At 47.3% G+C, this 72089-nt stretch overlaps 1 protein-coding gene and 1 long non-coding RNA gene across 3 annotated transcripts; one reads left to right on the top strand and one right to left on the bottom strand.

The window, feature by feature from the left end:
* Nucleotides 1-15909: 15909 nt before the first annotated feature.
* LBH (LBH regulator of WNT signaling pathway) lies at nt 15910-69902 on the bottom strand. Of its 2 annotated transcripts, none has more exons than XM_073556358.1 (3): nt 69792-69902; nt 23411-23507; nt 15910-18056 (listed from the first exon to the last, which is right to left on the bottom strand). In XM_073556358.1, exons 2-3 carry the CDS (start codon nt 23480-23482, stop codon nt 17871-17873), a joined length of 258 nt encoding a protein of 85 aa, XP_073412459.1. In that variant the 5' UTR covers nt 23483-23507; nt 69792-69902; the 3' UTR covers nt 15910-17870. The 2 variants fall into 2 exon arrangements, with proteins under 2 accessions (XP_073412459.1, XP_073412458.1); XM_073556357.1 differs by lacking the exon at nt 69792-69902 and adding an exon at nt 29703-29885.
* Nucleotides 69903-70041: 139 nt separating this feature from the next.
* On the top strand, nt 70042-71059 carry LOC141060081 (uncharacterized). The gene is made up of 2 exons (XR_012222659.1): nt 70042-70424; nt 70789-71059. It is a non-coding gene; the product is annotated as an uncharacterized lncRNA (long non-coding RNA).
* Nucleotides 71060-72089: the final 1030 nt, after the last annotated feature.

Here is a 72089-nt window from a genome sequence, read left to right as displayed (position 1 = left end):
AAAGCGGGAGCGAGGGGGAGGATGGAGGGAGCGGGAGTAGTTCTGAGGAGGGCTGCCTCATCCTTAAACAAGTACGGCAGATGGAATCCCCAGCACGGTTTGGCACGCTGTTGTTTGGGTATGAGGTCTGCCAGGAGGATGAGGCAACCGGGAGGAGGAGAAACAGGAGGCGCAGACTTAAGGCCTCTGAAGGCATGGAGGAACAACTGGTTTTTGCTCCTCTTCCCGGGGCCCCTCTGTCCCGCTGCGTGGAACCCGCTACCCACCCCGGCTCGGGCCCTGTGGTGGGTCCGCAGCGAGGGAGCGGGGAGAGAGATGACTGTTGTGACCTGACTGTCGCATCTGGTGACAGTTCAGACCAGGGCAGCGACATGGAGGTCGGTGCTGGTTGTGGTGGTGGTGTCCAGGCTCAGCCCTCAGTGGCATGGGGGGCTGGCCTGGCACCAGGAAAAGTTGGTACAGCCAGGGCCGCACCTCCGGCGGCGAGTGCTGGGGCTTCTGGACCCCACACGTATGGATCCGCTAAGTCTGGATCGCTAGTGGGGGTCCAGAAGCCTAGGAAGGGCGAACAGAACATCAAGCAGCAGCTGAGGTGGTGCAAAGTGCTGGTCGCTCCCATGTCGGCGCCTGTGGTGAGAGCGGGGTCTCCGGCAGGTCGACCCAAAAAGGGGTCCGTGCAGGGGGATCCGCCGCCGCTGGGCGACGAGGGGGAGTTGCCGCCCTTGCCTGTCTCAAGTGGTGGGCATAGGATGGCGGCGGTGGTCCGTGAGGGGGGCGTGGCCTCCCCGAGTGTTGCCCGGCCTGCAAAGGCTGTGGCGTGCAGGGGGGGCATGTCCTCCTCGGCCGTCGTCCCACCCGCTGCGTCTGCGTCGCCCGGGGGGGCGTGGCCTCGCAAGGGGTCGCTGCTCTGCCCGTGGTGGCTGTGACTGGCGGGGGGGCATGGCCTCAGCGGTCGCGGCTCCGCCCGCTGTGCTCACGTCACCCGGGGGGGCCGTGGCCTCGCAGGGGGCCGCGGCTCTGCCTGGGGTGGCTGTGACCGGCGGGGGGGCGTGGCCACTGCGGGCCCGCTGCCCTCTGTCCCACCCACCCTTCCAAGTAATGCTGTGCTGCCCCCAAAAGCTGGCGGGGAGTTGTCGGGGTCCCCGGCCCACCTGCCTTCATCTGAGGGTGCGGGGACTCTGGCGCTCCCTGGCAAGCCGGCGGCGGGGGTGAAGAAAAGTGCAGGGCAGGGAGCGGTGCCAGTGGCCGTCCCTGCCCAGAGTAATGAAAACCCAGAAAAAGGAAAAAAAATGGAGCTGAAACCAGGAGCTGCTGTTGCTACTAGGCCCAGCCAGGGCAGAGTGCATGATGTCATCAGCACTGAGGCATTTAAAGGGGCAGCGGCGCTCCTGGACAGGAGCTGGAGTAGCTCCCAGCAAGAGAGCTCAGGGCCCCCAGCAGGCAAAGAGAGGAACTACACTGGTTCGGGAAATGTAAAAAATGTAAATAATGTTGCTATGTTCACCAATTGTGCGAGTGAGAGTGAGTACGAAAGCGGAGTGGACATATTTGAGGAGATGTTTGCTGAAGTGAATGGTGATATGAGTGACATGGATGAGGGAGTGAGTGCTACTGTGGGTGAGTGTGCTGGAGTGAATGCAAATAATAAAAGAGTGAATGCGAGAGTGAGTGGGAGGACGAATGAGGGTGCTGGCACAAGTGGTGGTAGTGGTGGGAGGGCTGGCCCATCTGCCCCCCTGGCCGCAAGACCCCAACATAGTTATGCGGGGGCCGCGGCTGGGGGTCGGGGTGGTCCTCGGGGTGGTCCTGGGGGGGTCTCCTCGCCTCCGGGCTCCAGGGACGGCGCTTTGCACCACCGTTTCCTGGAGGCCCTCAAAAAAGGAGAAAGGTCGATAGTGGTAGAGGGGAGGACAGTGGACTAGTCTTTCTGTATAGAGAGACACGGCCTTGCTGCCTTCCAAAACCAAAGGGAGGGAGGGACTGTTTGGTCTCTCCCCACAGCCGGGCAGGGGCCGCAAAGGAGGAATGTGGTCCGTCTTAGGTGGGGGGGCAGTGAAGCTTGTCCACCTAGGAGCAAGGTGGTGGAGCTCCTCCTTAAGATGGGCTTCGGGGCGAATGACGTATTTGCCCTGATACATCCTTCGGCGTCCCGCTTCTTCGGCGTCAGCTTTGTGCGGCCAGAGGGGCTTGAGCTCTTCTGGTCTAACTATGAGCTGGTGCGGGAAGAGCCCGGATGGCGAGACTTCGTTGCGCAAGCGGTGTCTCGCCAAAATTCCGTCAAGCGAGTGACCGTGGTCACTTGTAACGAGTCACTTGCCGGCGTGGACATTATGACGTGGCTTTCCCGTTACGGGGAAGTCACCGAGGTCCCCAAAAAGAACAGGGACGAATTCGGCATCTGGTCGGGGGGCTGGACCTTCATGGTTAAACTGAAGGTTTCCGGCGGCACGGTCACCCACATCCCTTCCTCGGCGTTCCTGGGAAGGGACAGGATCCTGGTCTTCTACCAGGGGCAACCGAAGGTCTGCCACAAGTGCGGCGACCCCACTCACTTCAGCGCTAGCTGCAAGGTACAGAAATGTGCCTTGTGTGGTGGGGTAGGTCATCTGGCCGCCTCGTGTAAAGACATTCGGTGTCACTTGTGTGGTGACCTAGGTCACCCTCTCAGCCGCTGCCCTCGCTCCTTTTCTAATGCCGCTGCAGGCCCGGCGGGAGGAGTCCGTGAGGGAGAAACCTCTGGCGGCGCTCCTGCAGCTGTGGCAGGTGGTGGCGGAGGGGAAGGGGCTGAGGGACCGGTGAGGAAGGGCAATGCCAAGGTGAGGGGCCCCGCGTATGTGCGGAGGCAAAAAAAACGCCATGGGGGTGGGGGGCAGGTGAAGTCTCGGGCAACCGGGTCGATGCCTGCTCCTCCCTCCAGGCCCGTGGCAAAAGCCTCTGAGGTCCTGAGGGAGAGTGTGGAGAGAGGAGATCAGGAGGATGGAGAGGGAGGATAAAGCGGCTGACTCGGACGGGTCCTCACAGTATGAAAGTGTTGATGAGGAGGTCCAGGAGCAGCCTACAGCAGTGGGTGGCAAAAGTAAACGTGCCAATCGTAACAAATCGGGGGGGAAGAAGGCTGGCAAGCCTTCAAAATCTCCCCCGCCCCTGACCACCAGGGTGCGCACGGAAGGGCCCGCTGACCCCCCTCTGATTGATCTCTCCAACCGGTTCAGCGTCCTCGGAGGCTCGGATGATGGGCCGCAAGACGAGGATGCTGGGCCGGGGGTACCACCGGAGGGTCCTTCGGGGGATGGTGGGGTCCGTCCCTCAGGGGGCAGTGTTCCTCCTGGGGGGGACAGACCTGGAACCCGGGGGCGAGGACACCGGGGGGGGTGGGATGGACACAACGGGAGCTTCCCTGAAAAGGAAGGTGTCCGACCCCTCCCCAGGTGGAGGTGATAGCAGTGGTAAGAAGTTGGCCATCCAACTTGATCACCCATGATGGCGGAACTCGCCCCGTTGACGCTGGCATCTATTAATGTTGCCAGCATAAAGTCAGATGCGGCTCGCTTCACGGCCTTTGATTTTTTCCTCCCGGATTGAGGCAGAAATTTTATTCTTGCAAGAGACCAGACTAACAGACATGGGGGCCATCTATAAAGCACGGAGGGAGTGGAGGTGCGGACCCTCATACTGGTCTCTTGCGGCCGAGCCGCATAGCGGGGTGGCAGTCCTTTTTAAGACTGCAGCTGTTGAATGCCGACGGGTTACTGAGTTGGAAATGGGGAGGTGCCTGATCCTAGATGTCTTCATGAGGGGACAAGAGCTCCGGCTCATCAACATCTACGGCCCGCAGTCCAAGTGGGACCGCAAATGTCTCTTCCTGAGGATCAAGCCCTTTCTTTTTACGAGCCGGCAGGTGGTCTTCGGTGGGGACTTCAACACCATTACGAGGTCCCGTGACCGGGGGGGTCCCGGAGATCGCCTGACTTATGATAGCGTCGCGTTGAATAGCATAGCCAGTGAAGCTCACCTGGTGGATGTCCACATCCGGCACACCCCAGGTCACGGAGGTTTCACCTACCATAGGGGTAGCTGTAGGTCTAGAATAGACAGGTTTTTTTTGAAGGAGGACGCCATCTTTTCTGCTGTGTCCGCCGTTGAGGTGGAGTTCTCCGATCACTGTCTAATTTTCTTTTCTCTGAATGTTGCAGAGACTCATCGGATGGGAAGAGGGCTGTGGAAGCTCAATTCGTCCCTGCTGGAAGAAGCGGAGGTGAGACAATCCTTCGAGGATTTTCTTCAGAGCCAGGTACCGCTGTTGGATCTCTGTAGTAGTAAGTCAGAGTGGTGGGAGATCTTCAAAAAGCGGGTGGCGGGGTTCTTCCGTCAGCTCTCGAGCCTCAGGAGTCTGAACAGGCACCGCTTGTACCAGGCCCTGGGGAGGAAACTCGAGCAGCTTGTCTCGACTGGAGGTGACCGTGAGGAAATCTCCAGAGTGAAATCTTTGCTCAAGAGGTGTCAGTATGATAGACACACATCTATAGTTTTTGAGAGGGACTTCGGGAAGTACCGCTCGCCCGACCCTTACAGAAACTGTAAGATGTCAGTGAATTGTAAGATGGTGACAGGACTGATCGACAGTACGGGGTCCCTGAACAGATCCAAATCAGGGATCCTGGAGGTGGTCAGATCCTTCTACTCACACCTCTTGGAAAAGAAGGATCTGGATCGGGACAGGATGTTAGCTTTCCTGGCTGAAACCGTCCCTGAGCCAGGGGGTGATCCCTCTCTTGGTGTTTTGGCAGAGGAAATCAGGGAAGAGGAAGTGAGACTGGCCATTGATGGGCTTCGGCCCAAGAAATCGCCAGGTCCGGATGGCTTAACATCCGAGTTCTATAAGACTTTTAGGGACTCCTTGGTCCCCCTCTTGACAGGGGTATTTAATGAGTGTCTCTCCTCGGGCACTCTTCCCGACTCAATGAGGAAGTCAGCCCTCATTATTCTGTCAAAGGGTAAGGATCCGTCCCGTATCGAGAATTGGCGTCCCATAGCGCTTCTCGATACGGACCGGAAGGTTCTGGCCAAGGTGCTGTTTAATCGGCTGGTGAAGTTTGCACCCCGGCTCCTTTCAGGGGCCCAGCATTGCTCTGTTCCAGGCCGCAGTACTTTTAGTGCTGTGCTCGGTGTCCGAGAGGCAGTGGAGCAGGGTAGGGCAGGTCACTGGAAGGGGTACCTGCTGTCATTAGATCAAGCGAAAGCCTTTGACCAGGTCAACCACGAGTACCTCTGGTCCGTCCTTTTGAGGTATGGTCTGCCTGGGAGGTTTGTAAAATGGTTAGAGGTCTTGTACCAAGGGGCTGAGACTTTTCCGCTGGTGAACGGTTGGTCAGGTCGCCCTTTTGAGGTGGGTTCTGGGGTCCGTCAGGGCTGTCCGCTGAGCCCGCTTTTATGTGTTCGCGATCGATCCCTTCCTAAGGAGGGTAGATCGTGGACCGTTGGCGGGAGTCGGGATGGACCAGGCGGGCTCTGGGTCCTCTCTGAGGGTGGTGGCGTATGCCGATGATGTTTCCCTTTTCGTGTCCTCGAGAGGGGAGGCGGATTGGGTCATGTCGGAGGTAGTGCGCTACTCGGAGGCATCCGGGTCCATGATCAACCGGGATAAGTGTGAAAGTCTCTGGCTGGGAGGGGGAGATCCCAGGTTTGGTCTCCCGGGCACCCTTCCAGGGCCCCAGGCCACCGCCAAAATTCTAGGCATCGAATTTGGCCCCGGGGATTACCCCCAGCAAAATTGGGAGGGCAGACTTAAGATCGCCGCCCAAAAGGTGGACCAATGGAAGGGTTGGTCTTTAACCCTGAGGGAAAGGGTTGCCCTGGCTAAAGGCTTTCTGCTACCTTTATTAATATACCTGGGCAGTGTGTGCATCTTGCCGGAACCTCTCTGGACACGGGTCTATAGCCTGTTCTTCCAATTGTTATGGGGGAATAGGCTTAACCTAATCAAGAGGGAGGTTACATACTGTACGAGGAGACTAGGCGGGTTGGGTATGGTCAACTCGGTGGTGTTTGGAGTAAACACCTTTCTTAAGACTAACATCTCCAACCTCTGGCTGGAGAGGGCTCCTCCGTGGGTAGTCTCCTGCAAGGGTTGGCTTTGGCCTTTCTTCCAGGAATGGGAGACAGGAGGGCAGGTGAAGGACCTACGCACACCTCATGGGCATCTCCCGGCTTACGCTACCCCGGTTCTGAAGGTGATCCGCCGGTGGGGTCTGGGAATGTGGGAAATCAGGACCATGTCGAGGCAATGCCTGGACAGGAGGGTCCTGTTGACCCATTTCCAGAAGCCCCTGGCCCTTAAGGATTGCCCAGGCCGGGATCTGGAGGTCGGGCTGGGGCTTTTAAATTCTAAGCGGATCCCCATGAAGTTTTGGGACTTGACCTGGCGTTGCTTCCACGGGAGGCTGTATGTAAAGGATAACTTGAAGTGCAGGAAATCCGATGATCGGGGTTGTCCCCGTGAGGAGTGTGGCGACGTGCTGGAAAGCATGGAGCACTTCCTGCTTCAGTGTCCCTTTAATGCAGAGGTGTACAACTGGGTGGGTGCTTCCATACGCTGGCCGCGGCTGGTGTCCCTCTCCTACGCTGAGTGGGCCTATGGAGCGTTCAGATCCCTGGGTGGCCGGGACCCGTGCACTTTATTCCTAGTCAGTGTAGTGGTTAGGTTCTACACTTGGAATGCACGGTGCCTAGTTTCGACGCGGAAAAAAACCCTCCCAAGGGATGAGGTGGTAGGAAACATCTTGGGTGACCTGGTGAAGGTCCGTTCTTTGGAGTTCGAAAGGTTGGGTGTGAGGAAGGCCTCTTGGCTTTGGAGAGGCCTCTCCTTTAAAAAACGCACTCAAGGGAGAGCTAGCTCCGTGTGAATGAGGGTATGGATAGCATAAGTTTCACTGGGTGTGTTAGGGACAGAAGTAGGGGCAGATAGGGACAGGGAGGGACAGGCATTGAGGGACAGATAGAGAGTTAGTTATGATAAGTTAGGTAGAGTAGGGACAGGAAGGGACAGATAGGGACAGTTTCTTTAGGGACAGAAGCAGGGACAGTCTTAGTTGTTGAGGGACAGGGTGAATGAGTTAGTGAGGGACGGGGCCTCGAGAACTCCTTTTCCTGGTGGTGGGCTAAAGCATGCCACTCTAGTCTTTTGTTTTGGAAACATAGAGCATTGATGGATATTGGGCTTGCAGGCACTGAACCTGGGCCTGTAAGAAAAGTTTTGAAGGGTATGGTGTATTTAGTAATGATGAATAAGGATGTTATGACATTATATTTAATTGGTGTATTATGTGTTATATTGTATTGTATGTTATGTGTATGTGTTATTATTTTCTTTTAGTTAGAGGGCATGGGAGGGTATAGTGAGGTTGGGAGGGGGGTGAATGGGGGAGGTGAGAGTGGAAAAAATCAAAGGACCCCAAGTCAAAGGGAAGTGGCAAGTGGAGATGGACCATGGAGGAAAAAGGCATGCTGGAGCACATCGGAGGCAAATGGTGGAGGGTTTTTTTTCTTGAGGGGCATAAAACTTTCGTGCTCCTCAAGTAGATGTGATAAGGCCACGAACTTTTATGGACCTTGTGGAGTGATAGGCCATGGACGTATATGGACCTGTGGTGAGGAAAAAAGGTGGGGGGAAAAAAAAAAAAAAAAAAAAAATGAAAAAAATATATAATAAAAAAAAAAAAAAAAAAAAAAATTTGTGGAAAAAAAAAAAAAGGGATAGGGGTGTTAAGCTCGGTGGGGGTTTTTCTTGCCAAGTTAATGGCTAAAGTTATTTTTGAGGCAGTATGGGCCGGAAGTATTTCTTTTGTTATTTGTATATAGGTATGGGTGGGAAGCGTGAAAGGGTATGCATGAGGATGAATGGATTATATCTGGGTTTTTATTTTTAAATTGTATAGTGTTGGTGGAGAGATCCTGCTGGGGGCCCTCCAAGCTGGAAAGCTTGAGGACCACAAAGGACATTGCAAGTTTTGCACAGGCGTTGTATGTTTCTGTATGGTTTTGTCTTGGTTTTTAGTTCTGGAATGTTGTTTTTGTCTGTCTTATGTATTATGTATTGTGTTTTTGATATTTTTATAATAAAAAGAGCTACAGGATGTAAATCAGGATCAGTAATGTAATGTGTGTACACAGTGACTGCACCAGCAGAATAGTGAGCGCAGCTCTGGAGTATAATACAGGATGTAACTCAGGATCAGTAATGTATGTACACAGTGACTGCACCAGCAGAATGGTGAGTGCAGCTCTGGAGTATAATACAGGATGTAACTCAGGATCAGTAATGTAATGTGTGTACATTACATGAAACTATAAATTGTCTTTTGGAGATGAGTTTTCATGTGTATTAGCGTATGATCTATACGTCAGGTGTTGATGTCCTTTGTGACCTTCCATATGTTTTCTGGCTTTCTCTCCCAGTGAGTGACATTCGTACACGTCACATAGCAGATCACAGTGGCCGCTCCGGCTCTTTAATGATGATGTGATTGTGCTCTCATCATACACCGTTACATACAGACTGCTTCCTACATTGTGACCTTTTCTTGTCTGAAAGTCGCTGTCACTTTACAGTAAATCAGCGATGAAGATGTCCAGCAGAAAATCTAGACAGTCACTAAAAAGTGGGATGATAGGTTTCCAAAGAAATCTGTGCAAAAATAAAACACTTTTCTGCACGAACAAGTCTGTATTGAGTCTTGGGATGATATGTAATAGATCACGGACAATTGAATCTTTCCGTGTCACCGTTACTGATCGGTCGCCCGTCGCCGGCACCTGGGCTTCTATTCTAGACTTCGCCTCTGGAGATGACATTTCCTGTATAATAAAAATAACTCCTGCGCCGGCGTTATCAATGTTTACGCTTCTCTGACCGCGGCAGCGGAGTGTTCGGGAGAAGATTCCACCCTGATGTGAGGACACATTGCAGAAATTCTTATTTGTCAGGTTAAATAATTTTTTTCCCTTAAAGGGGACCTGTCACTTGCAATAACTTTTATAATTGTGTTACCCGGTGTAAACGCCGCTGGTCTCCTGAATCCGGCGATGTTTTTCTTTTGTTCCTGCTCCTCTCTGTTTCGGAGATACGGCCTCCTCTTCCCTGTTTATGAATCTAGCCTTGTTAGCCAAGTGGGTGTGGTCTCCAGCTCTTATTTAGAGGCGTTGTCTTTAGGACTAGGCTCGTTTGCATAAATAGACTGCAATTATATACATGTAAGAGGAGGCCACCTCTCAGGAATGGAGATGAACAAGAGATAAACGGCGCCGGATGCCGGAGAACAGCGGCTGCTGAGCTATTACTCCACACACTACCATGGATACTGAGGGGGTAGAGGGAGCGATTACACCGGGCCCCGTGCTCAGAGGAGCCCACCCAGAGCTACGACTATCTGAACATGTATCGGCACGCCGCGCTCACCAATGCAATGAGCCGGTATGGTGGAGCAGGGAGGCCATGACCCCCGGCACCACCGCTCTGCGTAGACCACGTTATGCCTGCGGTTTACAGAACGGCAGGTTGATGCAGGGCCAGAATCACCTCTGCATCGCGCCATGCTGGGATATCCAATATGTGCGCCCGCCTCTTGCAGGAGGACTCTTCAGGATTCCGGAGTAGGGGAGTATATAGTTTTTATTTTAATTAAAAAGTGTATTGAGATTGTGGGGGCATCATAAAGTATGAGGGTCCATCCTATATTGTAGTGACTGCTGCGGGGGGCCCTCATACAGTGTGGGGTCTCCATAAAGTGTGTGTGAGCTAATAAGGTGGGCATTAGAAAGTTTGTGGCCTACTTAAGGGGTCGATTGTGGAGGTCATTATACAGTGCAAGCCCTAATGAAGGAACCATTATACAGTGTGGGAGTTAATATCGGGGCCATTATACAGTGCGGGAGCTAGTATCGGGGCCATTATACAGTGTGGGAGCTAGTATCGGGGCCATTATACAGTGTGGGAGCTAATATCGGGGCCATTATACAGTGTGGGGGCTAGTATCGGGGCCATTATACAGTGTGGGAGCTAATATCGGGGCCATTCTACAGTGTGGGAGCTAGTATCGGGGCCATTATACAGTGTGGGAGCTAGTATCGGGGCCATTATACAGTGTGGGAGCTAGTATCGGGGCCATTCTACAGTGTGGGAGCTAGTATCTGGGCCATTCTACAGTGTGGGAGCTAGTAACGGGGCCATTATACAGTGTGGGAGCTAATATCGGGGCCATTATACAGTGTGGGACCTAGTATCGGGGCCATTCTACAGTGTGGGAGCTAGTATGGAGGCCATTATACAGTGTGGGAGCTAATATCGGGGCCATTCTACAGTGTGGGAGCTAGTATCGGGGCCATTCTACAGTGTGGGAGCTAATATCGGGGCCATTATACAGTGTGGGAGCTAGTATCGGGGCCATTATACAGTGTGGGAGCTAGTATCGGGGCCATTCTACAGTGTGGGAGCTAGTATCGGGGCCATTCTACAGTGTGGGAGCTAGTATCGGGGCCATTCTACAGTGTGGGAGCTAGTATCGGGGCCATTATACAGTGTGGGAGCTAATATCGGGGCCATTCTACAGTGTGGGAGCTAATATCGGTGCCATTATACAGGGTGGGAGCTAATATCGGGGCCATTCTACAGTGTGGGAGCTAATATCGGGGCCATTCTACAGTGTGGGAGCTAATATCGGGGCCATTCTACAGTGTGGGAGCTAATATCGGGGCCATTCTACAGTGTGGGAGCTAATATCGGGGCCATTATACAGTGTGGGAGCTAGTATCGGGGCCATTATACAGTGTGGGAGCTAGTATCGGGGCCATTATACAGTGTGGGAGCTAGTATCGGGGCCATTATACAGTGTGGGAGCTAATATCGGGGCCATTCTACAGTGTGGGAGCTAGTATCGGGGCCATTATACAATGTGGGAGCTAGTATGGAGGCCATTATACAGTGTGGGAGCTAATATCGGGGCCATTATACAGTGTGGGAGCTAGTATCGGGGCCATTATACAGTGTGGGAGCTAGTATCGGGGCCATTATACAGTGTGGGAGCTAGTATCGGGGCCATTATACAGTGTGGGAGCTAATATCGGGGCCATTATACAGTGTGGGAGCTAATATCGGGGCCATTATACAGTGTGGGAGCTAATATCGGGGCCATTATACAGTGTGGGAGCTAATATCGGGGCCATTATACAGTGTGGGAGCTAATATCGGGGCCATTATACAGTGTGGGGGCTAGTATCGGGGCCATTATACAGTGTGGGAGCTAATATCGGGGCCATTATACAGTGTGGGAGCTAGTATCGGGGCCATTATACAGTGTGGGAGCTAGTATCGGGGCCATTATAGAGTGTGGGAGCTAATATCGGGGCCATTATAGAGTGTGGGAGCTAATATCGGGGCCATTATAGAGTGTGGGAGCTAATATCGGGGCCATTATACAGTGTGGGAGCTAATATCGGGGCCATTATACAGTGTGGGAGCTAATATCGGGGCCATTATACAGTGTGGGAGCTAATATCGGGGCCATTATACAGTGTGGGGGCTAGTATCGGGGCCATTACACAGTGTGGGGGCTAGTATCGGGGCCATTACACAGTGTGGGAGCTAGTATCGGGGCCATTATACAGTGTGGGAGCTAGTATCGGGGCCATTATAGAGTGTGGGAGCTAATATCGGGGCCATTATACAGTGTGGGAGCTAATATCGGGGCCATTATACAGTGTGGGAGCTAATATCGGGGCCATTATACAGTGTGGGAGCTAGTATCGGGGCCATTATACAGTGTGGGAGCTAATATCGGGGCCATTATACAGTGTGGGGGCTAGTATCGGGGCCATTATACAGTGTGGGAGCTAGTATCGGGGCCATTATACAGTGTGGGAGCTAGTATCGGGGCCATTATAGAGTGTGGGAGCTAATATCGGGGCCATTATACAGTGTGGGAGCTAATATCGGGGCCATTATACAGTGTGGGAGCTAATATCGGGGCCATTATACAGTGTGGGGGCTAATATCGGGGCCATTATACAGTGTGGGGGCTAGTATCGGGGCCATTATACAGTGTGGGAGCTAGTATCGGGGCCATTATAGAGTGTGGGAGCTAATATCGGGGCCATTATACAGTGTGGGAGCTAATATCGGGGCCATTATACAGTGTGGGAGCTAATATCGGGGCCATTATACAGTGTGGGAGCTAATATCGGGGCCATTATACAGTGTGGGGGCTAGTATCGGGGCCATTATACAGTGTGGGAGCTAGTATCGGGGCCATTATACAGTGTGGGGGCTAGTATCGGGGCCATTATACAGTGTGGGAGCTAATATCGGGGCCATTATAGAGTGTGGGAGCTAATATCGGGGTCATTATACAGTGTGGGAGCTAATATCGGGGCCATTATACAGTGTGGGAGCTAATATCGGGGCCATTATACAGTGTGGGAGCTAATATCGGGGCCATTATACAGTGTGGGAGCTAATATCGGGGCCATTATACAGTGTGGGGGCTAGTATCGGGGCCATTATACAGTGTGGGAGCTAGTATCGGGGCCATTATAGAGTGTGGGAGCTAGTATCGGGGCCATTATACAGTGTGGGCGCTAATATCGGGGCCATTATACAGTGTGGGAGCTAATATCGGGGCCATTATACAGTGTGGGAGCTAATATCGGGGCCATTATACAGTGTGGGAGCTAATATCGGGGCCATTATACAGTGTGGGAGCTAATATCGGGGCCATTATACAGTGTGGGAGCTAATATCGGGGCCATTATACAGTGTGGGAGCTAATATCGGGGCCATTATACAGTGTGGGAGCTAATATCGGGGCCATTATACAGTTTTGAGGGTTACTGTGGTGGGCCCTCATTCAGTATGGAGACTCTGAAAGTATAGGGACTACTGTGGGGGCCATTATACATTGTGGAGGACTGTCATGTTCATGGACCAGTAGAAGTGCAATCTAGCACGAAACGTGCGTTGCCCATCACGTCTCTTGTGAATTTTTCTGCACCTGCCGCCATGATATCAGCACTTTTTGCACTGTTGTTACATGTACAAAATTGAAAATGAAAAAGGACTGAATTTCTTCCGAAAGAAGGGCGAGTGCCGACTTTTCTTTCACCTTCTTGTTTGTGCACTTCATTCATATGGAGAGGGAGCGATTCTGTAACAAAAATCTTGTAACACTGGTGAAAATTTCAACCTCGGTGCCTCAACTCTGTATAATGGAGCCCATGCATGGATATGTATTATACTAAATTCTCTATTTTAGGTTATATATTTTATTGTATATTATATCACTATTTCTCAGTGTTCTGCAGGGGCCCAGATCCCGCTGACACATCTGTAGCCATTACACACAGGAGGATTAGGTCTCACTCCTGGAAGCCTCGAGATCAGAAAGTAACAGACCAGGCTTCTATTGTTGGCCACACAATGGTTTGTATTCTGGACTCTTTTTGCTGGATACATGTGTATCAGGAGACCAGATCCGGTCATGCCAATGAGTAATGAACGGCAACTAAACCAAAAGATGAAAAGTGATCACATTCACAAGCCATGGAGAGATGCTGGCCGAGAATGATGGCGGCATTAATTTGTTCAACCAATATCATAAAGGCTCAGTTTTATAGTACAATTTTGTCCTTACTTTGCACAGAGGGTAACTTATGTGGAGAAGTTATTACATAGCTGCAAATTTGCTGGAAGAGTCCAATTTTTTGGGATACAAATACACCAAACATGGTGCTGTACCTGGATAAGGTTGGAAGGGGTCACGTTAATTCCTTGGTTTAGGAGACGTTTGGTCTCCATGCCTGGGCATATTTTTATGCTATAAGGCCCCTATGCCAAGTCTAGAACATGCCCCACTTACTATGATCCTCTTATAATAATGTTTTCTTTAGCAGTGGAGTGTTCGGCGTCCCTCAGGTACCAGTGTCTGCTTGCAGTCGCTGCCTCAGCACCTCCTCTAGCTCCACAGCTTGCAGAATACATGCATATACCTGCAAACCCTTTAGGCTGTGGCACAGGTTAGTCACGTGGCCAATGATCGCCCTATGGAGTGTATTGCAGGTGGGAGGGGGTGGTCACATTGCAATACTCTGGGCGTAACACTTATTTTATTTCCGTGACTAGCTTTACACAACATCGTGCAGGTCACCATGCCACCATTCACAAGGCTGCATTTTAGCAACAGCACAGTGTGATACCTTCCCTCACGTAATCTCCGGTCCTCCCAAGACCTCCTTCTCTCCTCCACACTTATTCACTCCTCACCCAACCGCCTGCAAGCCTTCTCCCGAATATCCCCCATCCTCTGGGATTCTTTGCCCCAACACGTCCAACTATCAACCACATTCAGATCCTTCAGACGGAACCTGAAAACCCACCTCTTCAGGAAAGCCTACAATGACCCCGCTGCCTCCTCACCATCACTGGAGCCACCGCCCCATCACCGGAGCTGCTGCAACCCCCCCCAACCTGCTGTCTCCTTCCCCACCATCCTGTAGAATGTAAACCCAAAAGGGCAGGGTCCTCTCTCCTCTGTATCAGTCTGTGATTGTTAGTTTGTCTACTGTAAGTGATATCTGTAATTTGTATGTAACCCCTTCTCATGTACAGCACCATGGAACCAATGGTACTATAGAAATAAATAGTGGACATCTAGCCTTCATTGCACTTTTGGTTCTTGTTCCATTTGTTTAAAGCCTTCACTTATTTGCATCATGCATGAACCAATTACCTTACAGAAGAGTCTTACTGGTCCCTGTAGATCCCGGTATTTAAGGAGACTTTCAGCCAAGACTGGATTGTTCTCTGATCCTGGACCACCAAGTGCATCTTGTACGTACATTGGCCCAGGGGCCCCGGAGCTTGCATCTGCCAGGCTCACTTTGCACCAACTAGGATGTATACCCGATGGACAGTGGTATTTGGACACTTTCCTATATCCTGGCTGTTAGGACTACAGTGCTCATACCCATGAGTGATGTGCAATCATACCGCCAGCTATTGCATGGCTGCCATGTAAGCTGCTGGTCCAAATATCCTTGGCCGGCCTGACCTGCAGATATTCTGTAGTTTATGACAGGGTAGGACCCAGATCATCATGATCATACATGGACTATTTATAGCCGGTTTCCATCCTAAGCTTACGGTCCGACACTGAAAACCTTACAACGAGCCATTCCCACCGGCCACATATAAAGATGAAAGCTCAGACTGACCAGGAACGGGAAACAGTCCACATTCCAGAGCGCTGATACATCTCACGGGGTCTCTCTACAGAAAGTTTCCTTTACCAAGTAGGGGAAAGATTCTATAAGGACAAGTAATGGACAGAATACATATCTCAGCAGTCAAGATTGATGGCGTGACCTGAAGGGTTCCCGCCAACTCCCAAATATGTCTGACTCATGTAAGAGCAGAGCAGCAGGGAACACATCTGACCACCACACTCCATTTATTCCCTGTGGAGGTACCAAGCACCTGCTCAGATTTTTCCAACAGCCTCAGAAAAAGAGCAACTGCGGCAAAAAAAAGGTTTCTGGTTCCGTTGATCAAAAGGAACTTGAAACTGCAGTCTGAACCTAGTCCAAAACACATGGGGGGGGGTCATACATCAAAACTGGTGGTGGAAAAAAGTCAAGTTCATTGCAACCAACTGAAATACCTTGGAAAGAAGATTCCTTTTTCACCAATAAACTACGTTTCGCAATCGAAAACTGAAACCCCGGTGGGTGATTGATTGCCGCTACCCTGCAGACACGTACCACATTCAGCACAGAGTCCGTCTGCTTTATGTCAGACTGGTAGAGAAAGGAAATGGTGTTTGGGCTGAAGAGCGGCACTCGCACAAATAAAACCGCCACATCGGCTGAGTTGGAAAGCAATTTGAAACTTTTTTTTTATTTACAACTGTCACAGTGACATAATAGTTTTGGAAAAACAAAAGCTAGCATCTCCCTGAGCCTTAAAAATTACAGAAATATATACTTATATATAACTATTATACAACAGAGTTTACTCGAGTGCTTTTTGTTCGCAGACACTTGTAACAAATGGAAATATACAATACTCTCAAAGAGGAAAAACAAAGACAAATGCAAAGTAATTCCTTCCACAGGTTTTTTTGTCTCCCCACCCAGCAATCAATAGGGCTTGTAATGGATGCCAATGCACGATAGAAATCGTGAGGTCTCAGTGGATTGTCACTATGTATCTACTGGAATGCCACCAATCAATGACGTTCGTTGTGGTTTAGACATCTGCTGCCCCCATCGGTGATGCTTGGTAACACTGGCACCCATAACCTAATACCCATTTGTGAACCCTGACACATACACCATGACCTGGAGGAGATTTTGGCAGATGACAGATAACCACAGGGTATTTTAAACGTGCAACTTGCAAGATATACATATGAGACTCTTAATATTTGGACAGATTAAAAACAGTAATTATTGCTGTATTGTCATTCGGAAATAGGAACGAGTCTACAAAGACGAAGCATCCAGTAATGTGTGATGGTGTAGGCAAGCTCTGCATAGCCACCAGCATATTACACTGAGGTATTTACTCAATTCAATGGATAGGAAAGGCTTGAAGACCATATGAATATCTGGTGAAGTCAAGCTCAATGATGAGTCTCAAGAAGGTATTGGGAAAGTGAAGTTTACTGAAAGATGGAGGTTTACTTTTAGAGCGGTCACCATCTAGACTCATCCCAAGAAATCAATAGTCTCAAGGGCACAAATTAGTAAACCAACACCTTTCCAACACATGGTTGACTTAACATGGATCATCAGGACACTTTAAAATGTGCCCATTTTCCATTTAGGCTAGACCCTTAAATGCATCTTTTCCGAAGTTGGAGTCTCTCAAACCCTCGAAAACGTTGGCAAATTGTTGATCCATCAGCTAATGCTTTTCTTCATAACCTACAACCACCTTTAGTGACAGACCAGGTCAAGACAGCCAAACGTGCCTAAGATATTAATTCCAATGACTTGTGAGGACATCTGAGCACATAGGACAACACAGTAAAGCACACAATGTCCACTGCATCCAGAAAGGAAGCACATTGTTTGTTTCTTTCCATACCAGAGAACTCTACATACTTGTCTACAATGTTGACTTTGTGGTGGAACCGTACAAAGTTTTACTGTAAGCCAAGAAACACAACATTTCAGTACAGGACAAATACATGACACTATTGCTTCCCTGTACACAACTGAACACTGGAATTAATACTATAGAGACAGATTCCACTTTTTGATCCAATTACAAATAGTTACGACACATCAATGACATTTAGAAAGTTGTCGAGTGAAGCCAAGGTGTACACCGACAGTTCACGAGAAGATGACTGCTTGGCATGGATTATAACGACAACGGTTACCAGAATTGCATCAACTAAGACTCCAGTTGGTGGACAACATGACATAACATTCACATGGAAAAGTGATGGGTTGACATTTTTTTTGCAGACAAGGCTGTTTATTAATGGTCGTTGAGTCTGTGCCTCTGTCCAAAGAATTCCTTTTTGCGTTAATCTAGGATTATATCACTGCATCTAGCCTTAGAAAAACCTCATATCATATTCTAATGATTGAAAAAAAAAAAAAAGCAAACACTTCTTCCAAGACTTCGGGGCTTTTTATCACAACGAAGGCCAGATTAATCCATCGAGAGGAAAAAAAAAGGAAAAAAAAAACAATAGACTCATCACAGGTGCATCTTGGAATTTGTCATAGTTCGCCAAATCCTTCCTAACGGATTCATAGCTGGCCCGTTGTTGGGCAACTTTTCATCCAAAACGACAAGGGTCGTCACAGGTTTACTGCTCCTTGTTGTCTTTCTGTGTATCGCAGTTTGATTCCTTTTCTTCTTCCACCAGGAATTCTTCTGGAGGCCATCTGAGTTCTCCACTCTCCACATCTCCCTCTGTGGGCTCCACCACAATGGAGGGAAGCCGATCCTTCAACTTGCAGCATCGTTCAAAGTCTGAAGGGTCTGGGAAGATCTAAAAAAAGGAGAAAAACAGGAAAGAGTCAAGTCAGGAAAAAAAAATAATGTCAGCAAGACCCAAGTAAAAGGCATAAAGAAAAACATTGAAAATGGTCAACACGATTTCTACAATACTTAAACCAAAAAGTAGTAGGGTAGATGGCAAACTGTCATAGAAGAACTCCAAGGAAGGAAAGAAGGCTGTTCTGGTTATGTTCTGCAACCTATGACTACCAGTTGGAGATGAAGAATCAATTTCACACAAAACATTACTCTACAGAGGCAAACACCAGGCTAGCAACTAGTGTCTTGGCACAGGGGTAGAATATTAGTGGTGAAACCAGTACTAGCTTTCACATTTTTAAAGCTTTAATTTGGTAACTCAGGAGCAAACTACATCTAGTTATTTATCTCTAGACCTAGATAGACCACAAAGATGACTAACGACTTACTAGATTGAAGATGTGATCAAGCACGGTATTTAAAGGCCTCCATGCACTGTAGACTAAAGTTGCCAAACCAGCCAATATCTGCAGTGTCTGCCTAAAGAGCGAGGTCTATGGTGCCCTCATGAAAGAAGACGTTGGTGAAGAGAAGGATCTGATCTGCTGAACTTCCAACAGCCTATCCTTTTGTTATTCCAGGAGATCAGATTTTTCTGGTAGTGTTTTGAGGAAGACAGGAGCCTGGCAGCAGCTCTGAGAACATAGGAGCGTTTGGCCGAGCGTTTCTGTTCATGGAGGAGTCAGGAGAGATGGCTGTGCCAAAATCATTCGTCCACCAGGCATCTAATGTGTATGGGGGCCTTTCCCTCTGAATGGAAGGCATATAGTCAACTCCACAAAAGGCAGCCATTCACATTAGATTGTAGACAAACCTGCTAAGTTGTGTGCAACTGTCCAACCCTTGAGTTTGGGCAAGAGTTGGAAAAAAGTTGTCAGCCAACATATCCCATTTTGTTCCATCATTATATTCACAGCAGCAAGAGACTGACTGCAGCTTATTCCTCCCACCATCAAAAACACAAATGCATGCTCTGCCCAGTGTGAACATCAGTACATCTTCTCCACACCTGATTTTAAGAGAAGCGTCCAGACATCCCCCCCATTAGCACAAAATGGCAAAAAAGGAGTTGTGATGCTCTATTAGGACAGGTCATCAATATCAGATTGGCAGGGGTCCAGTAGTAAATCCCGTCAGATGCCCCTATCCATCTCATTGGAGACTCACAAGACTGGATAACCCCTTTAACTTCTACTACAAAAAAAAAAAACCCTACATTACAGCATATGTGCATCCTCTCTAATTCAGAGGATATTCAAGAGTTAATGACCTTTATGACAGTAACATTCTGCAAAGCTAAAGATGGCAGTTTTTAATTCCATTGCAATCTCTGCAGATTCTCTCTGCCCACAGACTGCTTAATTTTTTTTAAGTTACAGTCTCTTGCATGGGGGGGGGGGGGGTTAACAAAACTTTGCAAACTTTGCAAAACTTTTTCATCTATAGGTTTCACTTTTTGTGTTCTGCTCGACAAAGTTAAGTCTATAAGCCGTGTTTTTCATGTATACCAAACCATTCTGTCTTCAGGGCTTTGTGTCCTTGTTTTAGGATTAGGACTTGTCAACACGCGGCTCAAATAGAAGATTAGCCCAGAATATGAAGGATGTGATTACTAATGAATGAGCAGCCCTAGGTGGCTCCAGTCACTGATGGGAGTTTCTAGATGTTCATGACCAATAACCCCAGCAGCAGAGCCCACAACTAGGGATCACACCTTTAATGATATGCTCCTCTTCTAGGCATGCTCCCCTATTTCAGGGAAAATCAACAATACCATAAATTACCTCCAATGACAAGAATCATCCTGCAAAATGGACCCCAGGGGTCAAGATTAGGCAAACATGGATCAAAAACTTTTTTTATGGGGGGGGGGGGGGGGGGGATAAATCTAAAAGTGAGAAATTTGCAAAAGTTAATGTCAGGAGGCATGCAGTATAATTGCATGTATACGATGTGCCAGATGTGGCCCTATAATAAAGCCTTTGCTTTTGTGCCTTCACTTTTTCCAAAACCCACACTTTTATTTTTCGTCAGCCATACGTGTAGTTACGGGGGCTTGTTTATTGCAGGACGAGCTGTAGGTCTGAGTAACAGTTAAAACAAAACAGGAGAGAAGAAAAAAAAAAAAAAAATCTAAGATCGGTAAAAAGAAACACAAAACCGTCATTCGGCCTCGTTTTTTTGTAGTGTTCATTGGTCAGTGAGAAGTACCCAACCGGACTCTCCAGGTCTCTACAATTACAGAGATGCTAAACTGGGTTTTGTTATTTTAGTGATTAAAAAAAAAAAAATAAATTCATGTGTAAAAAAAAAAAAAAAAAAAAAAAAAAAAACCACACACTCACACACTCACACACTCACACACTCACACACTCACACACTCACACACTCACACACTCACACACTCACACACTCACACACTCACACACTCACACACTCACACACTCACACACTCACACACTCACACACTCACACACTCACACACGATCGCAGCCTCCTAGGACGTCTGCCATTGGGTTGCACAGGAATATAAGATGGTAGCAACAGGGGCCTACATCAGACCCCCAGCTGGCATGATAACCCAACAGCAACTTGTGACTGCACCACAGGGAAGCCTAATGGGCACCAGATCTACTGTGCTGTCAATTATTTAAGGCCTTAAACAGCAGCAATCTGAGCTGGCTAGTGCCGCAGCCATTACAGGCAGAGTCTGGCTGCATAACACCAATATTGTAGTCATGCCAAACTTGTTGCCATGGGTAACAACTGATTTTCATTTGCACCCATCATGCGTCACCTCTCATTATTCTGAGCCCTTGTGGAAAATGAAAGCAGCAACCTCATTGGTTGCCATGGGCAACTACTTCACTTCTCCCCTCCATTGCGCATTTCTATAGAATTTACATTTAATGTCTCCACATTAACAGAAGAGGAGACCAGGTCAATGTTAGTAGAGTCAGGCCTGTAATGTTTTGCTGTCAGACCATAAGGGCAGTTTGCCCATCGAATGTGGTTAGATGGCGGCGAAATTGTGACAGAAAAACTTTACAAGCTGCCGAAGTGCAGGACCGGATATTAGGCCCCTCTGATTGTAACCACATTTCCATTCACTGACACCAAGCAGAGATTTGGAAATGGTAAAGACGTGAAATTAAGGAGCACATCAGAGATGTGTGTTCACTATAGGGCATTACTTTTGGATATTCCCATGTATCCGGGCCTCCATGCTGCCAGGCATGCTGACAGTTTCCAGCTTTCGATGGAGGACGTGGGACCTACAAATATTAAAACTGGTGCAAGAATTTGTCCCGTTCTGAGGCAAAAATAAAAAAATGGCGCAGACTGGGTCCCAAGTGACGCCACATTGGGGGATTAATGGCTTCACACATCCTGCATAGTAGTATACCAGTCAGGGTGTATGGCGCAGGCCCAGAATCACGTTATATAGCCGGCATCCACCGCCATATGCAGCTGTTTGCCAGTGGCTCGGCACTCTACTGGGCCATCGCCATCAGTATACAGACCGTGGTCGCTGATGCACAATGGCACCCTCCCTTCACATTCCTGTTTGCCGATGGACTGCCATGGCCGCCAGGAGCCTATTGAAGGCCCCCAATAGCAGCCATCTGTCAATTTTACTATATACTGCAAAATACACGTATCCATACAAATACAAGAGATCAATCAGATGTGTACCTCGAAGTAGTACCAATGAAAAGCTCAAGTCACCACAGAGTCCAATAGGGGCCAAGAAGGGGACAAGTTTACACATTTAACATCCCTACCCACAATAGCGAAGCTATAGTAGACTCTTACACCTCCAGTATACAGATTATGTGCCGCCAGATGGTCCCACAGCGAGACACCATATTCACCCCCTATTCTAGCTAATATCTCTGCAATATGGCAGGTGAACGGTCAATGCAAAAAGGCAGCACAGAATAGACAACATCTATAGACGCTGTACTGCAGCTCTACACAGCACATGTGTAACACCGCCATGCAGTGCCGAAAGAGCTGCAATTAAATGTAACGCTCAATAGAATTGAGGAGACCGGCTTCCCCAACTGCAACAATTAAACATGCATTCGCCTTTAAGAAGCTGCAGCGGGTCACAACAGGCAATAGAGTTCAGAATGAAACACGTCAGAATGGCGCGCTACGCTCGTGCCGGATTCTTCGAAGTCTGCTTGGCTCCAGGCCTTTCATGCACAAGTGAGCGATCCTCATTAACACGAGCAATGAACGCAGAGGCGGCGGACTCATTCATAATAACCTCAGTTTCTAGAAACCACTCCAGAATAAGGCCGCTCAGTAACCGGCAGAGGACGAATGCAAACATCGCATCAGATTAAGACCGTACTTTTTTTTAAGCTATAAAAGTTAAGGAAAATTTTACATAACTGTACAAAAAATATGAGAAAGGAAATCTGTATTTTGAGGAATGACTGAGGGTGGGCACAAGTTACACCCCCTTATCCTAGTCTTCAGACCTAGCAGAAATACTAGAGTTTCTAGTAAAAACATCCCCAATTTGGCCAAGACTAGAGCAGCTGCCAGGTATCTGGTACCCGTTATCTCAAATTCCACTGACCATGAATCCCCCACTGTGTCCCAGGTGACTTCAAGCCTAGCTAGGACCCATCTCCTTACACCATGGCGACAACCTGCCCTGGAACGGCACATGCCCTACCAGCCCCCTCTACCTGCAGCTCTACCTTTCAATACTATCCCCGTGGCAGCTGATCATTCAACCTGGGAAAGGAACCCAAGTTCCAGCCAACGAGTAGTATCATGGAATATATGCATTATGTATATTTGCCAGTCCAGGTCTGGAAAAGCTGGGTGTCAATCCACATTGAAGCAGGAAATACATCATCCATGATTAGATATTATCCGCTTCCAGAAACTGCAACTAATGGAAGCAAAACAGGAACCTTCATCCAACTATCCAAAACTCCTGAATGGTAAACCTGCTAATAGATACTATGAGAAAAGGGAAACCAACCCTTGTACATTCTAGGGCTGACTCATACTAGCACCTAGCTTTTCCATTTACACATCTTGAAAATACAAATCCACTGCAATTCTCAAAAGTTCACCCAGCTTTCCCAGTCTCCAGATCAGTCATAACTGGGTAATCTGGAAAATAACCAAAAATGGCAACAATTAGTTACCACAAATTTATCATTTTGGACACCAGACCAGCTGCGTCATTGGTCATCTTCCAAAAACTCAAGAAAAGTTTAGCTTGCCAAAAGACAGCCTACCGAAATATCCAGAGGCAGAATTTTCCTTAGAACGTACCTGATAAGAATCTTTGCGAGGGCTTAAGCCGATTTCGTCCATGGGTTGAGTGTTCATTATAACCTCAGTCATTTCAGCTGATCTCAAGTAATCAGTGCTGCAAGAGGAAAAAAAAAAATAATTAAGATCCTCATCCTCCACTATAATTATGCTGTAACAAAACATTTCAAGACAGTGCGGTCTAAGACAAGTCACCAAAATGTCACAAGAATATAAAAAAAATATGAAAAATTGTCCTGTTATAAATAAAAATCCAGAAAAATCCCACCACAATGTTAAGTCTTGATTGCAATTTGTGCTGCCGTTAATCACAGTGCTGCCGCTCTCCACATGTACATTACCCAAATCTACCACAATCTGGGAAAAAAAGAAGATCTAAAATAAAAGCCATATCTGCTCCTCCCATCCATTCCCTTGTTCATGGTACAACTCTGGATCAAGAGGTAGGTACGTCAACCTATTTCTAAGATCAGTAATGAAATGCCACCATTTGTTCCAGTGCAAAGGTGATTATCCAAGTTGTTGGACCCTGGTGGGTAATGCAGAGAGAAAGCAGAGTTTTGTCTCAGCAGGGGAATCCATTATGTTTTGATCCCAGTAGATGAGTATGGTAGCTCTAGTATGAATGTAGAAGTCAGGGACAGCTGGTGATGCACTTGCTCATGTTAGACCTGCCAAACCATCTTCTACACAAATGTATTCCACTAAGACCCCAATAGTCATGACAGTAAAATGGTGGACAACAATGTGTACCATATACACTCCTCCAGCGATGCATCTTATAAAGTGAAACACACCATCAAGACAGGTTTAGTACAGCGATGCAATGGGAACACTGGAGGTGAAGACCCTGTAGTTCGCAGAGGTTCTATAGGTCTCCCATGGACAGATTGAAGGTCATTTGGATAATTGGTAGCATTATCTAAAACATAAAAGTTTTTCCTTGCAGAGTATACTTCTAATATACCAGGAGGTTCCCAAAAATAATATACGGTTTGTTGTTGGCATCTGCAGAATTGCTTAAGTGACTTCTCATCAATATGTTCTAGAACTAGAACTTTCTGGAGAGATTTTAGGAACTTCCATTAGCCTATACATGACATGGCCAGAAAGGGGGTGGGAAATGTAAGATTATCGACTGATCTTGACATGTAATCCCATAGATTCATTCAATAGTCTATTCTGCCATCCACTTGAGTTTGCATTAATTGGGTAACCAAGAGGAAGTTTTAATTCTTAACTGACCACGATCATTACTTTATATCACATCAGCAGGGGCCAAGAGTCTCCAGACACATTTACCCCAGCTGCTCTCCTAATAATGGACCTGTGCTATTATAAGTCTATGGCTTCCAGTCCCTTTAAGGTGTTTACTTGCAGCAGAAATGTCAAATATCTCATTTGTTCATTCAGTCACGAGAAGTCAGCAACACGCTGCAGAACACCCACAGTCCGCCATTCATCAGACCCAGAACAATAGGCTCCAAGGTAAGAGACTGGAAATACTGCACAACCCCACACCTTAACCAAACAGCCAAAATAGGGCACAAAAGTTCAAGAATGGCATCTCACGGCAGATCGCCCCAAAAACAAAGCCTTAGTCAAGGACAAGATTTTTTAAAGGGGCCAAGGAAAAAGTGCAAAGAAGAAGAACAGGAAAAGAACAGAAGAGCCAAGGATGTACACATCAATAGAGGCACGTACTATGGTCCATACACACTGGACTGACCCTACAGGATGGCTGTATCGTCCATCCATACACTGGACTGACCCTACAAGATGGCTGTATCGTCCATCCATACACTGGACTGACCCTACAGGATGGCTGTATCGTCCATCCATACACTGGACTGACCCTACAGCAGGGTTCCCCAACTCCAGTCCTCAAGGCTCACCAACAGGTCATGTTTTCAAGATTTCCTTAGTATTGCCCAGGTGATAATTGCTTCACCTGTGCAATACAAAGGAAATCCTGAAAACATGACCTGTTGGTGGGCCTTGAGGACTGGAGTTGGGGAACACTGCCCTACAGGATGGCTGTATCATCCATCCATACACTGGACTGACCCTACAGGATGGCTGTATCGTCCATCCATGCACTGGACTGACCCTACAGGATGGCTGTATCGTCCATCCATGCACTGGATTGACCCTACAGGATGGCTGTATCGTCCATCCATGCACTGGACTGACCCTACAGGATGGCTGTATCGTCCATCCATGCACTGGACTGACCCTACAGGATGGCTGTATCGTCCATCCATGCACTGGACTGACCCTACAGGATGGCTGTATCGTCCATCCATGCACTGGACTGACCCTACAGGATGGCTGTATCGTCCATCCATGCACTGGACTGACCCTACAGGATGGCTGTATCGTCCATCCATACACTGGACTGACCCTATAAACTGGTATATGATCCATACACTGGACTAACCCTACAGAACTGCACTATGGTCCATTCACATACAGGGCTGACCCTACAGAATTGCCATATGGTCTGCATATACAAAGACCAGGAATGGACAGACAGAAGGCAGTCCCTGTGCAAAAATATATGGGCCCTTTGAAGTCCAGTAACTCAATGCCCAGTTCCACTTGCTTTGGAGCTAGAATAGGGCCTTTCACCCCATGGATCCCTGTACGGCTTCACAGGTTGCCCCAATGACATATCCGCGCCTGGATTAGACATTGGAGATAGATCTATAGATAGATATTTCTGCACAGTGCGATAATCGGGACCTTGTTACTCCAGGGTTTATCACAAACAGATGAGCAATTTCTTTTGAGTAGAATATGCCGGTTGTAGTGACTGTACAGCTGACCGTAATTGCTGCCCACACATTTATATCCAGATCTGTACCCTGAGATCTCACTTAATGATTCATTGTGTCCATAAAAATACATTTTAATAAAGTCACAACCGATGTCCAGAACCCAGTTACAAAAATATAGCGATCCTATGCAAGGTAACAGTCTTCCAAAGTGGAGCAGTGTCCCCCACGGGCTGTAAGACCACCTTACAAAAAGGAGAAGTCCAGCAAGAAAAATTATCCACTATCAAGAGCTCCCACTGCAGAGACATCCGGCCATCAGATGTTCTTGTTGTGGAAATTAGTCACAGGCCATCACAATCAGTAGTAGACCACCCCTTTAAGGGCGAGCAAGCAGATTTGCTATAGAAGTTTCTGTAATTTTTCCATTTCAATTGATCCATTTGCTGCTGGCAAATCAAGCCCATTCAGACGGCAATTTCTGCAGCACATTCTCCACTTGTGAATATCCCTTTAAATATTCCGATCCTGATGATGGCGAGCAGGAGAATTGGGGGAAGGATTATATGAGGCATCTCCAGGAAACCGATAAGCAGCAATTTCTCAATGAACATGAGCCCATCACGGTGATTCATCATGGCCGAGCGTGAATGAGGAGGCTCGTAGTGACAAGAACAGAACATTCCCATTCACACTACCGATCGCACAGACAACGACATCAGCTGCATGGAACCCATGTGAAACCATGTCATCATGTATGACGGGACACAGGGGATTAAACATACGACATGCTAAGAATTACATACTGGAGCCAGGGCAGATACTGGATCACCACATCTGTATAGCATCAGCATCTGGCCACAATCACTCGCCCACGGAGAAGATCCAGCCTGCCACTGCCTCCCCAGTCACATTGGGCACTTGGCATTAAAGATCAATGGGGCAGGTCATCAGTCAGCACAAAGAATTCATGGTGTCTGCAAAGTTCACCAGTATTTATCCAAACCCATGTAACACCCCCTGGTCTACCACCACAGATGTTGCAGAGGAACACCATGGGGTAAACATGGCAATCTACCATGGTACGTGCAAAACAGCAAATTCAGCCCCCCCGCTACAGCACACTAAGCTATGCCAAATGCGCAAACTAATGCAATTACTGTGGATCAGTGCAAGCTTATGGCAGTCATAAGAGTGTAATATCTTCCATCCTGCCCATGCCTCACTAAAGACTTCCTGTTATTCACTAATACAAAACCCAAGAAGCTGACACTACCCATCTCCTCCTAAAGCAACTACCAGCAACTCCGCCACTTTACTACAGTATGTCCAGTCTTTCCTTCCAGATACCCCCAGTCTCACCCACCTTCCAGGTATCCCTTTACCTTCTTGCAAGCCTACCCCTCCGAATAACCCTCCCTCACTCTACTACAGCCTGCCCATCAAAGTACACCCCCTCCTCAGCCAGGTATACCCTCATTTGCTACCTCAACTTGCCCCTACAGGTAGCCACCCCCCTTCTATCTCAATGTGCACCTTCAGGTACCCCTCTCCCTACCAGAGCCTGCTCATTTAAGTCCTGTAACTCCAACCCTCCCTAGCCCAGTCCACCCCTCCTGATGCCCCATCTCTTCCGCTTAGGTACACCAACCCTCTAAGGCATGTCATGTCCCTTTAAGTGCCCCCCTCCCCAATCTGCCCACTCTAGGTACCCCCTAACTTCCCTCCTCTGCCTGCCACTCCAGGTACCCTTTTCTCCCATCCCAATAAGCCCCCCTATTAACCAACACCCCCCCCTCTCTAGGCTCCATCTGTCACTACTTCAGCCTGCCTCTTTAAGAATCACCAACCCCCCCAATCTGCCCCCTCTAGGTACCCCCTTATCTTCCATCAGTCTGCCCCTCCAGGTCCCTCTGTCACTACTTCAGCCTGCCTCTGAGTGACACCTATCCTCCAATCAGCTTCTCTAGATACCCCCCAAATCGGCCCCCTCCAGGTGCCCCCTAACTTCCCTCCCCAGTCTCCCCCTCCAGGGGACCCTTCTCTCCAATCCCAAGAAGCCCCCTAGAAACGTCCCCCCCTCCCCCTGTCTCCCCAGCGGATCCAAACAATTCATTCCATTAACTTCATTAAAAGAAGCAATGTAACAAAGCCGAGATTAACCCCTTACATCCCCAGTGTCAGTGTCACCAGGCAGCGAAGTTCATCAAAGAGCTGTGGAGTAAAGTGTCCTCCATCCAGAAGACAGTGCCCAGCTGCAGCCCCCCCAGCCACGCAACGCATGCAGCGCGCGCCCCCAGCCACACAACGCATGCAGCGCGCGCCCCCAGCCACACAACGCATGCAGCGCGCGCCCCCCCAGCCACGCAATGCATGCAGCGCGCGCCCCCCCAGCCACGCAATGCATGCAGCGCGCGCCCCCCCAGCCACGCAACGCATGCAGCGCGCGCCCCCAGCCACGCAACGCATGCAGCGCGCGCCCCCAGCCACGCAACGCATGCAGCGCGCCCCCCCAGCCACGCAACGCATGCAGCGCGCCCCCCCAGCCACGCAACGCATGCAGCGCGCCCCCCCAGCCACGCAACGCATGCAGCGCGCGCCCCCAGCCACGCAACGCATGCAGCGCGCACCCCCCAGCCACGCAACGCATGCAGCGCGCACCCCCCAGCCACGCAACGCATGCAGCGCGCACCCCCCAGCCACGCAACGCATGCAGCGCGCGCCCCCCAGCCACGCAACGCATGCAGCGCGCGCCCCCAGCCACGCAACGCATGCAGCGCGCACCCCCCAGCCACGCAACGCATGCAGCGCGCACCCCCCAGCCACGCAACGCATGCAGCGCGCGCCCCCCAGCCACGCAACGCATGCAGCGCGCGCCCCCAGCCACGCAACGCGCGCCCCCCCCAGCCACGCAACGCATGCAGCGCGCGCCCCCCAGCCACGCAACGCATGCAGCGCGCGCCCCCCCAGCCACGCAACGCATGCAGCGCGCGCCCCCCAGCCACGCAACGCATGCAGCGCGCACCCCCCAGCCACGCAACGCATGCAGCGCGCACCCCCAGCCACGCAACGCATGCAGCGCGCGCCCCCCCAGCCACGCAACGCATGCAGCGCGCGCCCCCCCAGCCACGCAACGCATGCAGCGCGCGCCCCCCCCAGCCACGCAACGCATGCAGCGCGCGCCCCCCAGCCACGCAACGCATGCAGCGCGCGCCCCCCAGCCACGCAACGCATGCAGCGCGCGCCCCCCCCAGCCACGCAACGCATGCAGCCCCCCTTTTCTCCCAGACGCCAGATGCCCCCCGCAGCAGCAAACAAGAGCCCACCCTGCCCCTCAACACAGCGACCCTCATTAACCCTTTGGCAACCAGAAGCATTTGACAGTTTATTACTTTTCTCCCTTTACCTTCCATCCTCCAACATCCAGCACTGAGGAGAAGCCCCCCCCCCAGTCATCCCACAAGTCAGTAAAAATATCGCAGCCATAAAGGGGTTAATCCATAGGAGCCACTTACCAAAGAATAGGGTAAAATACAGACATGAAGTCCCGAGAAGCTGGGAGGAGAGTCCTGGCTTAAAGAAGTCACGCAAAAGGGGTCCAACTGCTGCAGGGTGGTCTTCAGACAAAGCCCAGGCAGAGCAGACAGCGGCACACAGCACCGGAGAGAGCACTGAGGCGCAATGTCCCGCACAGCGTGCGCAGCGCCGCCTTATATCACATAGGGGGCGGGGCCTCTCGGAGCCACGCCTACAGCGGCTGACGTCACCCAAAGCATGAATGGCCGGAGCCCGCGGCTCCTCCCCTGGATACAATCAACGGAGGCCATTCATCCGCCGGCCAATCAGCGCAGCCCGCCACAGTGACCGGCGGCCCCGGCGCCCGCTCCTCCCCGCTCCCGGAGGACTCGGGCTCCGCTCTGTGCCCAGCAGTGGGAAAATGGCTCTTAATGCCCCAATCCTCTGTCCGCAGCCCCTCCCCCCACAGCCTCCTCTTTGCTCCTTTCCCTTTAAGAAAAAATGGGAGTAAGCAGCAACTGATCATGGAGCTAAACCTACGGCTCACCCCAGCGCCAGCTCCGTGCAGGAGGCGGAGGGGGGCAGATGTGACTGGGAATAGTGGTGTGTGAGAAAGGCGAGGGGGAGATGTGCTGCCGAGGCTCGTGTATAAGCCAGGTGTGATGGTGTGATATGTTATGTGGATGTCATTTTTTGTATATTCCTATTTTTAACAATTCCAGTTATTTTCATAGTGTCTTTCTTATTACATTGTAAGTCTACCGCCTCACTGTATCGGTCTCTTGATGACCCCCTGTAGTGCATTAATCCCTAAGGCCTTTTGTTCTCCTCTGGGAGGCAACTTGTTTGACTACCCCTGGACAAGGAAGGGGGTGGGGGGAAGAACGGCAGCTGGACAAGTCAGTTCCGGAAGAGACAAGATGGTGAAAAGGCTGCATTTCAGAGAGAAGGACCCATTTTTATCCTCTGGTGCTAGAGTGTTGTGGAATCTCTTTTCCCTGGACATTTTATCCTGATACTGGACTGCATTCTTATTCTGGACTATCTTATCCTTTGTGTGGTGGACTGAATATGGACCTTTTCGTATTTTTGCCTGAATAAAGGTCTTCGAATTGTTCACTCTTCGCTTGCTCTGTTGATTGTGTGATACCAGAGAAGGACCCCGTGACAGCATGGCTCCTTATCTCCATCCTTGTCTCCATGGCTCCTTATCCCCATCCTTGTCTGCATGGCTCCTTATCCCCATCCTCGTCTGCATGGCTCCTTATCCCCATCCTCGTCTGCATGGCTCCTTATCCCCATCCTTGTCTGCAAGGCTCCTTATCCCCATCCTTGTCTGCAAGGCTCCTTATCCCCATCCTTGTCTGCATGGTTCCTTATCCCCATCCTTGTCTGCATGGTTCCTTATCCCCATCCTTGTATGCACGGCTCCTTATCCCCATCCTTGTATGCACGGCTCCTTATCCCCATCCTTGTATGCACGGCTCCTTATCCCCATCCTTGTATGCAAGGCTCCTTATCCCCATCCTTGTCTGCATGGCTTCTTATCCCCATCCTTGTATGCAAGGCTCCTTATCCCCATCCTTGTCTGCATGGTTCCTTATCCCCATCCTTGTCTGCATGGCTCCTTATCCCCATCCTTGTATGCAAGGCTCCTTATCCCCATCCTTGTCTGCATGGCTTCTTATCCCCATCCTTGTATGCAAGGCTCCTTATCCCCATCCTTGTCTGCATGGTTCCTTATCCCCATCCTTGTCTGCATGGCTCCTTATCCCCATCCTTGTATGCAAGGCTCCTTATCCCCATCCTTGTCTGCATGGTTCCTTATCCCCATCCTTGTCTGCATGGTTCCTTATCCCCATCCTTGTATGCATGGCTCCTTATCCCCATCCTTGTATGCAAGGCTCCTTATCGCCATCCTTGTCTGCATGGCTCCTTATCCCCATCCTTGTCTGCATGGCTCCTTATCCCCATCCTTGTCTGCATGGCTCCTTATCCCCATCCTTGTCTGCATGGCTCCTTATCCCCATCCTTGTATGCATGGCTCCTTATCCCCATCCTTGTCTGCATGGCTCCTTATCCCCATCCTTGTCTGCATGGCTCCTTATCCCCATCCTTGTCTGCATGGCTCCTTATCCCCATCCTTGTATGCAAGGCTCCTTATCCCCATCCTTGTCTGCATGGTTCCTTATCCCCATCCTTGTCTGCATGGCTCCTTATCGCCATCCTTGTATGCAAGGCTCCTTATCGCCATCCTTGTATGCAAGGCTCCTTATCGCCATCCTTGTCTGCATGGCTCCTTATCGCCATCCTTGTCTGCATGGCTCCTTATCCCCATCCTTGTCTGCAAGGCTCCTTATCCCCATCCTTGTATGCAAGGCTCCTTATCCCCATCCTTGTCTGCATGGCTCCTTATCCCCATCCTTGTCTGCATGGCTCCTCATCCCCATCTTTGCATGCACGGTTCCTTACCCCATTCTTGTATGCATCGCTCCTAATCCCTGTCATTGTATGCATGGTACCTCATCCTTATCATTGTCTGCATGGTATTTCAGCCCCATCCTTGTCTGCATGGCTCCTCTTCCCTATCCTTGCATGCATGTCCCTCACGAGAAAAGCATAAAAAAAAAAAAAAATCATCCTACTTGCCTTCCCCGCGCGCCCTTGCAGTATCTTGTTCCTGTGCCAGCAGCATCTGCGGCTAGCCGATCACGTGTCCCCGCTCATTAAGGGAATGAATATTCACTCCACGCCTATGGGAGTGGAGAGAGGTGAATATTCATTACCTTAATGAGTGGTGACACATAAGATTGGCTGACCGCAGGAGCCGCTGGAAGCTGGTGGCTGCAACTGTGCGCTCTATAAGAGAAATGAATATTCATTTCTCTTTAGCAGCGGGCACAGTTACAGCCGCAACCGCCAGCCCCTGCCTCCTGTGACCCGCTGATCCGTCACTCCCCCTCCCCCCGCCGTCTTTTGTCACAATAACTCATGTATAAGCCGAGGGGGCGTTTTAAACTCAGCTTATACACGAGTATATACGGTAGCCATTTTGTTGAAGAGCTGGGTTTTTGTGGACAACCCTAGAGTGGGTGGGAGGATGTCCACCTTATCTGCACCCCGGGTGTGTCCTGGGTTTTAAATAGTCAGCCTCCAGAGGCAGTCAGTGTTCAGTAGGGCTGGAGAGAGGAACTCCACTGGTCTGTGTCCTGAGGAGGGAAAACTGAACCTGTGGAAACTAAGTTCTCCGGAGCGGGCGGATCCCCGCAGATGTAGAGCCTGTATACCATGTCGGTTTATGCTGCCTGTATAATAAACCAACGGAAGATTTAAAGAGACAGTGTTCCCGTTCCTATCTCCGTATCCCGCTGAGTGAGCTGATCTACCACAGTGGATAGTGGTGGCTAGAGGCGGGTAGTGGTGTGTAGTGGTGCATTGGGGTGGATAATGGTGAGTAGTGATGGCGGACCGATCTATAAAGAGGAACTCCAGCTCTGGTTATCTCCTGGGAGGGCATAGAAGTAGAGCAGGCCATGCACAGCAGATGATCACCAGAATGAAGGGCCAGCTGCGCCCCATACACACAGACGGGGCACAGGGAAGAAATTTCCTGAACTCAGACCCTCAGATTTGAATTTTTGCTCATGTTTGATTTGACTGAAGGAATTTATAGTAAAGTACAGTAAGGCTATGTGCCCACGTATGCTTCAGAAACGGACTCCTTCCCAGAAAACGCGCGTTTTTGATGCGTTTTTTCCCACGCGTCTTCTGGACTCATAGGAAATAGCTAAAAACGTGGACTATTCCGCAAAATTAATGAGCATGCTGCGTTTTTAACCGCTAAGCGTTTCCTATGTGGTAAAAAACACATCCATTGGCACAAAAAGGGCAAAATGCATTGACATGAATGGGAAGCTTATTTGAAGCGTTTTTGAAGCGGTTTGACCCCGAAAAACGCTTAAAAAACGCTAACGTGGGCACACAGCCTAAGTGCTACTTTGGATGTTAATAACCCTCTACCCCTTTATTATTGAAATCGGTGGCAGTCCCAGAATTCATAGACCCCGTCACATAAGAGTATAGATAACAGACTGGTATTGCAAAGACCCCTCTAGAGGCGAGATCACCCCCATAATACAATGCCATAACGAGGCACCATAAAACAGCACATGAGTGCCTGTAGGGGCTACGGAGTGGGGATCTTTGGGGTCCATGTACTATACTGATTGCATAGTGGGGAACTTTCAGGACTATGTGGTATGAAACCATAGGAAGTGCGCTGTGGGGAACCCGTGGGACTGAGCACTGAAGAGACTGCAAAGTAGGGGTCCTTAAGCACTATGTATTAAGAAAAAAACAAGGGCAGCACGGTTGCTCAGTGGTTAGCACTGCAGCCTTACAGCGCTGGAGTCCTGGGTTCGAATCCCACCAATGACAACATCTGCAAGTTGCTCATGGGGCCTGTGAGTCAGAACTGATCCCCCCTGCGCGCCCACCACCAGAGCTGATCCCCCCCTGCGCGCCCACCACCAGAGCTGATCCCCCCCTGCGCGCCCACCACCAGAGCTGATCCCCCCTGCGCGCCCACCGCATTCAACTGTATATGCATCATAGACACCGATACAGTTGAAGGCAATGATGGAGGAGAGAGCATCATTTGACGTTCCCTCCCATCATTCCCCCTGTATCTGACACTGTGGGTGCGCGGTGACGTCACTTCATTGCGTACCCGCTGTGTGTCCTGCAGACGGCAGCGCAGCTGCTGAACGAGGAGAGGTGAGGACTGTGTATATGTGTGTATATATATATATATATATATATATATGTGTGTTGTAGATATATCAGTGAGTACTGGACTCTGGGCTGGACTACATTCTATGGGGGGGGGGCTGCATCATACTCTGAGGAGGCTATATTATACTATATGAGGGGGCTACATTATAGTCTATGGGAGGCTGCATTATATTATATGAGGGGGGCTGAATTATACTATACGAAGGGGGCTACATCATATTCTATGGGGGGCTAAATTATACTCTGTGAGGGGACTGCATTATATTCTGTAGGGGTCTGCATTATACTCAACGGGACTATGGGCAGTGCATTATAATATATGTACTACATGGAACCTGCGTTATACTGTATTGGGGACTTTGAAGAATACATTATATTATATGAAGAACTATGGGGTGCATTATACTATGGGAAGTAAATTGTACTATATGGAGGACTATGGGGGGCATTATATTTTATGGAGGACTATAGGGTGTTCATTATACAATATAGAGGACTGTGGTGTACATTGTACTATGTGGAGGACTGTCTATTCATTGAGAGATTGGGTTGTTTATGCCGGAACAAAAATCATTGTTCTCAGTAGCACATCACCCAGTGTAAACTGTAGATGTGCTGCTGATAACATGATACTGTATGGGGACAGATTGATCTAATAGTGATTGTTCTGTCCCCATTATTCTTCCTCAGCTGGTGGAAACAGCCCGGGAAACAAGTGTTGAACGTCTTCAATATTGTCGATCACACTCGTTTTGTGGCCTGAACTCAGCGCATGTAGCTAAAACAGAAATGTTATATATAACTACTATAATACTGACCCTATGTACAAGAATATAACTACTATAATACTGCCCCTATGTACAAGAATATAACTACTATAATACTGCTCCTATGTAAAAGAATATAACTACTATAATACTGCCCCTATGTACAAGAATATAACTACTATAATACTGCCCCTATGTACAAGAATATAACTACTATAATACTGACCCTATGTACAAGAATATAACTACTATAATACTGCCCCTATGTACAAGAATATAACTACTATAATACTGCTCCTATGTAAAAGAATATAACTACTATAATACTGCTCCTATGTACAAGAATATAACTACTATAATACTGCCCCTATGTACAAGAATATAACTACTATAATACTGCCCCTATGTACAAGAATATAACTACTATAATACTGCTCCTATGTACAAGAATATAGCTACTATAATACTGCCCCTATGTACAAGAATATAGCTACTATAATACTGCCCCTATGTACAAGAATATAACTACTATAATACTGCTCCTATGTACAAGAATATAACTACTATAATACTGCCCCTATGTACAAGAATATAGCTACTATAATACTGCCCCTATGTACAAGAATATAACTACTATAATACTGCTCCTATGTACAAGAATATAACTACTATAATACTGCTCCTATGTACAAGAATATAACTACTATAATACTGCCCCTATGTACAAGAATATAACTACTATAATACTGCCCCTATGTACAAGAATATAACTACTATAATACTGCCCCTATATACAAGAATATAACTACTATAATACTGCCCCTATGTACAAGAATATAACTACTATAATACTGCTCCTATGTACAAGAATATATCTACTATAATACTGCCCCTATATACAAGAATATAACTACTATAATACTGCCCCTATGTACAAGAATATAACTACTATAATACTGCTCCTATATACAAGAATATAACTACTATAATACTGCCCCTATATACAAGAATATAACTACTATAATGCTGCTCCCTATGTACAAGAATATAACTACTATAATACTGCCCCTATGTACAAGAATATAACTACTATAATACTGCCCCTATGTACAAGAATATAACTACTATAATACTGCTCCTATGTACAAGAATATAACTACTATAATACTGCCCCTATGTACAAGAATATAACTACTATAATACTGTCCCTATGTACAAGAATATAACTACTATAATACTGCCCCCTATATACGGGAATAGCACTAACATCTCATGGCTGGCACTCAGAATAACAAGGTGCACAATAGGTTAATAAGTCAGGAACCATTGTGATCATGGCTGGTAGGACAGACTATTATGGGGCTCAGGCGATTGTTTCTTCTCTTCTTGATTCAATTTGCCCAGGCGGTTTTGCTTCTCAGGAGGAGGACGGGGGAAGGGCTCGCTGTTATTTTCCACTGAACGCTAATATGATAAACTGTGGAGGATTAAAAGCCCAACTGGCGCGATGAATCTGCGGCTTAAAATAACTCGCAAATAAGTTTAATTAGGTGAAGGGGTCGGAGGTGGGGCGGGGCGGTGAAGTTGGTGGAGCAGCAGTTGGCGAGGGTCTGTTGCTTTTATAGAAAACACAGATTGTGATATACAGCTCTGGCAAAAATGAAGAGACCGCCACATCAAATCCCTGCCATGACCCATTCTCCAGACCTGAACCCCACTGAAAACCTCTGGAATGTAATCAAGAGGAAGATGGAGAGTCACAGGCCATCAAACAAAGGAGAACTGCTTACATTTTTGCGCCAGAAGCCGTGTGAAAGACTGGTGGAAAGCATGCGAAAGACGCATGAAGGCTGTGATTGAAAATCATGGTCATTACAAAAAAATATTGATTTCTGAACTCTTCCTGAGTTAAAACATGAGTATTGTTGTTTCTAAATGATTATGAACTTGTTTTCTTTGCATTGTTTGAGGTCTGAAATCACTTGTTTGTTTTTTAATTTTGACCATTTCTCATTTTCAGAAAAAAAAATACAAAAAATGTATTGCTTGGAAATTCGGTGACATGTTGTCATAAGTTTATAGAATAAAAGAGCAATTTACATTTTACTCAAAAATATAAAGAGAAAAATCAGACTAACTGGGCATTTGGAAGTGGTCTTTTAATTCTTGCCAGAGCTGTAGGTGTAAAGGGTGTACCGGGACCGTGTAATGCTCCACTCCCTTCTTTTATGTAAATATTGCCTTTACGTATAACTGTGTGTATATATATATATATATATATATATATATATATATATATATATATATATATATATATATATATTTGTAACATAGGGAAAGCGTAGGACCGGAGTCGGTCACTAGATGGGGTACATGACACCTTAGTGTAATAGACAGTTTACATAGTTAACTGTAGGAGGCGTTTACTGGGGTTAAGGCAGGAACAGTTTTCTGGTCAATTGAGAAGGGCTAGGGAGCCCATACAGCTCAGACGGGCTTAGTGCCTGAGCTACCCAGTACCTCCGTAACGTTAGAGCAAAGGACCCAGCCATCCAGGGTGCAGTGGACAGAAGTGCAGCAGTGTGACAGCAGTGGGGAGCAGAAATTTAGAAGAGGTCCAGAACAGTACAGGGACGCAAGTTGCTCATCATGTTGCAGATCATTGCATGGGCTGATGCCCTCAGATCCGGGGCGAAACAGCTGAGGGAACCCCCAAGCACAGAGTCTAAACAGGGAGGGCGCTGCGTTACCGCAAGAGGCATACACCCTACATGTTACACGTATACACCACATGCCACACACAGACACGTTGCACAGTGTAGAGGACATATCAGAATCTCCCCTTTTCAGGTCTTTCAGGCTCCTGCAGGCTGAGGGATCTTTCCTCATCATGACCCTGATATCACCAGAGGATCTTGTACATTTCCAACCTTGGAATCTGCACTGATCATGGAAATCTGATGTTATCAGTACGGTTTCTGGCCACAAACTAAATGGGCAACTGAAGCTAGTGGCCCTTTTGGCAATGATGGATCTGGGCAATTTCCCAGTTTTTCTCCACCCAACACCCCAATATCAGCTTGAAGGTGAGTTGTAAACAGGTACACCCTGGAAGAAAGTCCATCTAAGCAATCATTACACTGCGTGTCAGAAGTGGTGGTGAGGCGGGAAGTCACCCAAGCAGCTCGGTTAGAAACAATCTTAAAGAAAGTTCCCTGGTAGAAGGAAATCCAGCTCACAGGAACAGATAAAATCAATGTTTATTCCAAAATTGTCCTAAGCATTGTCATCGGTGCGGTGTCATCAGTGCGGTGTCATTGGTGTGGTGTCATCAGTGTGGTGTCATTAGTGTGGTGTCATCAGTGTGGCGTCATCGGTGCGGTGTCATCAGTGTGGCGTCATCGGTGCGGTGTGATCAGTGTGGTGTCATCGGTTCGGTGTGGTGTCATCAGTGTGGTGTCATCGGTGCGGTGTCATCAGTGCGGTGTCATCAGTGCGGTGTCATCAGTGCGGTGTCATTGGTGTGGTGTCATCGGTGTGGTGTCATCGGTGCGGTGTCATCAGTGCGGTGTCATGGGTTCGGTGCGGTGTCATCAGTGTGATGTCATCGGTGCAGTGTGATCAGTGTGGTGTCATCAGTGCGGTGTCATCGGTGCGGTGTCATCAGTGTGATGTCATCGGTGCGGTGTCATCAGTGCGATGTCATCAGTGTGGTGTCATCAGTGTGGTGTCATCAGTGTGGTGTCATCGGTGCGATGTCATCAGTGCGATGTCATCAGTGCGGTGTCATCAGTGTGGTGTCATCCGTGCGGTGTCATCCGTGCGGTGTCATCCGTGCGGTGTCATCCGTGCGGTGTCATCCGTGCGGTGTTACCCTCTTGGATCCCTTTTTGAAAGTTCATCTAAAATTAGTGGCGCAGCCACGGTGATTGGGTCGGCACCACTCTGCCCATCAGTTAGATGCATCCTATAATCAACCAATAACATTGGACAAGCGCCCCCTGTGGGTCCGCGAGGTGCACTGCAGAATAAAGGGAATGATCTATATCTATAGGTTTATAGATCAGGAGGTTATGGAGACGGATCACTATTGTCAGATCAGGTAGATGCGCCCTAGAAGAAAGTAATAAACGCAGGGGATTATCACTAGTGGGTTGGCATGAAGAATGTGATACTGGTGATGGGGGTCAAGATATAATCAGTGCCTGGGACACATGAGCTAGATACATCCTGGAGTAAAGTATGGAGAGTGCCCCCTACAGGTCACTTAGCTACACCCCAGAAGAAACTACAAGTTCAATAGGATTTAGGGTTCTGTAGAATTTGCTGTATAGGTCATTTCAAGATGTAGACAGTGCCCCCTGCAGGTCAGTCATTAGAATGCATGCACTGTACCCATCGTGTGTGTTACACAGGGGTTGCGGCATGCTATGTGCACCGCTGGTCACTGTGAATTGAACTTTTAGATTATCTAATATGATCCCATATAAATGCAGAAATAACATTAAAAATGAAATTTCCATAAAGGCAGGAACAATGTACATTATATACAGTATTTCAGGCACCTGTGCAGCCCCCAACGCAGCAGGTTATATCATCTCACAGGTGGCATGTGCTACATGTCTCCAACTATTACTGGCTCCATACTGCCCTCTACTGGTGAAATGTTGATATCATATTCTCAACTACTGCATATACAGTACAGTATATTATATGTACAGCTGGTATAACCTGGTATATTCTATTTGTAATTATATATGTAGAGCTGGTATAACCTGGGCATCTCCTGTATATAATTATATATGTAGAGCTGGTATAACCTGGGCATCTCCTGCATATAATGATATATGTACAGCTGGTATAACCTGGACATCTCCTGTATATAATTATATATGTACAGCTGGTATAACCTGGGCATCTCTTGTATATAATTATATATGTACAGCTGGTATAACCTGGGCATCTCCTGTATATAATGATATATCTACAGCTAGTATAACCTGGGCATCTCCTGTATATAATTATATATGTACAGCTGGTATAACCTGGGCATCTCCTGTATATAATTATATATGTACAGCTGGTATAACCTGGGCATCTCTTGTATATAATTATATATGTACAGCTGGCATAACCTGGGTATCTCCTGTACATGCGGGGGGCATTTATGCACATGTAATCGAAGTACATGTATCAAAGTACGAGGCAGTTATAATGTGGATGAATGTGACACTCATCTCTATTCTCTTCATATAGGTAACCAGCTCTTTCAGTCTCTGCTCTGAATCAACTCCTGTGTGTCTCCACTCCATTCAAAGTCAGCAAGCAGTTAATCGTGAATTATATATATGTATTTTCAACTATGCAAGCTTATATCTGGAATATAGTTATTTCAGCTTACTCTGCTTGTCCCCTTATGTTGTGAGGTCTAGAAACTTTTCAAAGTGCTTTATGATCCATGTAGTGCTGGACATCTGTTTATCTGACCACAACATTTTATTGGGTCCTGCTGTCTCAATTTAGTTTGATTGATTAACGAGAAGAGAGAGAGTACAAAAAAAAAAATCTAAGCCTTACCCCCTATATATTCAGACATAGCTTGGGGGAGCATTTATGCAGGGGGCATTTATGCACATGTAATTGAAGTACATGTATCAAAGTACGAGGTAGTTATAACATGGCAGTTAGACAGGGCAGGAGACAGGTAAGACAAATAAATAAATCTATTCCCTGTACATTTGGGCTACCGCAAATATTTACCATATGCATTTGTATAATTTATATCCTGGCCGCTGCATTCACACACATCCACCGCCCTGGCATTAACTCTCTACACTCCATCCATATCGGCCCCTCACTCCTTTCCTTTCCTATGTATAGCACTCACGCTCTTTTCACATTGTTAAATTGCACAGATCCAGTCAGTCCCATCATTCAACATAAGAGACGCTCTCACAAATCACTTAACCATCTGCTCACTCTTTCTGTCCTCCTTCTCCTAGTCGCAGGAGACATTGCTCCCAAGCCTGGTCCCTCATGTTGTAGAAAGTCAAACCCCCCAACTGCTACACTCAGAAACCCCTCTAATCTTATTAATATTCCCTGCATGCCTTCTGTCTCTCTTAATTGTGCACTTTGGAATTCTCGCTCAGTGTGTAACAAACTCTCCTTCATTCATGACTTTTTCCTTTCTAATTCTCTTAACCTTCTGGCTCTTACTGAAACCTGGATCCAGCAGTCAGATACTACCGCTGCTGCTCTTTCATATGGGGGGCTACACTTTTCTCATACCCCAAGATCAGACAATAGAGCAGGTGGAGGCGTTGGTCTGCTCCTATCACCAAAATGTACCTTTCAGGTTATCCCTCAACTACCCTCACTTGTCTTCCCTTCTTTTGAGGTCCATGCCGTCAGACTCTACACCCCCTTCTCCATGCGAGTGGTGGTGGTGTATCGTCCTCCCGGCCCTTATCAACAGTTCCTGGATCATTTTGCCACTTGGCTTCCACATTTTCTCTCCTGTGACATCCCTACCCTCATCATGGGCGATTTCAACATCCCCGCTGCTCTTCCCCTCTCCCCATCTGCTACCCACGTTTTATCTCTAACCTCCTCGTTTGGCCTTTCGCAGCTTACTACGCATGAAGACAGAAACTCCCTCGACTTGGTCTTCTCTCGGCTTTGTGCAGTGGATGATTTTGCAAACTCCCCTCTCCTGCTCTCTGACCACAATCTTCTTTCATTCTCTATCAAGAACTGCCAGGCTGCTCAGGTCACCCCCACTGTCCATACTTATAGAAACATACAGGCCATTAACACCCAGAAACTTATGAAGAACTTGCAGTCTTCATTGGCCCCTATCTCCTCCCTCTCATGTCCTGATTCTGCATTGAAGCATTACAATGAAACACTTCAAAGTGCCCTGGATGAATTTGCACCTCCTATAAATAGAACACCACAACACAGACAGCGACAACCCTGGCACACGGTGCAAACACGTTTCCTGCAGCGGTGCTCCAGGTGCGCCGAACGTCTGTGGAGAAAATCCAATCTACACGAAGATTTCATCCATTATAAGTTTATGCTTAGAACATACAACACTGCCCTTCACCTCTCCAAACAAACCTATTTCAACACCCTCATCACCTCACTGTCCAATAATCCTAAACGTCTCTGACACTTTTCATTCTCTACTCAACCCAAGAGTACAGGCCCTAACCATGGAGCTCCAAGCTGACGATCTGGCCAATTACTTCAAAGAAAAAATTAACCAGATCTGACAGGAAATTATCTCCCAATCACCTCATACCATGCACTGTCCTCCCTCCCCCACTGCATCTAGCTCACTCTCTGATTTTGAACCAGTCACAGAAGAAGAAGTAGCAGGCTCCTTGCATCTTCTCGCCCAACCACTTGCATCAGTGACCCATTTCCGTCACATCTCCTCCAGTCCCTTTCCCCTGCTGTCACCCCTCACCTAACTAAAATATTTAACCTCTCTCTCTTCTGGTATTTTTCCCTCCTCATTTAAGCATGCCATCATACATCCACTACTTAAAAAACCATCCCTCGACCAAAACTGTGCCGCTAACTATAGACCTGTCTCTAATCTTCCCTTCATCTCTAAACTCCTGGAACGCCTGGTCCACTCCTCTCTGATCCGCTATCTCTTTGATAACTCTTCTCGACCCTCTCCAATCCGGTTTCCGCTCTTTACACTCTACTGAAACTGCCCTCACTAAAGTCTCTAATGATCTGCTAACAGCTAAATCTAATGGTCATTACTCCATGCTAATTCTCTTGGATCTCTCTGCCGCATTCGACACTGTGGATCATCAGCTCCTCCTCACTATGCTCCACTCCATTGGCCTCAAGGACACCGTTCTCTCCTGGTTCTCCTCCTATCTCTCTGACCGCTCCTTTACTGTATCTTTTACCGGTTCCTCCTCCTCTCACCTTCCCCTTACTGTTGGGGTTCCTCAAGGATCGGTTCTAGGCCTCCTCCTCTTCGCCTTGTACACTGCCCCTATTGGTCAAACAATCAGTAGATTTGGTTTCCAGTACCATCTCTATGCTGATGACACCCAATTATACGCTTCTACTCCTGACATCATGCCAGCCTTTCTAGAAAACACCGGCGATTGTCTAAATGCTGTGTCTAACATCATGTCCTCACTATATCTGAAACTGAACCTGTCAAAGACTGAACTCCTTGTGTTTCCTCCCGCTACTAATGTACCTATACCCGACATTGCCATTTCCGTGTGTGGTTCCACTATTACTCCCCAGCAACATGCCCGCTGTCATGGGGTCATACTTGACTCCGAGCTTTCCTTTGCCCCCCACATTCTATCACTGGCTCGCTCTTGTCATCTGCACCTCAAAAACATCTCTAGAATTCGACCTTTTCTTAGTTTTGACTCCGCAAAAACTCTTACTGTTTCTCTTATTCATTCTCGTCTCGTCTATTGTAACTCTCTTCTAATCGGTCTCACTCTTACCAAACTCTCCCCCCTCCAATCTGTCTTGAATGCTGCAGCCAGGATCATATTCCTCACCAATCGTTACACCAATGCCTCTACTTTGTGCCAGTCATTACACTGGCTACCCATCCACTCCAGAATTCAGTCTAAACTTATTACCCTCACCCACAAAGCCCTCCATGGCTCAGCACCACCCTACATCTCCTCCCTTGTTTCAGTATACCACCCTACCTGCACCCTCCGTTCTGCTGATGACCTGAGGTTAGCATCCTCAATAATCAGAACCTCCCACTCCCGTCTCCAAGACTTTACGCATGCTGCGCCAATTCTTTGGAATGCACTTCACAGGTCAATACGATTAGTCCCCAATCCCCACAATTTTAAGTGTGCCCTGAAAACGCATTTATTTAGACTGGCCTACCGCCTCAACACATTAACCTAATCGATCCCTGGGTGGCACAGCCAAAAGTTTTACCACAACCAGGTTCCCCGCATCATGTTCCCATATGCTTTATGCATCCATTAGCCCTCTGTGTCTGTACTGTTACACACTTAACATTATGGCTGGTCCATACAATCAGGGCAACTGTTACCACCCACCTTTCGTGTCTACCTCTTTCCTCATAGCCTGTAAGCTTGCGAGCAGGGCCCTCATTCCTCTTGGTATTTGTTCTAATCTATGTGATAATTGTTATGCTGTAATGTCTATTGTCTGTACAAATCCCCTCCGAAATGTAAAGTGCTGCGGAATATGTTGGAGCTATAGAAATAAAATTTATTATTATATAATTATATATGTACAGTCGGTATCACCTGGGCATCTCTGTTATGAGTTCATTTTCCCCTTCACCATTGAGGTCTGATGAACTCCTTCTTCTGGTGAAGGAAGGTAGTGAGGCTGATTACCAAGCACCTGAGCTGGGAGAGGATGACTGGGCGACGGGAATCTCTGACTGGATATAAGGCAGCCGACGCCCTTCTGCCTCGCTGGTGATTTCTCTGTGGAATTCTAGGAGACCAGTCTGATTCCTGCTCCTCAAAAGCTAAGTTTTCTGCTTTGCCTTTTTGCATTTGTGTTTTGGTTTTAGTTTGCCTTGCTTTTCTGGATTCTGCCATTCCCTGCTGGGGTGAGCTGAATTCCTTTTTGTCAGTTTGCTCTGTCTTCAGAAAATACCTGAGTACTGACATAGTCTTTTTGAAGCCTAGCATCTTCAGGGCCTTTTTCCCTGTCAGTCTGTTGGCTCTTAATTTGATAGAGTTTTTCGCAGATTGCAGACAGCAGCCTTCCTATCCTGTCCTATCTAGTTAGCTTGGGCCCCATCATTTGCTCAGTCTATCTTTCTATCTGTGTGTTTTTTCTTCTTGCTTCACCGTCATTATATGTTGGGGGCTGCCTATTGCTTTGGGGTCTGTTCTGGGGCAGTTTAGATTTCCCTTTCTGTCTTTAGGCTAGGCAGTTCTCCGGCTGTGATCGAGGGGTCTAGGGCATCGTAGGAACCCCCCACGGCTACTGCTAGTTGTTGTTGATAGGTTCAGGGGTTTGCAATCTGATAGCTGCCAACTTCTCTGGTTTTCTGGACTTAGATAGCATTTCTGTTTTTGCCTCCTACGGTGACTCATTCATAACAGAATCACCAGCCTTACGCAGATCCTAGGGTACTCAATAGCAGGAAAGAATAAAAAAAAAGTGTGTATATTTTTTCCTCTATATCTCTGAGGCCGTAGGGGGATTTTTTTTTTCTCTCAATGGAGATAAAGCAATTGTCTGATCGTGTGGAGCAGCTCGCTGTGGAAGTGCGGGGAATTTCCGCCTACCTTGCTCATTCACATGCTGCTGAACCAAAGATCCCTACTCCTGATGTGTTTTTTGGGGATCAGTCTATATTTTTGAATTTCAAAAATAATTGTGTCATGATCCAGTGTTGGATCTGGCGGTATTAAAAGCACAAAGTGAACTTTTTTTACTTTGGTTGAGTTCAAAGGTGTTTTGACTGTCCCCAGTGGTGGTGAGTGGTATTGCACTTTAGGGTTTTTTGCACTTAATTATGGATCAGGTGTTACACCCTATAAAGGTGTGCTCAGGGTGTTCACTCACTGCCTGTGATATTGTGAGATTGCTTTCACTTTGAAGTTGGAGAGCCTGGAGGAAGGATGGGCTGGTGATATTTCTTGCTGAGTTGTTGGAGAGCCTGGTGGAAGGATGGAGCGGGATAGGAGTCCTGCGCAGTCAGCCAGAGAGAATGAGTGCCAGCTAATGGTGTCTGCAGGAAGGACTGGCATGGCTTGGTGGAGTCGCAGTTTATGGTGTCGGCGGGAAGTGCGGGCATGGCTTAGAGGAGTGGCGACTAGGAAGAGAGTTGCACTCAGCATGCTCTACTTGGTTGCTGAGAACTGGACTCGAGCATGCTTGGATTCTTGGCAGAGGCTGGACTCATCTTGGGACTCTGTGTACTGGACTGCTGCAAGTGGTGATGGACTCTGCTCCCAGGCTGCACGATGGTGACGGATCCAGTTATGGTGATGGATCCAGGTGGAGGCGGTGTATCCATCTGCACGTATTATTTAAATTCGCCCCACTGGAGGCGCTGTATCCAGGGTCACGTGTGTTATGGGTTCGCCTTGCGGTATCATCTGCGTCCCGACACACGTGACCATGACAAATTGTAAATTATTTTTTGCCTTGAAGCCTAACTCGTCAGGGAGCTCCGCGCAGCAGGTTAAAATTGTCATCTCTTTGCTGCGTGGCGATCCCCAGGATTGGGTGTTTTCTTTGAAACCTGATGATCCTAGTCTGACTAATGTGAACGCATTTTTTCAAGCCTTGGGGTTGTTGTATGACGAACCTAATGCTATTGATCAGGCTGAAAAGACCCTGTTGGCATTGAGCCAGGGTCGAGATTCTGCAGAATTGTAATGTCAAAAATTCCAAGAGTGGGCGGTCCTTACTGCCTGGAATGATAATGCCTTGGCAGCTCTCTTTCGGAAGGGTTTGTCAGAAGCCGTAAAAGATACTACGGTGGGATTTCCTGTTCCCTCTGGTCTGGACGATTCTATGTCATTAGCCATTCAGGTTGATCGGCGTTTACGTGAACGCAGGACTGCACGAGAGGTGTGGCCACCTGTTGAACAAGTGTCTGAACCTATGCAATGTGATAGAGTTTTGTCCAGGGAGCAACGTCAGGAGTTCAGAAAGCGTAATAAGCTGTGTTTTTTTTGTGGAGATGCCTCGCATATTATTTCTGTCTGTCCTAAACGAGAGAAACGTTTTGCACACACGTTTTCTGTGGGTGGTGTTCAACCTAAGTTTCTTCTGGCAATTACTCTGATCTGCTCCCTGTCCACATTTTCCGCCAAGGCTTTTGTGGATTCGGGAGCAGCCCTGAACCTAATGGACTTGGATTTTGCTAAACGTTGTGGATTTCCTATGACACCTCTGCGGACGCCTATCCCTTTGAGGGGGATTGATGCTACTCCTTTGGCGAAAAATAAACCTCAGTTTTGGACCCAGGTGGTAATGCGGGTCGCCCCAAACCATCAAGAAAATTGCAGATTTTTGGTGTTGCATAATTTGCATGATACCATTGTTCTGGGGTTTCCCTGGTTGCAAATTCATAATCCAGTTTTGGACTGTGTCTGTGGTGAGTTGGGGTTGTCGGTGTGCCCTTAGTGAGGCTCCGGTTTTTTCCACCTCTCCTCAGTCGCATGATGTTCCTGACTATTTGGCGGACTTTTATGATGTATTTAGTGAGAATGAGTCTGCGTCTTTGCCTCCTCATAGGAGTTATGACTGTGCAATTGAACTGAGCCCGGGGTGTAAATTTCCCAAGGGTCGGCTCTTCAATTTATCTGTACCCGAGCACGAGGCTATGCGATCCTATATTAAGGAGGCGTTAGAGAAGGGTCATATTAGACCATCCTCTTCACCATTAGGTGCTGGGTTTTTTTTCGTGGCCAAAAAGGATGGTTCATTAAGGCCTTGTATTGATTATCGTGCCCTCAACAAAATTACTATTAAATATCAGTATCCGTTACCCCTGATTTCAGATCTATTCTCTAGAGTTAAAGGTGCTTGCTGGTTTACCAAGCTTGACCTCAGGGGGGAGTATAATCTTATCCGCATTAAGCATGGGGATGAATGGAAGACGGCATTTAATACTCCAGAGGGACATTTTGAGTACCTGGTGATGCCTTTTGGGCTCACTAATGCCCCTTCTGTCTTCCAGTGCTTCATGAACGACATTTTCCGAGACTTTGTGGATAAATTTTTGATTATCTATCTGGATGATATTTTGATCTTCTCCAAGGATTGGGATTCTCATGTGGAACATGTTCGGACGGTGTTCCGGATCTTGAGGGAGAATTCCCTGTATGTCAAAGGATCGAAATGCCTTTTTGGGGTACAGAGAATTTCATTTTTGGGATTTATTTTGTCTCCGTCAACTATTGAAATGGATCCGGCCAAGGTACAGGCCATTTATGATTGGGTTCAGCCCACTTCTTTGAAGGCCCTTCAGAAGTTTTTGGGTTTTGCTAATTTTTATCGGAAATTTATAGCAAAATTTTCTAGTATTGCCAAGCCATTGACTGATCTGACTAAGAAGGGTGCTGATGTGTTGAATTGGTCTCCGGAGGCTGTTTCTTCCTTTCAGGAGCTGAAGCGAAGATTCACTTCTGCCCCGGTTTTGCGGCAACCTGATGTCTCACTCCCATTCCAGGTAGAGGTGGACGCTTCTGAGATTGGTGCAGGAGCTGTTTTGTCCCAAAAGGATCCTGTAACATCTAAAATGAATCCCTGTGCTTTCTTTTCCCGAAAGTTCTCCCCATCTGAACGTAACTATGATGTGGGGAATCGGGAACTGTTGGCCATGAAATGGGCATTTGAGGAGTGGAGACATTGGTTGGAGGGAGCTAAACATCAAGTCGTGGTCCTCACTGACCACAAGAATTTGATTTACCTGGAGTCGGCCAAGCGCTTGAACCCTAGACAGGCTAGATGGGCCTTGTTGTTTACACGTTTTGATTTTGTGGTCTCTTTTCTTCCTGGCACTAAGAATGTCAAGGCTGATGCTCTTTCTAGGAGCTTCTTTGCTGATTCTCCTGTGGTGACCAAGCCTGCTACCATCTTAGGCGAAGGGGTAGTTCTTTCTGCCATCTCACCCGATTTGAGACATGCTCTGGAAGAGTTCCAGGAGGACAAACCTGAGCGTTGTCCCAGTGGCAAGTTGTATGTTCCTGACCAGTGGAAGAAGAGAGTGATTTCTGAAGTTCATTGCTCTGCATTGGCTGGTCATCCAGGTATTTTTGGTACTAGAGATCTGGTGAGTCGGTCTTTTTGGTGGCCCGCCTTGTCTCGTGATGTCAGGAATTTTGTGCAGTCCTGTGGGACTTGCTCCCGGTCTAAACCTTGTTCTCGCACTAGTGGGTTGTTGATGCCTTTGCCGGTCCCCAGGAGGCCATGGACCCATATTTCAATGGATTTCATCTCTGATATGCCTGTCTCTCAGAGAATGACTGTTATTTGGGTGATTTGTGATAGGTTCTCTAAGATGGTTCATCTTGTACCACTCCCTAAGTTGCCATCTTCCTCTGAGTTGGTGCCCCTGTTTTTGCAACAGGTGGTTCGCTTGCACGGAATTCCTGAGAACATTGTATCTGACAGAGCAGTTCAGTTTGTGTCTAGATTTTGGAGCACGTTCTGTTCCAAGCTGGGAATTCAGTTGTCCTTCTCCTCTGCGTTTCACCCTCAGACCAATGGGCAGACGGAGAGAACAAACCAGACCTTGGAGTCGTATTTGAGATGTTTTATTTCCGCTGATCAGGATGATTGGGTTTCATTTTTGCCCTTGGCCGAATTTGCTTTAAATAATAGAGCTAGTTCTGCCACTTTGATGTCACCTTTTTTTTGTAACTTTGGGTTTCATTCTCGATTTTCTTCAGGGCAGGTGGAGCCTTCTGCCTGCCCAGGTGTTGACACTGTGGTGGAGAGAATGCACCAGATCTGGGACGAAGTGGTGGATAAGTTATCTCTCTCCCAGGAAAAGGCCCAGCGGTTTTCCAACCGACATAGGACCGTTGGTCCCCAGTTTAAGGTGGGTGATATGGTTTGGTTATCATAAAAAAATATCGCTATGAAGGTAGCTTCTCCTAAGTTTAAGCCTAGATTTATTGGGCCTTACAAGATTTTGGAGATCATTAATCCGGTCTCTTTTCGGTTGGCTCTTCCTGTCACATTTAAAATCCATAATGTGTTTCATAAGTCCTTGTTGAAGAGTTTTGTTGAACCAGTAGTTCCAGGGGTGGCACCTCCAGACCCTGTATTGGTTGAAGGTAACATGGAATATGAGGTAGAGAAGATACTGGATTCCCGTCTGGCTAGACGGAGACTCCAGTATTTGGTTAAGTGGAAGGGTTATGGTCAGGAGGATAATTCCTGGGTCTCTGCCTCTGATATTCATGCCAAAAGATTGGTGCGTGCCTTTCATCGGGCTCACCCTGATCGCCCTGGTGGCGTGGATGAGGGTTCGGTGACCCCTCCTCAAGGGGGGGTACTGTTATGAGTTCATTTTCCCCTTCACCATTAAGGTCTGATGAACTCCCTCTTCTGGTGAAGGAAGGTAGTGAGGCTGATTACCAAGCACCTGAGCTGGGAGAGGATGACTGGGCGACGGGGATCTCTGACTGGATATAAGGCAGCCGACGCCCTTCTGCCTCGCTGGTGATTTCTCTGTGGAATTCTAGGAGACCAGTCTGATTCCTGCTCCTCAAAAGCTAAGTTTTCTGCTTTGCCTTTTTGCATTTGTGTTTTGGTTTTAGTTTGCCTTGCTTTTCTGGATTCTGCCATTCCCTGCTGGGGTGAGCTGAATTCCTTTTTGTCAGTTTGCTCTGTCTTCAGAAAATACCTGAGTACTGACATAGTCTTTTTGAAGCCTAGCGTCTTCAGGTCCTTTTTCCCTGTCAGTCTGTTGGCTCTTATTTTGATAGGGTTTTTCGTGGATTGCAGACAGCAGCCTTCCTATCCTGTCCTATCTAGATAGCTTGGGCCCCATCATTTGTTCAGTCTATCTTTCTATCTGTGTTAGTGTTTTTTCTTCTTGCTTCACCATCATTATATGTTGGGGGCTGCCTATTGCTTTGGGGTCTCCTCTGGGGCAGTTTAGATTTCCCTTTCTGTCTTTAGGCTATGTAGTTCTCCGGCTGTGATCGAGGGGTCTAGGGCACCGCAGGAACTCCCCACGGCTACTGCTAGTTGTTGTTGATAGGTTCAGGGGTCTGCAATCCGATAGCTGCCAACGTCTCTGGTTTTCTGGACTTAGCTAGCATTTCTGTTTTTGCCTCCTACGGTGACTCATTCATAACACATCTCCTGTATATAATTATATATGTACAGCTGGTATAACCTGGACATCCCCCGTATATAATTATATATGTACAGCCGGTGTAACCTGGACATCTCCTGTATATAATTGTATATGTACAGCTGGTATAACCTGGGCATCTCCTGTATATAATTATATATGTACAGCTGGTAAAACCTGAGTATCTCCTGTATATAATTATATACAGTATGTACAGCCGCTATAACCTGGGCATCGCCTGTATATAAATATATATGTACAGCCGGTGTAACCTGGACATCTCCTGTATATAATTATATATGTACAGCCGCTATAACCTGGGCATCACCTGTATATAAATATATATGTACAGCCGGTATATCCTGGGCATCTCCTGTATATAATTATATATGTACAGCCGGTATAACCTGGGCATCGCCTGTATATAAAAATATATGTACAGCCGGTGTAACCTGGACATCTCCTGTATATAATTATATATGTACAGCTGGTATAACCTGGGTATCTCCTGTATATCTCCTGCTCAAAAAAATAAAGGGAACACGTAAACAACAGAATCTAACTCCAAGTAAATCAAACTTCTGTGAAATCAAACTGTCCACTTAGGAAGCAACACTGATTGACAATTAATTTCACATGCTGTTGTGCAAATGGAATAGACAACAGATGGAAATTATTGGCAATTATCAAGACACACGCCATAAAGGAGTGGTTCTGCAGGTGGGGACCACAGACCACATCTCAGTACCATTGCTTTCTGGCTGATATTTTGGTCACTTTTGAATGTTGGTTGTGCTTTCACACTCGTGGTAGCATGAGACAGACTCTACAATACACACAAGTGGCTCAGGTAGTGCAGCTCATCCAGGATGGCACATCAATGCGAGCTGTGGCAAGAAGGTTTGCTGTGTCTGTCAGTGTAGTGTCCAGAGGCTGGAGGCGCTACCAAATGACAGGCCAGTACACCAGGAGATGTGGAGGGGGCCGTAGGAGGGCAACAACCCAGCAGCAGGACCGCTACCTCCGCCTTTGTGCAAGGAGGAGTGATACAGACAAGGCGTGCACTCTATGGATATGAGGTAGGTGCCAGCTGAACCTGGAACTTAGTCCAGACGGTCATCCAGTGAAGAGAAAACAGCTGCACTCTGGGAAGTTTTGATTTTCAATGCAAAAAAATTTTTTATTGAAGACACCACAGGGAATAGTGCGTTGAGGTAACGTTTCAACCCTATGTCGGGTCTTTCTCAAACCTCACTAGAAGAGACACATACAAAGATAGACATTAGGATATATACAGTGATAATCACAAAAATGTACGAACTCTGTAGAGGTTTAAACAGATATACATATTTACATGATTACATACCGGTATTTACACTATGTACAAATTTATCATATACAGGATCGTTGTGTGCAAAATCATTGTAGAACAAAATTGTACAAATCAGTTAGCCCATAGGATGTTGGAGTTAGATCCAGTAAATATTGATTGAAGCAGCTGTGGAGCTGGGTTACATGCATTCCTATGGCATTCCACACATGCTGTGCTAATGCTGTGGCTGTGTCTAGATGACCTCTCTGTGACATATATATATATATATATATATATATATATATACTCTATGTATGACTTGTGTATATGTGACGTGCTCAGATGTCTGGATAGTAGAGCGCTCTATGTAGATGACTAGGCGAGTGAGGATCATGCAGCAATGTTAGATTCCGTCACACTGAGAGGAGACGCTTTATTTAGTCACCAGAGAATACAATAGAAAGAACATTAATAGCACAGAAACCGGGATGTGAACAGCGCCATGTGAGCGCGGAGGAGCCGGGGTGACGTCAGGTGTAATCACTTCACATTCCCATTACCGGCGCCGTCACCTGCAGGTTACAATATCAGGACCGGCACTATCACAGACCCAGCGGAGCTGACTGTCTGAGCCGTCAAGCTTTGCTTCACATTTATTATGACTGTGATTTAATATTTGGGTTTTTATTTAGGTCATTCTTTATTTTCTCGTTCTTTTTCATTTTGATGAATTTGTTGCCAATTTTAAAAATGCTTCTTTTTTTTGGCCTCTTTGCTTTTTGAGCCTTTTATAAAGTAAATATTATCCCAACAAGCTGGAGGTTGTCTCATGTCAGCCTTGTACCGTGCAGAATAGATACATTAATCACACAGATTTTTGACAAATTCTGCTAAAACAGACGGATAACCAAAACCACATCCATAACTGCAAATAAAAAAAATTCATACAAAATCAACTAAATGTAACTTTAACTTTTTTTTTTTTTTTTGCTTTTGTAATGGATTCTTTTTCCGAGAGCGATAACGTTTCCCGTTCCCACAGCCGTATGAGGGTTTGCTTTTTTTTTTTTTTTTTTTGCAGCACAATGTGCGGAAAAACAGGAAAAGAATTAAATTGCTGTAAAACAGTAAAAAGTGGAATTTACACATTGTTTTTTGGGTTTTGTTTTTTAGTTTTTATTGTCTGGTAAAAAAAAAAAAAATACAGAGACGCGGACTATTTCCTGCTCCACTGCTGGAAGAAAGTGTCTTCTAATCACAGGCAGGAGGATTGGGAGGTGATTATGATCCGTCTTCAAGTCAAAAAGGTCCAACTAGCTCCTATTTACTAATCCCAGTCCATAGCAGTGACCACCTCCACCTCACTGGTGTCTGATGGGAATTGGCGGACAGGGCCCGGTACTGATCCAGCCATAGCCCCATCAAGAGTCATTTCATCTCATCGGTTCATAAAACATGACAACAATCTGTATCAGATATTTCTTTTTCCCATTCTTGATGTTTTCACTTCTGTGTCTTGCTCAGTGGTGGTCGGGCTCAGCCTCCTCACCTCGGCCATGTCTTTGAGCACTGAACACCTCGTACGTCTGTGTCTTGCTCAGTGGTGGTCGGGCTCAGCCTCCTCACCTCGGCCGTGTCTCTGAGCTCTGAACACCTTGTTCTTCCGTGTCTTGCTTAGTGGTGGTTGGGCTCGACCTTCTCACCTCGGCCATGTCTCTGAGTACTGCCAACGTTGTATTTCTGTGTCTTGCTCAGTGGTGGTCAGGCTCGACCTCCTCAACTTGGCTGTGTCTCTGAGCACCTCGTACTTCTGTGTCTTGCTCAGTGGTGGTCGGGCTCGGCCTCCTCACCTTGGCCGTGTCTCTGAGCACTGAACACCTTGCACTTCTTGCACAAAATCTCTTTTTTTGGCCCATTTTGCCTGAAAAAACGAGCTTGTAATAATTCAGTACACCCTAATAAAGGGTGGGACATCATGAAGCCACACCCCCTCATTACACAAATACTCATCACCTGATCTGCTTCACCCAATATTCACATTTATACAGCTCGGAGGAAGGAAATCTGCAGAATAATGATGATGATTGATCTGGTCAGAATCCTCATTGCCTAATATTTCTGCACAGTGTAACAGCTCGGGTAACATTGATCTGGTGGTGGAGACAGTGGTGCGGCCATTTCTGCAAAGCCTTCCATGTTTTTCATGCTACTGTGATCAGCCTGAGTGGCTTAAACCTGGTCCTGTGGCTGCAGCATCTCCAGACTTGTCTCCACATCAGGGCGGGGACTTCGTTGGTCAGCGATTACACAGGAGGTGCATTGTCTCCGGACTTGTCTCCATATCAGGGACTTCATTGGTCAGTGATTACACAGGAGCTGCAGTGTCTCCGGACTTGGCTCCAAATCGTGGAGGTCATTGGTCGGTGGTTACACAGGAGCTGCCAGCTGCAGATCTTGATGATTTGCCCAAGTGCATTCAGTGGAATAACTTTCCTCAGATGATCATTAATAACCTCAGTGACAGCAGCTGAAGCTGGAGGTGTCGGGGGTTCTGCACAAGGCTCAGACTCCAGACTGAAGAAATCCAGATTAATGAGCGAGCGTGCACGTCACTACTCATCACTCACTCGAGCATCAGTCTGCTCGGAATGCTCCTGACTCGGTGAGTATTTTTTGAATGTTCGAGTGGGAGTTGGAGTCCCCTCCCCACATGTAGACAGCCAATGAATATGCAGGGATTGCCTGCCAGTCACTGTAAGGCTGTGTGCCCACGTTGCGTTTTTTAAGCATTTCCGCAGCGCTTTTAGACAAGCGTTTCTGCTGCAGAAACGCTTAAGAAAAGCATCTAATGTAATAGAATGGAAAATGCACATGTGCTAATGGTGCATTTTTTTCCGCTGCGGAAACGCCTAACGGAAAAAAACGCAGCATGTTCATTAATTGTGCGGAATCGCGTGCGATTACACATACATACACTGTAATTGCAAAAATGCTTAGGAAAACGCGTGTCAAAAAGCGCATGCGGTTTCCCTGGCAAGGGCATGCGTTTCTGCTCAGGAAAAAAAACGCTTGAAAAACGCTACGTGGGCACATAGCCTAATGCCGTGGCCATCTTGGTTGTGGCATTACTGTTATTGGCTGGCTGCATAGCATCATCAGTTCTATATAAGGCCCGTGATGCCATGCTCGGCACACTGTACCCCGGCAGCATAGAGAGAAGTGCTGGCGAGAGATGGACAGAATTGTGGCTGCGCATTAGCCAGGGGTTCTACCACATTTATCTGTCAAGTACAACAACAGCCCTTCTTAGGGCTGGTGATAATCAATAGTAATACTGCTGTTAGCAGCACTTAGGGAGTGATTGTGCGGAAGGGATCGTGTAGGACCGGATAGGGTGAATTTCACGTCCTTTATGTTGCAGGCTGCAATTCAGACTAAAGCTCCTTCTCAGGGATAACAATATTCTTTTTGCTCTTCATCTTGCAAATTGTTCTGAGCAGGGAAATATTATACACCATTTTTACTGCGGCAGTTGTGCGTCAAAAGCATACAGCCAGACTTGGTTGGATCTCAATTGAATTGCTATATTTATACTGCAGTCTTATACGTCCATCTCAATTGGGCACATTTGCCTGGCATTGTAATATTGCTATTTTCTTGTGCAGTGACATCTTATACGGCATTTTTCGTGCTAGAGTTGGGCCTCAAAACCCCCCAATGTGTCACCGCATGACTATATTGATTCTGCAGTCTCATACGTCCATCCGAGGTGGACAAATTTGCCTGGCATTGTAATACTGCAATTTTTTCAGCAGTGACATTTTATACAGCATTTATCATGCTAGAGTTAGGCCAAAAAACACACAAAAAAAATGTGGTCACAAACAGCATTGCTATATTGATCCTGCAGCCTTATATGTACATCTGTAGTGGGCACTTTTTTCTGGCATTATAATACAGTTTGCAATGTTTTCTCAACAGGGATATATCATATGTAATTTAAAATTGACAAGGCGCGTGGTAAGGGTGGACAGGGAAGTGGACATGATGCTGATGGTGAGCACAGAGGCTACGGTCATGGGCAAGGTGAAACTGTGCCTGCCGCGGGAGCACAACAAACATACATATCATGTCGATCTAGCTTCCTGTCCCACTTTGTAGGGGGTGCGGAGCACCTCTCTAGAAGCCAGAACAGTGTGAAAAGTTTGTTGGATGAATAGCAGACAATACTTCCAGTCATTTTGCCAGCACCACCCTGTCTTCCACACGATCGAGTCTCAGTAGTCATGATTCTGGACCACATAATCCTCACCCTGCTCCTCCTTCCTCCCACCATGCCGAGTGCCCTGAGACGAGTGATCCCACACTTGGACACTCCGAAGAGCTGTTAACATTTCCATTTATACATTCGGGCCTCTCGCCCTGCCCGTTCCAACTGGGACATGATGAGGAGATCGCTTGAGACACAATTGCCAACAAGCGGTGTTACGTCAGCTAGTCAGGAGGAGGAGCAGGGTGCGGAAGTGGAAGGCGAGGTGGTGGACAATTAAGTCACTGATCCAACCTGGGAAGGTGACCTGCAGAGCGAGGAGCGAGGACAGCAGCGCAGCGCACAGGGGGAGGAATCTGCAGCACCACAACAGGCAGGTAGAGGCAGTGGGGAAGCCAGACACAAGGTGGGCAACTGAGCACCAACATGGGTGAAGTTGCCAAGCCAAGGTTAGGTGTTCCCGAGTCTGGCACTTTTTTAAGGACAGTCCAGTTAATCCATTTGCAACATCTGCCATTCCAGCATCAGCAGGGGCAGTACAACAGCGACCTGGGATTCAGAGATGATTCCACGGGTCTTCCCTATGCTGTTCCCATGTATTTCAGCACTGTTTCCATCGTTTTCAGCAATTTACAGACCCCCTCCAGACCTCCAGGGGGGAGAAGGGGCGCTGGAAAAATGCTTGAGTTTCCCATTGACTTCCATTATACTTGTGTATACTCTGGTCGAGCATCCCGAACATTAAGATTTGTTCAACTTGAGTGACGAGGTCCTGAGCATTTTAGTGCTCGCTCATCACTAGTGCAGATGTTTTGAACATTTATTCCACTTTGTCATCATTTGCAGATTGGTAACGTTCCCACCCTGTGATCTTCAGATCTCCACCACTTTTCTTCTTGGTTTTTTAGCTTTAATGTTGAGGGCTATATGGCGACATATATTTTGGGGGCTGCATGCAACATAACTTCCTTCAAGATATTTTTTTGTGAACGATATAAATACATCAGGAAACTGCTCCCATAATATATTCTCTGCGGTGGAGTCAGATGTGAAGGACTGGCATCCTGATCTGGGAGAGTCGGGCATGCGTGGGTCGTTGCGGGTCCTCTGTGTTATTTTCCATCCCTGGAGATACATTGTTACATCATTCTACATCTCGTCTGTGTTTACAATCATTGTATCCAGCGGCCATGTCTTACATTCCTCCCGACTGACCGAATGCTGCGCGACAGTGATCCAGACCTGGTCGGGGCTCAGACTTAATTTGGAGATTCGAGATTCTGAGATGAAGTAATGTAAAGACTGAGATTTAGAATCTGAAAGACTTGGAATCTGAAAATGAGCCAAATGTCAATCAAAGTTACTGTTCCCGGAAAAGCAGTTTTAGGATTTAGACGGCTGGATGTGATCATCCTGATCTGTCTGGTACAGAATGACAGAACTGCAGTTAGGGTCTTCTGGGTCATTCAGGGTCTGCGCAACGTTGGGTGACAATTCCCTCTTGGGTGGTAATTAATATCTTAATATATCGTATTAGTGTTACTCCAATTTTAACCCCTTCACTACCAAGGGTGGTTTGCACGTTAACTCCCGGGCCAATTTTTACAATTCTGACCACTGTCCCTTTATGAGCTAATAACTCTGAAACGCTTCCATGGATCCCGGTTGGAGTTGAGAGACTTTTGGTTTTTTAGGGTCGAGTTTCGTTTCGTGAAACCCGACTTTTCCAAAAGTCGGGTCGAGCAAGATCGGCCGATTATAGGGAAAAGTCGGGGTCGTCCCGAAACACGAAACCCAATGTAAGTCAATGGGGAATAAAAGTCGGCAGTGAGAGGAGGACAGGAAACACACCTACAGTGCCCATTTGAATGCCAAAAGCATCAATTCTTCTTACTGAAGCTTGTCAACCTTAATTTACTTCATAATACTAGTTACGCACTGAAAAATGGGGGTTATTTGGCTAAAGTTGTGTGGGGGGGGGGGGAGGGCTGGCTCCAGGTTTTCATGTGCCCTGGGCGAAAGAGCGCCCCTTTAACACATACCACAACTCATGCTGCTCCGATACGGCAGAGAAATAGCGGTATAGTACAATGAAAAATACTTCACTTTTTACATCTCATGACGAGGCCCATCTATTTCTCCATACAGAATCATTGGTCCCATATAATGTTTGAAACAGTATATGATGAGCTCCACATAATGCTACAGTATATGTTGGTCCCCATGGATGAAGCTCCACTGTCTTATGGGCCCAAATAATGCTCCAAACATAATGGGCCCCATTTCTAATGCTCTAGTGTATAATGGGCCCTGTAAATGCTGCTCCAGTGTCTGATGTCCACCTTTGGAATGTTCCAGTGTATGGTGGGCCCCATCTATCATTCTCCAGAGTATAGTGCTCCCCAAAAATTGCTGTCCCAACATTGAAAACAATCAAATAAGTCTCCTCGCTAGGGATCCCTGTACTAGTCTGGACTCCTCGTCGTCCCCATCTTCCATCTCACTGCACAGTATTTCAACCTTGCAAGTGCTGTGATCCTGAGCAAGCAGGGGGGGCCCACTCGTTGGCGACGGCACTGGCACAGGGCCCCTGATAGTACGGTGGTGTGTCTGATGGCGGGTGGGCCGAACCTGCACTTTCATCTGCAGCTTCCTCTTTGTCACCGTGTAAGATGGAACTGTATATGGGAAGGGTAACCCGAGTTTCATCAGGGTCAGATTCAGGCCGGGTAGCGTGCGAGGGGAATGTAGTGGTCTGGGTCAATGTACCAGCAGATTCATCGAGCAGTGGCTGGGCATCAGTGCACTTGTGTCGCCCCCAGGAGTACGGTCGCCACAGTGGCATTACCTTCTTCCTAGGGAGTGTGATGTCATGCTTGGGAGCAACGAAGGATCTCTCTAGCAGGTTAACTGATTGGGCGGCGTTATTCCCACGAGTCATGACCCTCCAAACAGCGTTCATGAAGGCAAAGTGTTTGTTTTACGTGGGCAGTATGGTTGCAAAGCTGAACCTTAAAGGAATGTCCAGAAGGGCACCACCAGGAGTGGAGCCTACGGCGTAACTTGACTCAACACGGGCAACCTCAACCATGCCAGCTACAGAACAGATGCACACATTGCAAGCTTAATTCCGTTAACGAACGAGACTCCGTCATGCCCCGCGGTCCGAGTCCGGCTTACTAGAGGGACACGTGTGGCTCTGGCACATGAGATTGGCCAATAACTGGTGTGTCATGCCCTTACATGTCCGTGGCTGCATGTGCGCTACACTGAAAAGGCCAGCGTTTGTCGCTTACAGGTGCAGATAACCCGCTGAACAACGTTAGTGATGGGGATCACTGATTACAATTATTACCCGCGAACGATGATTTCCCAGTAAGTGCAGGTCAACCGCAGTTCCGGAATTAGGCCTAACCGTCATTCCTGAAAAAATGAAAAACTTACAGTACGTGTGCAAACCACAGGTGATGTAGCTTGCTTAACAGCTCGCCAGCCGTTATCACGCCCAGTATGGATTACACGTGATTGCACAAAGGTGAGAAAGGGTACCGTATCCCCGGATAACATGTATGGATAGCGTACACATTCAAAAGATATGTCTATACATCAGGAGGCAGGCTCAGACGGTGTTAGGCCCAGTATGGATTGCACAAAGGTTAGAAAGGGTACCGTATCCCCGGATAACATGTATGGATAGCGTACACATTCAAAATATATGTCTATACATCAGGAGGCAGGCTCAGACGGTGTCAGGCACAGTATGGATTTGACGGCCCAGACTGCACAGCGGAGGAGCAGGGAGAGGTAAAGATTGCAAATGCTGGGGCCCTGCCCAAGCAAGGGGGGCCCACTCGTGGGCGTCGGTACTGGCACTGGGCCCCTCATAGTACGGCGGTGTGTCTGACGGCGGGTGTGCACCACCACCGTCAGAGACACTTGATTGCACTATGAGGGACCCTGTGACAGTGCCCGCGCCCAAGAGTCGGCCTACCCACCTGTCCAGGGCAACGGCACTCGTACGGTGTCGTGCGCTAGGTGGTGACCCCGGCCATGGGGGGGGAGGCAGCACAGTTAGGGAGTTTTAGAAAGTGGCATATGTTGATGTTGGACATTCAACTGATGCAAAAGGCGAAATAGGTCAAGTCCCAGGAAGAGGTGGACCAAAGCAAGCCATTTTTCTGTCACCCTATGTGTCATCAGGGGAAGGTGGGACAAAATCCTTGGAAACCCATGCATGGTTCATTTTAATGAAGGTTAGTTCATCCACATTTTGGGTTGACAGACGGGTCCTTTTTTCTGTCAGGATTGATCCAGCTGCACTGAAGACTCTTTCCGATAGCACACTTGCAGCTGGGCAAGCGAGCTCCTGTAAGGCATATTGGGCCAATTCAGGCCAGGTGTCCAGTTTAGCAGCCCAATAGTCAAAGGGGAATGACCTGTGTGGGAGAACATCGATATGGGAGGAAAAGTAGTTTGTAACCATAGTTGACAACTGCTGTCTCCTGTCACTTTCCATCGATGCAGTATTACCAGTTGTGTGAGCGGTACTTGAAAAATCAGTCCACAACATTGTCATGAAACCCCTGTCTCCAACGCCACTTCTGCTGTGTGCACCATGAACACCTCTGCCAAGCTGCCCCCGGCCCGTACGGCTCGTGTGAGAACCATCACCGCTGCTGTGTGCTGGGAATGCCTCAAGCAACCGATTTACCAGAGTTGCTTGTTTATTAGCCAATATTAGGTCAAGGTTCTCCTGTGGCATGATGTTTTGTAATTTGCCTTTTTAGCGTGGATCCAGGATGCTGGCCAACCAGTAGTCGTCATCGTTCATCATTTTGGCAATGCGGGGGTCCCTTTTTAGGATCCGCAAGGCATAATCTGACATGTGGGCCAATGTTCCCGGTGTCAATGATGCATTGCGAGTGCTGGGTGGAGGAGCACTTTCTGGCAAATCCACATCCCTCCAGTCACGCACAAACCCTGTACCAGACCTTGCCACGCCAACATTTTCACTTGCCCCACGAGATGCATCCTCCTCCCCTAAGTAATCATCCCCATCATCATCATCCTCCTCCTCCTCTTCTTCCTCCAACTCGTCCAGGAGAGGTCCCTGAGCAGACAATGGCTGAATGTCATCAAGGATTCCCTCTTCCTCCTCGTCAACATTGGCTGCAGACGCCTGCTCCTTAAGGTGCGTCAAAGTTTGCATGAGCAGACGCATAAGTGGGATGCTCATGCTTAGGATGGCGTCGTCTGCGCTTACCAGCCGTGTGCATTCCTCAAAACACTGAAGGACTTTACAAAGGTCTTTCAGCTTCGACCACTGCACACCTGTCAACTCCATGTCTGCTCTCAAAGTGCCTGGCCGTGTATCCTCCCACAAATGCATTATGGCCTGCCTCTGCTCGCACAGCCGCTCCACCATGTGCAGGGTGGAGTTCCACCTTGTTGCAATGTCAATAATGAGGCGGTGGTTGGGAAGGTGGAGCAATCGCTGCAGCTTCTGCATACGAACGGAGTGTACAGGCGACCGGCGGATGTGCGCGCACAGTCTTCGCACCTTATGGAGCAGGGCTGTTAACTCCGGATAATTTTTGAGGAAGCACTGCACCACCAGGTTCAAGGTGTGAGCCAAGCAAGGTACGTGGCTGAGTTTTGAAAGGGCTATGGCTGCCACAAAATTACGGCCGTTATCACTAACTACCTTGCCTGCCTCAAGATGTACACTGCCCAGCCATGACTCAGTTTGTCGCTTCAAGTACTCGGCCAGCACCTCGGCGGTGTGTCTGTCGCCCAAACACATCATCTGCAACACAGCCTGCTGACGCTTTCCACTAGCTGCTCGATAGGGGGACACCTCGTGTGGAACAGTGGCAGCTGCAGATGGAGTGCTCGTACGACTGCGCTCTGTGGACGAGCTGTCGCTTCTGGAGGAGGAGGAGGAGGAGGAGGAGGAGGGTGGAACGCCTACAGCCAACTGTTTCCTATACCGTGGGCTAGGCAGCACTGTCCCACCACCGCTGTCCCCTGTGGACCCTGCATCCACCACATTAACCCAGTGCGCAGTGATGGACACGTAACGGCCCTGGCCATGCCGACTGAACCATGCATCAGTTGTGAGGTGCACCTTTCCACTCACTGACTGCTTGAGTGCATGGACAATGCGGTCTTTCACATGATGGTGGAGGGCTGGGATGGCTTTGCGAGAGAAGTGGCGACTGGGTAGGTCATAGTGTGGTACTGCATAGGCCATGAGTTCGCGGAAAGCTGCGCTTTCCACCAACCGATAGGGCATCATCTCAAACGAGATTAGTTTGGCAATGTGGGCGTTCAAACCCAGTGTACGCGGATGAGAGACTGAGTACTTTCCTGACCTACTCATAGTGTCTGGGAGGGTGAGCTGGACTTGAGAGCTGCATATGGTGGAAGTAGCGGTGGACAGGGCGGACTGAGAGAGGGTTGATGATGGTGATGGAGTTGGTGTTCTTTCTGATGGCCTAGAATCAGTCTTTCGTTGATATAACAGTGGGATTCCCTGACTGCTGTGGCCTTGCAATGACACCTCAACATTTGCTGCTGTGCTAACCGGTGGGCTTACAGTGGGGGAAACAATGTAGCGTTGCTGACTACCTTCGTTGTGATCAGTTGCACATGTGGCACTTGAGGTTTGGTGTTGTGTCCACGCTTGCAAGTGCATGCTGGTTAAATGTCTAAGCATGCAACTGGTATTCAAATTTTTCAGATTTTTCCCTCGGCTAAAGGTCTTTGCGCACTTCTTACAGATAACCTTGGCCTGATCATGAGGATTTTGGTCAAAAAAGTGCCATACTGCACTCTTCCTACTTTGGCAGACATTTTGCGGCCTAGCACGCTGTGATCTTTTGACCCTCTGGACAAGCTGTCCAGCAACTCTTTTGATTTTTGGAACCTGTCTTTGGAGTGCTCCGGGCCTGCCAGATAACAGCTGTTGCGATGTCGATGTCTGCTGTGGATGCTCCTCATCTGAGCTATTGGAAGCAGCACCCTCTTCCCCGAATGGATGCCAATCTGGGTCAACAACTGGGTCATCCATCACCTCCTCTTCTATGTCATGTGCACCTTCCTCTGTGTCACCGTGTATGGTGGTATAGTGTGCGGGAAGGGGCACCTGAGTCTCATCAGGGTCAGAATCTGGCTCTGTACACTGCGAGGACAATGTAGTGCTCTGAGTGAATGTACCAGCAGAATCATCCATCAGCGGCTGTGCATCAGTGCACTCCATGTCAGATTCATCTTGGCCTGGGTAATTCACCATTTCACTTGATAATCCAGGCATGGTATGTGAAAACAGCTCCATGGAGTAATCAGTAGTATGGCCTGCGTCATCCTTCAATCTTGGTTGGGGTGAAGGACACAAGGAAAGGTGTGGTTCATGAACATGAGCCTCCAATGACGACTCAGTGCTTTTACTTTTTACAACTGAAGAAGAGGAGGCGATAGAGCTGGAGGCTGAGTCAGCAATGTAAGACAAAACTTTTTCCTGATGCTCTGGCGTTAAAAGCGGTTTGCCAACTCCTAGAAAACTAAGCGTTCGAGGCCTTATGTAGCCAGACGATGACGCAGGCTCAACACCTCCTGCATTCGGTCCTTTTTTGCTTTTGCCACTACCATCAGATCCACCACCAACACCATCATTACCAGCTGCCAACCCCCGCCCAATTCCACGGCCTCTTCCACCAGCCTTCCTCATTTTTGGTAGAAATGTAGACAAAATCCAACAAACTATATAGTAATGTAAAACAAGGTGTCTATAGGACAGGGGAGATTTAGATTTTCTGCAGACACTGGACACTTGGATTGTGTGAGGCCCACTGAATATCAGAGCGCTATGTCACAGGCTCGATGGCACAGGTGTGAAAAAAGTGAATTGTAGAATTGGGCAGAATAGGAATCTCCCTAGAGTGTAGGTCTGTAAGAACGGAACAAGTCCTCCACTTATCCTTCCACAGTGACACACAGATAGCTTCACTGTGGCTGTGATAACAGCCGTTACACGGTACTGTGTGAGGAGCGTACACCGCTGTATGGTGTGAATAAATGCACGCTCAGTACCTCAGCAGGACAAAAAAAAAAAAATTGGGATTGCTTTTAAAAAAGCAGTTTGCAGAGCAGTGGGGAAACAGCAATCAGCTGTCAGGAAGCCTTAGAAGGCAGCCCAACAACCAACACCACTGATACACCACTATATAGCCTCCCCTTGCACTGCACACACAGTGACTTGTGTGTTGTGCAGGCAAAATCGCTAGCAGCAGAAGCAGTTTTTTTTCTTCTTCCCTGCCTAACGCTCTCCCTACAGAATCAGCAGCAGCAACCTCTCCCTATGCTAAGATCGGCAGAAGTAAGATGGCGGTCGGCGTGCACGCCCTTTTATAACCCCTGTGACGCCCACCAAAGCAAGCCAATCACTTGCATGCCCTTCTAAAAGATGGTGGTGACCCCTGCCTATGTCATCACGTTGCCCACAGTGTCCGTGGATCCTGATTGGCTGAAAAAGAGCGCTAAACAAACTTTTGAAACGCGACTTTGGCGCGTAAGTCGCCGACCTCGTGGCCGACCTCATCCTAGGGTCGGGTTTCGTTTCATGAAACCCGACTTTGCCAAAAGTCGGCGACTTTTGAAATTGTTCGACCCGTTTCGCTCAACTCTAATCCCGGTGATTCTGACATTGTTTTCTCGTGACATATTGTACTTCATGTTAGTGGTAAAATTTAATTCAAATAACTTGCGTTTATTTGTGAAAAAAATGGAAATTTGGCGAAAATTTTTAAAATTTCGCAATATTCCAAATTTGAATTTTTATGCCCTTAAATCACAGAGATATGGCACACAAAAAACTTGATAAGTAACATTTCCCACATGTTTACTTTACATCAGCGCAATTTGGGAACCAAAATTTTTTTTTGTTAGGAAGTTATAAGGGTTAAAAATTGACCAGCGATTTCTCATTTTTGCAACACCATTTTATGTTTACGGACCACATCACATATGAAGCCACTTTGAGGGGTCTATATGATAGAAAATACCCAAAAGTGACACCATTCTAAAAACCGCACCCCTTAAGGTGCTCAAAACCACATACAAGAAGTTTACTAACCCTTTAGGTGCGTGACAGGAATTTTTTGAATATTTAAAAAAAAAATTAACATTTAACTTTTTTTTCACAAAAAAAAAAAACTTCAGGTTCAATTTTTTTTATTTTACCAAGGGTAACAGGAGAAATTGGACTGCAAAAGTTATTGTGCAATTTGTCTTGAGTACGCTGATACCCGATATATGGGGGGGAACCACTGTTTCGGCGCATGGCAGAGCTCAGAAGGGAAGGAGCGCCATTTGACTTTTTCAATGCAAAAGTGGCTGGAATTCAGATCAGATGCCATGTCGCGTTTGGAGAGCCCCTGATGTGCCTAAACAGTGGAAACCCCCCACAAGTGACCCCATTTTGGAAACTAGACCCTCCAAGGAACTTATCTAGATATGTGGTGAGAACTTTGAACCCACAAGGGCTTCACAGAAGTTTATAACGTACAGCGGTACAATTAAAAAAATCATATTTTTTCCAAAAAAAATGATCTTTTCACCCACAATTTTCATTTTACCAAGAGTAACAGGACCCTAAAAGTTATTGTGCAATTTGTCCTGAGTACGCTGATACCCCACATGTGGGGGTAAACCACTATTTGGGCGCAAGGCAGAGCTCGGAAGGGAAGGAGCGCCATTTGACGTTTTTGGCTGGAATTGAGATCGGACACCATGTCGCGATTGGAAAACCCCTGATGTACCTAAACAGTGGAAACCCCCCACAAATGACACCATTTTGGAAACTAGACCCCCCAAGGAACTTATCTAGATGTGTGGTGAGCACTTTGATCCCCCAAGGGCTTCACAAAAGTTTATAATGCCTGGGCGTGAAAATATGATCTTTTAGTCACCAACTTTTTTATTTTCCCAATGGTACCAGGAGAAATTGGACCCCAAAAGTTGTTGTCCAATTTGTCCTGAGTACGCTGACACCCCATATGTGGGAGAAAACTACTGTATGGGCACACGTCAGGGCTCGGAAGGGAAGTAGTGACGTTTTGGAATGCAGACTTTGATGGAATGGTCTGCGGGTGTCATGTCGCGTTTGGAGAGCCCCTGATGTACCTAAACAGTGGAAACCCCCCACAAGTGACCCCATTTTGGAAACTAGACCCCCCATGGAACTTATCTAGATGTGTGGTGAGCACTTTGAACCCCCCAGTGCTTCACAGAAGTTTATAACACCCGGGCGTGAAAATAAAAAAATCATTTTTTTCCACAAAAATGATATTTTTGCCCCCAATTTTTTATTTTCCTAAGGGTAACAGGAGAAATTGGACCCCAAAAGTTGTTTTGTAATTTGTCCTGAGTAGGCTAATACCCCATATGTGGGGGTAAAACATTGTTTGGGCGCATGGCAGAGTTTGGAAGGGAAGGGGCACCATTTGACTTTTTCAATGCAGAATTGGCCGGAATTGAGATCAGATGCCATGTTGCATTTGGAGAGCCCCTGATGTGCCCAAACAGTGGAAACCCCCAATTATAACTCCAACCCCAACACACCCCTAACCCTAATCTCAGCCCTAACCCTAGCCCTAATCCTAACCCTAGCCCTAATGGGAAAATGGAAATAAATACATTTTTTTTAATTTTATTATTTTTCCCTAACTAAGGGGGTGATAACGGGGGGGGTTTGATTTACTATTTATGGCGGTTTTTATGTTTGGCAGCTGTCATACGCTAAAAGACGCTTTTTATTGTAAAAATAGTTTTTGCATCACCACATTTTGAGAGCTATAATTTTTCCATATTTTGACCCACCGAGTCATGTGAGGTCTTATTCTTTGCGGGACGAGTTGACGTTTTTATTGGTACCATTTTCGGGCACGTGACATATTTGATCGCTTTTTATTTTGTTTTTTGGGACGCAGAATGAACAAAAACCAGCGTTTCATGAATTTCTTTTGGGTGGTGCGTTTACACCGTTCCGGGTGCGGTAAAATTTATAAAGCGGTTTTATTCTTCGGGTCAGTACGGTTACAGCGATACCTCATTTAGGTCGTTTTTTTATGTTTTGTCGGTTTTATGCAATTTAAACTATTTTATATAAAAAATAATTATTTTTGCATTGCTTTATTCTGCGAGCTATAACTTTTTTATTTTTTCGCTGATGATGCTGGGTCGTGGCTCGTTTTTTGCGGGACAAGATGACGTTTTCAGCGGTACCATGGATATTTATATGCGTCTTTTTGATCGCGCGTTATTGCACTTTTTGTTCGGTGGTATGTTAATAAATCATTACTTTTTGCTTGGTTTTTTTATTTTTATTTTTTTAAGGGGTTCGCTTAAGGGGTTAACTATTGGGACAGTTTTATAGGGCGGGTCGTTACAGACGTGGCGATACCAAATGTGTACTTTTTTTGTTTTTTTATTTTCAAAAAATGAATTTATTGGGGAATTTTTTTTTTTTTTTTTAATTTATTTAGCGATTTTTTTAAAATTATTTTTACACTTTTGTTTTTTGCTTTTTTTTTTTACTTTATTACAATGTCCCAGGGGGGACATAACTGTCCTGTGACAGATTGCTGATCTGTCACTTCACAGATCACTGTGACAGATCAGCAGGCTTCCTCATGCCTGCGCTTTGCAGGCACTGAGGAAGCCAGCTTCCTGCAGGCCCCCGCTGCCATATTGGATCCGGGGACCTGCAGGAAAGGAGCCCCCGCAGCAGCGCTGCACATTGCGCTGCCGTGGGGGGTCAGGGAAACACGGAGGGAGCCCCCTCCCTGCAGATGCTTCCCTTTAACCCCCGGTACACCGCGATCTTGATTGATCACGGTGTGCAAGGGGTTAACGTGTCGGGACGCCCCTGACACATTGTGCCAGGTGTCAGCTGTGATAATCAGCTGACATCCGGCCGCGATCAGCGGCGCTCAGCAGCAAGACTCGGAAGAACCCCGGGAATGGCACCTGGCGGATGCCGCAGGACCTGGCAGCCGCTTAGTTATGCCCGTCCTGTGCAAGGGGTGAGTCTGGGACCAGTGGTTCTCCAAGCTGGAGTATGTGTATGGTTTTTCCTTATGTTCTGAAAGGGGAAAAGGGGGGGGGAAAAGGGGGAAGGGGGGGGGGGAAGGCAAAATACTGATGAAAACAGCCACTATTAAACCTACCAATTCATGGAGGGGATGGCTGCCTAGTAAAAAATGCACGCACACAGCTCGAGATCGCCACCGATCACTGGAGTCCTAGAAGCACATACTCAGCTTGGCTTACTTATCCAGATGCCTTCTAATTGGCCAAACTGAAGTCTTTTGTTGCACTTTCCATACTGTTTTCAATGGGTGGGGGTTTTTTTCTGCAAAAACACTAAAGTTTTTTTTTCCCATTTTTTAAGGTGTTTTGGGACATTTTATTGAAATAGAAGCAAGTGCTTGAACATTGCATGTAAACTCTGCGCTTTTAGTCACAGCATTTTTTGTGCTAAAATTTTTATGCTATTGTTATACACAACCCCTTTTAGAAACTGCATGAAAACCATGTGGGAATGTTTTTTTCTATAAGCTTCTCTATAGGTGCAAAAAATGCATATGTAAAATGCTTATAAATAAAAAAAAGTCCTCAAAAATGTATTATTAAAGCCCATTTTTGTGGGATTTATTTTAGTTGTAAACATTTTGTGCATTTATTTAGATATTTTATAGGAAGCAGATAATAAAAACAGCAGGAATATATCAACAAAATACCACGAAAAGCGATTTGTGCAAATCCAGGCTTAAGAAGTTCTGGTGTAGTCCAGTATTCATGGTTCCATCAATGAGAAGTTCTTCATGTCTGGGGGCAGTAGAGTCCACCCAGACAGTTATGGCAGCACATCTATGTGAACCTGGTTCTTACTATGGAAGCCTAGCTTTACACCAGACATATTGGAACGTTGCACACAATGTCTTACAGGTCATTTATGCTCCTCAAGGACAGCAGTGGTCGCCTCCTTGCTCCTCTACCATACATCACATTACTATGACTTTTTTTTAACAATTTTTTGTTACGCACCTGTACTGGATCTTTGCTTTGTTCACTCCAGTCCACTGGACTCTGCTTTGCTTCACATCAGGCTTTGAAGATGGCCTGGAGTGATCCCATGTGACCTTCCACCTGGGCCTATATAAGGCTTACTGAGACACACACCTGTGTCTTGGTATGAAGACAGTGTTGCTAGACTCTGGCTTGCTCTATGCATCTTGACCTCCTTAGCTGCTGTCTACAGTCTCCTGGATGTCTTCCGCCTGCCTGCGGTTTCCTGCACTCCACCTGCCAGCCTGTGGTCTCCTGAAGTCTTCAGTCTGTTTACAATTTCCTGCAGTCTCCTGACATCTTCTGCTTGCATCTGGTGTCCTGCACTCCACCTGCCTGCCTGTAGTCTCCTAGATGTCTCCTGCCTGCCAGCGATTTCCTGCACACCTCCTGCATACCTGCGGTCTCCTGGACATCTGCCACCTACCTGCTGTTTCCTGTATCCCACCCACCTACCATCTCCTGGACATCTTCCACCTGCCTATTTCCCACATCCTACCTACCTGTCTGTTGTATTCTGTTCTTTGGCTGTCCGTGTACCGTGTGCCCCACCTATCTGCTGCACTGATGCCCGTGTGCCCACCCAGACAATAGACCTGGAGGATTCACCTGGTGAGTCTAACATTTTGAGTGGCAAATTGCTATATGAGAGTGCTAGGGATTATGTGAGACCAGGAGATGAGTATTATCCTCAGTAGCTGTGATCTACGGGCCCCTGTAATGGATCACACACTGTGGATTCAACGTATCATACACAACACTATCCATAGCTTTTCCTTACACAACTCCGCTCTCCATAAATCAAGGAAATTGAGAACAAAACCCATTCACTTTAATCTAATTAGCTTCATGGGACATATTTTCTCTCCTGCATTTTTTCCAATGACTTTTTATTTTAATTTACTGTTTTTTTTTTTTTGTTCTTTTTTTAATTGTAATGGAATTTGGACTAATTATGTATAGAATTGATTTCCAGGCCATTGTCATCTACAGAAAAAGCTATGGCCGATAGATCGGAAGGAGAAGAATGGAGCAATTACCCGAGACCTTTACGTGCAGCTTCTTTACAATTATTAATTCATTTTGAGTTATTAAAGAAAACTCCATGCTCATTTTAATGGAAAATTTCATTGTAGGCTAAGTGTCGTCCTATAATAATGAGGTGGTTAATGAACTCACAATCCATATCCCTCACCTTTGTGCCCTACTAGTACATATGGACACCATAGAGGGATCCTTTACTTTAAGTCAGTATTTGTTGCTTTTATTCTTTATTTCCACTTCTAATAGCAGGGTTCTCAAAAGAATTAATTATCTGCATGTTTTTCCTGGCCAGAGATTTCCCCAGCCCATGGGTTTCTGTCTCCAGCAATAGTGTTAGGGTATGTGCACACGTTGCGGATTGCTGTGCAGATTTTTCCACGTGGAATCTGCATCTCTTGGCAGAATCTGCAGGGTTTTTTTATGCGGATTTTGTTCGGATTTCGCCTGCGTTTTTACACCTGTGGATTTCTATAATGGAATGGGTGTAAAAACGCTGCGGAATCCGCACAAAGAATTGACATGCAGCGGAAAGTGAACCACTGCGGATTCCATGCAAAATTTTCCACAGCATGTGCACAGCCAATTTTTTTTCCCTATAGGTTATGTGGATCTGCAGCGGATCCGCAACGTGTGCACATACCCTTATATTGCCAGTAAAGCACTGCTAAAAAAAGATCCAGGAAGTTCCTGCTCACTGTGTGTGTAGCTGAGCACAGGTTTCACTTTCACTGTGCAAGCTGACATACAGGATGCTGAGATCCTAAGCTATAAGAAATACCAGTTGTAAGCTGGTATCTGAATAAATCTATACAATGTCCTACAGCTGAACCGTACAGAGATTAATCCACTGCCAACATGAAACAATACAAAAAGTAATGTCTAACTGAGTTCAGGGGGTAAGGAGGGTCAAAAATTGTGTGTTTTAAGGACAAAATATTTGACATTAATGGAGTTTTCCAGGACTTAGACGTTAATGGCTTGTCTTTCGATGACCGTATTTCCGGTTCAAGTCTGATCTGTGAAACGTTGGATCGCACTCATACCCATGTTATTTTATGGGGCTGTGAACATGTGCAATTTTTTCTTTGGTCAGTGGAAATGAATGGCAGCATGCACGATTTGTCTCTGATAATCGAATGGCTCTTGCCCAGTCATGTCCACGGGCCCCTGGAAAACAACGGACCACACTTGTATTGTCACGACTGCGGCCGCGTCCCAGCAGGCGCCTCTACG

Source organism: Dendrobates tinctorius, unplaced genomic scaffold (assembly GCF_039654945.1).
Source record: "Dendrobates tinctorius isolate UK_male_01 unplaced genomic scaffold, ASM3965494v1 ptg000232l, whole genome shotgun sequence".
NCBI classification, from domain to species: Eukaryota; Metazoa; Chordata; class Amphibia; order Anura; family Dendrobatidae; genus Dendrobates; species Dendrobates tinctorius.
This window is presented reverse-complemented; position numbering and strand designations above follow the sequence as displayed.

What these genes read in the sequence shown, in the direction of transcription:
- LBH (XM_073556357.1), bottom strand. Translation starts at nt 29,728, where the DNA reads ATGTCTGTATTTTACCCTATTCTTTG. An exon ending in GTATTTTACCCTATTCTTTG is followed by an intron (nt 23,508 to 29,702) that starts GTAAGTGGCTCC and finishes TTCCTCTTGCAG; the next exon opens with CACTGATTACTTGAGATCAG. An exon ending in CTCGCAAAGATTCTTATCAG is followed by an intron (nt 18,057 to 23,410) that starts GTACGTTCTAAG and finishes TCCTTTTTTTAG; the next exon opens with ATCTTCCCAGACCCTTCAGA.